This window comes from Gobio gobio, assembly GCF_949357685.1.
Source record: "Gobio gobio genome assembly, chromosome: 6".
Lineage (NCBI taxonomy): Eukaryota > Metazoa > Chordata > Actinopteri > Cypriniformes > Gobionidae > Gobio > Gobio gobio.
The window spans coordinates 29046727-29118815 of record NC_137102.1 but is presented as its reverse complement, the minus strand read 5'-3'; the positions used below and the strand labels follow the sequence as shown (position 1 = coordinate 29118815).

The following is a 72089-nucleotide window of genomic DNA, read 5'->3' as shown; positions in this document are numbered from 1 at the left end:
CGAGTTCTTACTAGAACCAGGAAGTATGACCATATTAGCCCAGTTCTGTCAACACTGCACTGGCTGCCTATTAAACATCGCATAAATTTTAAAATCTTACTTATTACTTACAAAGCACTAAATGGTTTAGCTCCCCAATACTTGAGTGAGCTCTTAACATATTATACTCCATCACGTCTACTGCGGTCTCAAAATTCTGGCCAGTTGATCATACCGAGAATATCCAAATCAACTGCAGGCGGTCGATCGTTTTCCTATTTAGCAACTAAACTCTGGAACAGTCTTCCTAACATTGTTCGGGAAGCAGACACACTCTGTCAGTTTAAATCTAGACTAAAAACACATCTCTTTACTGTGGCATACACATAAAATACTTTTTCAATGAAATGATTGTTAGGCTGCATTAACTAGGTCAGCCGGAACCGGGAACACTTCCCATAACACCTGATGTACTCGTTACATCATCAGAAGAATGGCATCTACGCTAATGATAGTCTCTCTGTTTTATCCCGAGGTTTACTGCAGTCAGCCGGATCCGGGCCGTATCCAGTTCAGATGGTGGACCTGCGCCCAGAGAAGACCAACACAGGACCCCGAAGTGTCTGGGAGACCGTGATTAGACTCCCCCTGCAACTGCCACATCGACACGGCATCTCAATAAACCCGTCTCCGGCGTGTTGACTCAGATTGTTCGAATATTACAATTAAATAATACTTAAATCGATATGTCATCCTCAATAAACCCGTCTCCAGCGTGTTGCCTCCGATCATTCGAATATTGCACTTTAATAATTATTTAATCAACATCATCCTCAATAAACTCGTCTCCAGCATGTTGCCCCCGGTCCCTCGAATATTCTGATCTATTATGACCTCCGAGCTGTAAAACTGCCAGAATAATAATACAGGGAGTGCAGAATTATTAGGCACGTTGATTTTCTGATCATATTTTTTTTCCAGGCACATTTGACCAATTCCAAACCACAGTAATCCTAATAACTACCATTGATTTAATATTTAATAATGTATAAGTGATATATAATTGTTCATGAAGGCTGGAAATGAAAATCACCTTATATTCAGGTGTGCAGAATTATTAGGCATGTTTTCTTTTAGAGATAAATTGAGCCAAAAAAGAGATTTAACTCAGACTGAAAAGTCAAAAAGTATTAAATGCCCATGAGAAGGATGCAATACTAATGCAATACTAGACATTGCAGTTAAGGCATGTAAAACCCCGCCTGTTGGTCCAATTCTCGGCGTCCAATGGCAGGGAGAAGGTGTTTCTGCGTATCGCTGTCTTTCCTTTTACACAATAAAACAGTTCAATTTAAACACATTCTTTTGTATGTATTTACCTTGTTGTTTCATCTGACTCCATTAAATGAAAAGGTGTTAAATGATTTTGTTAACCATTAACTTTAGATTTATACTTTGTCTTTCAATTTAAATCGTTTATCTTATGTTATACTCAGCATTCAAGATTCCAGTAACGGTCTAGAGTTTCACACCGGCCGGGTTTACGATCTCTATTACGGACTAGTCAGTCTTGGTCATCAAGGCAGAGGCGACACACTGATATTCTGGACGCCCGTGCAATACGTTGATCATTCCAGAATATTTTTATTCAGTTCCCTTAGATCTGAATTCACTTAATTAATACAAAACTGTTTCTAATCAGAGGCCATGACCATTATCACAGAATCAAGCGACCAACTTGCTAATTCTGATGATAACTTTCTATAATCATGCCGTGGTTTCCCACGTATACGTTAATTAGAACAATATTGCAATAATCAGGAATTGAGGTTGCCCTATTTAGATTGGTCTAACAATTTACTATTGTTCTAAACGGAAAGACTTGTTTAGCCTATCAACCTCTACAGTCCAAGTATACGTTACCTAGTGCCAATGTGTTAGTCGGAGCTCTAAAACATCGATCCGGTGTGCTCTTTAAGCTTCACCAAAACCGTGTCTTAGTCCGTGTTAAACTAACCTGAGCAGATATCCGTACTGTTATGGTTATAACATGAAATACTGAGTTAATAACACAAAATGCGTTGCAGTAAGTTTAAAGCATAACGATTTATTAACCAGGTAAGAAACATCAATCAAAAGTCAACTCAAAGAGTAAAAAAGCATCAATCAATCATATACAGAAACAATAATTCAAGAATCAAGGATTCTAGAAATCTTTACCTGGTCATGAAAAACTACACACAAGCAGTGTGGGAAATCTCAATACAGATTCCACGATTCTTGTATCACCTTCCCTTAAATACCCAGATAATTCAATAAGACCACAAATGGTGGTGTTTGAGGTTATAATTAGATTTTGGTCCCTCCTCCAGGGGGGTCACAAATGGGCAACCAGGATCTGTGTTTGAATGGGTTCTAGACATCTGCAAAGGAGGGCATTTATTTACATACAGGAGGCACTTGAGTAGATGATCTGTGGGGGGTCACCTTTTGGTGAGACATAGTATTTTTATCAACTTACATAACTTCTTGGAGGTTTGCATTATGATTTAGGAGAATGAGACCATTTTACCAGACGCACTGATACGTTTCAAATGATACTAAACATGCATAGTTACACATTGTATACATTTAACGTTGCATAGATTTTGAATGAGTTTTCAGTGTGGGTGAGAGTGAGTTATACAGAGGGTGCTGTGCAGGGTGTGAATGTGTGGTGTGTGTGTCTCAGTGTGATGTGTCTCGGGTGGGGCTGTTGTGTATTTGGGGAAGTGTTCGAATGGTAGTCTTTGGGAAAGTCCTTTGTTTCCGGGAAATCACGGTTTCTCTGTTCAGACTGAACGGCATCTCGGCCCAGACCGATCGGCACCACCTTACAGTTTGTCCCTCTTGGCACCGTGAGCCATTCACAAGGTTTCGACGGTGTCATTTCAGTCTTTGCAAGGTGGGTAGCCGCAGTGGGCTGAGGGCTAAGATCGTGTTGGTGGAAGTATCCAGTCCCACCAGGAATATGCACTCTGTGCCGATCTGGTGGATGTGCTAGACGGAATCTGTGCAGTCTTTCGCGCCAAGTTTGTTTCTACTTGCGCTTGGGAGAGGTGATACTCGGTTTGAAGAATAACTTTCTGTACCAAGTCCATCGTTTCGATCAATGCCTTTGTTCCATGTTCATAAAAGGTGTCATCCCACCAGGGGGCGACCTCTGCATCCTGTGGCATTCTTCCAAGGATGTTGATCTGACCTATAGAAAAGTCCTCTGTCACTTCCAAGCAGAAGGAATGATTGGCAGGGCAGGTTAGCCCCCCATATGTGAAGGAGTTCATCTCGCTGATGATGCACCACTGTGTATGAGACACTTGAACAGCATTCGAATGACCATGTAACGACTGAACACTTACAAGCTTGTTATCATTGGGAGAGAAAGGTTGTAATGTGTTACATGTACAGACAACATAATTGTGAGTTTCTTGACAACAAGTGCGGCTGGTAAATAAGGTCTCAGTACCCTTCAAAGTCATATAACCAGTGAGGTGATCCCATTTAATTACCTGATCTTTAACGACCATACCGATGGAGCGAATAGTAGTGGAATTTGGATAGACTTGGTCTGGGTGGATCAAAGGGAAGGTGACAAAGAACCCAATGCAACCGATACATTCTTTTCCAGTATACATCATAATTGTAGATAGCAGTTCCGAATACCTTACATTTTTCATTTTTTCAGAAGAGAGCCATCTATGCAGGTCTAAAATCTCAATTAAATCACTCAAAACATGCCTTTTATGTAGTTTTTATGTAGTTATGTAGGGTTTTATGGAGGCGAAGATCTAAAATTTCCTGTCTAGTTGCAGTGAATAAATCTTGAGCATATGCTTTGCAGGCTAAGTCACGTTCGATGTTACGGGTCTGATTGAACAATGTATGGCTGATCGTTAGAAGCGCCTGCGCTTCGGATCTAACCGCTTTGATTAGGTTATCATTGCTATTGGTGATGTGTTGAAAACCAGTGGCCATTTGGTCCATCAACCATGAGGAGAATTGAGATTGTTTGGTTATTTGGTAGGTGTTAACTGCTGAATTAACTGATCCGAATAAGCCAGCTATATTACCAAGTAGGTCTCGTTTTGAACGAGCAGGTGGAATTTGGACGGCAAGTCTGTCTTTGTAATCAGAAATTAAATCATCGATTCGTGACTGTAGCCATGTAAAGGAGTCATCGTTATCATCACAATGTTCTGTAAAGGCAGAGAAAATGTTGGAAATGTTGTAAGTTACATGTGTCATCACCAAGTTTACATCATGTAATAAAGTCTTGTTAAGGTTTCCTCGGATCAGACCACCAGGAGGAATAGGGTGTAATTTTGGACATTCTTTAGGTTTGGTGTATCCACAGGTGGTTAATTCAAAGCAATATTTAGATGTCCATGAACAGTTTTGTGGATTGGTGAAATTGTCTAAGTTATGTGAACATTCACCTATGCAATAAGTTCCTTCTTTTCTGTTGGTCCACACAAAAGTTTTTGGTATTTGATCATGTGGTGTATATGTTGTGAGATTATATATGGATTCCGTAAATCTCATGTGTGTGTCATTGTGGGTTTCTGTGTGTGAGCACCTATATGTTGCAGGTTCCAAACTTTTGACATAATAGCATAACTTAGGGTCTATGCCATTATTATTGTTCTCTTGTACAGTGTGCATACTGCCAGTTGTTTCGCCTGGATGTATTTTAAGTTGGTACCAGGCGGTTATGTTGTGCATGAATGTGGGTGCTCGAGTGTATCCTGAAAAGCTTTCAACAGGTGGGTGTGTACTACCTGACCTACAGCAAATTTGTGGTGCACAATTTGGTTCCGGTGCTAAACCGGGAGGCCATGTAAATGTCTCTTTGGGTGTGATAGCAATTTTTGGCATGGATGGCCCCTTAGAGTATTTCCACACCCACCTCCCGCAATTCAGGTTGTGTGTGAGTGAAACCCTTTGGCCCAGTCTGATGCACGTGGGCCCTGATATTTTTCTCTCTTCCGGTCTCCATGGGATTGCTGCAGTCAACCTGGAAGACATGAAGAGGAAAACATTGACAATTATTTATTTATTCTGTGTACCTTTGAATAGTTTGCACTGTGACATGTGATACCATCTCAATTTTCCTTTTACGGATGTGGCCACACAGCTGTTGCATACAGCTTTAATTTCATATGGTCCATGCCATCGGGGCGTGAAAGCTCCTTGTTTCACAAAGACGCGTATCATTATCATGTCCCCTTCTGAGAATTTCACCTCAGAGTTTGGGTTGAATTGTGCATCGTTCATCAGATCTGACTGCTGTTGTTTCAGAGCAGCGTGTGCATGTAGCACTTCCAGCCTCTCTTGTAATCGTTTTAACACAGACTGTTGTGTTGCAATCATGAGAGGTCCCAGGTCTGCTGGGGTGATTTCTGGGTCTATGGGTAGTTTCATGACCCTTCCAGTCATGAGTTCAAATGGACTGATACCTGTGGCCTTTGAAGGCGTTGCCCGTATCACTGTTAGGACTGTGGGTAGGGCATCAGTCCATTTGTTCTGGTGTTGTGTTATTTGTTTTGAGATGCTTTCTTTTATAGTGCGGTTCAAACGTTCAACCATACCCGAGCTCTGTGGCCTGTAGGGTACGTGTAGTCTTTGTTTGATGTTCAGCATCTGGCATATGTGTTTCATTACCTGTCCAGTGAAGTGTGTACCTTGGTCGGATTCAATTTGGATTGGTGCTCCCCAGAGTGGGAGGATTTGGTTCGCTATCACTCGTGCCACTGCATTTGCGCTGTTGTTGCGAGTGGGAATTGCTTCGACCCATTTCGAAAATTTGTCAACTATTACGAGACAATAGCGATAGCCGCCCTTGGCAGGGGGTAGTGGACCAATAAAATCCAGTTGTAACATTTCCCAAGGTCCTTTAGGAGGTTCTGGTCTGCACAGTTTTGTGCGTCCCGGTTTACCTTGGTTAATGGTGGCACATACAATGCATGTGTCACACCATCTTTGAATGTCTGATGCCATTTCTGGCCACCAAAAGTTCTTTTGTATCAGTTGTTGGGTTCTGGGCGCTGATACGTGTGCGTAATCGTGGTATAATTTTATCACTGGTTTCTGGAGGGCTTCTGGAACGACAAATTTATTATCTCTCAGGATCATACCTTCTGTGACTTTGACTAACTGGTCCCGCTGTAGGTGCGGTGTCAGCTCTCCATCAGATGCCCACAGTTCTTGTTGGTACTGTTTTAGGTCAATAGGAGTAGTCTGAACCGCACTCACAGCAGTAACCATCAGTCTGTCAGGCTGCCATTCATCTCCCTTTAGTGCTGCTAATTTAGCTAATTGATCTGCGATGTTGTTGTTTTTCTCATTCTCATCTGGGTTTTTGTTAATGTGTGCGCGCACTTTAACGACAGAGAGTGGGGAATCACGGGTTTTTATCTCATGCCAAATCGAAGTTATGATGTTGAAATGTTTGATTGGTGTACCAGCAGCAGTAAGAAACTTTCGCAATTGCCACTGAGCCATAAAATCATGAACTGCACCGAATGCATAACCGCTATCAGTGTATACACACAGTGGTTCATGGTGCGTTTTTATTGCTTCAAGCAATGCGATAAGTTCTGCTTCTTGTGCGGATGTGTTCGCAGGTAATTTGAGTAGCAATTGGTTAGCATCTGGATTGGGAGAGTGGGGGGTCCACACAGCACATCCGGTATGGAAGTTGCCATCATGCCAGTATCGAGAGCCGTCAATGTATGCTTGCGTCTGATTTGCAAGTTTTTGGTCATGAACTGGACTCTGTGCTTCCGGTTTTGTTTGGCATGTGTGTGGGTGACCCTCCACATCCCCCAACAGATGAGGGAGTATTCGATCGTTCACAGTTGTGATGTCACGAGCTTGTATATCTGCTAACCATCTTGCTAACCTTTGCGACGATACACCTTTTATTCGGCCCTGCAACAGCATTTGTACTGGCGTGTGCACTGTATGTATAACGATGGGCTGAAAACCCACAACTGGTTCAGTTGTTGTCAACATCCAGTGAACCGCCAGCACGTGCTGTGTGCAAGGGTCAAATCCCTGTTCGACAGGAGATTTCTTTCGACTATAGTAGGCAATCGGACGCAGTTTTCCCCCATGATCTTGAGCTAAGATACCACTTAGTGTATTGTCATTTGTGTCGACTTGCAAATGAAAATTCTTTGAAGGGTTGGGCAGACCTAGAGCGGGTGCTGAACTTAAGTTCTCTTTGAGACACGTAAAAGCCTTTTCGTGTTCATCTGTCCATTCAAGGATATCGGAGGGTTTTGATTTTCCCTTTAAGAGAGAGTATAATGGCGTGGCAACATTAGCGAAATCTGGTATGAAGTCTCGTAGGTAATTTGCTGTACCCAGTACTTTCTGTAATGCGTTCAGCGTATGCGGTCTCGGTAGTTCAGCAATGCATTTTCGCCTATCATCTGTTAACGCTCGGTAGCTTTGCGTAATTGTGTAGCCCAGATATTGCACCTCTTTTTGTGCAATTTGTGCTTTTTCTTTGTTCAATTTGAAGCCAGCTTTACCGAGTGTTAACAGTACTTCATCAACGAGTTGCAAATGATCATCAAATGACCCTTCGGTCGCAACGAGTATGTCGTCAACATAATGGATTACGTTTCCGGTCCCTGTCAGTGGATTAAGTGTGTCTTCTAACGCTCTGTGAAAAATTGCAGGACTGTTATGGAGGCCTTGTGGCATTCTCTCCCATGTGTACTGAATTTGATTCACAGTGAAGGCCAATTTCCACTGATCTGTGCGTTTAACTTTAATGGACCAGAAACCGTTTTTTATGTCGAGTACAGTAAACCAAGATGCTTTTGTTGAGATTTGCGATAATAACGTAGATGGGTTTGCCACTATAGGTGTAGCCTTGGGCAAAACTTTGTTCAGACGTTGGTAATCGATGCAAAGACGCCATTTACCGTTTTGTTTTGGCACCGGTAAACACGGTGAATTTGTGGTGGAACTACATCGCTGAACTATCCCTCTGGTTTCAAGTTGGTGAACAATGTCATGAACTGCGGTCTCTGCCTCAGGTTTGATGCGGTATTGTTTTTGTGGGGGAGGGGGCTCCCCTTCAAGACACACAACAAAGTCAACGAGGCCGCAGTCATGTTCATGTGTAGCCCAAATGGTTTCGTGTTTGTTTACCATCTGTTGAATAGGATCTGTAGTGGATATGGACATGATTGCTCTAATTTTTGGCATACATCTTTTCACTGTTTTGTCCGTTCTCAATTCGATTTGTTTTTCGAAGCAGTGAATTACAAAGCCATATTTTTGCATAATGTCCATTCCCAGTACAGTCCCTTCACTGTTATTTGGCAAATACCAGAGGGGTTCTGTTAATATCGCCATGCCTAAATCGAGTTGAACTGGCTGTGTTTTCGTCGCAATCATTAGTGTATCGCCGATACCTTTGACTTGAATTGTTTCGTTTGTTAACGGTAGGGGGATATTTGTGCAGGAACAAGATGCACCAGAATCAATAAGTACGTCCGCTAGCCGGCCTCCTAAATTAGCTCTTATTTTAATTCGGTCGCTGCTCTTAATTATGCTCCCAACGGCGATGGAGGCCACGTATCCCTATTGTTGATTGTATTTTTCAGTCGTTCCGCTCGCGTATTGAGTCATTCTAGTTTGGCTGTTCTGTTTTTTAAATTCAGTGATGAAATTCGTGAATTGTTTCAAGAGTTCGGAGTCGTTGCTATTACGTTTCGTTTGATCGTGGGACTTCCTTTCCCCAGTCAGTCTTTCTTTTCTACGACATTCTTTTGCGGTGTGGTTAGGTTTGTTGCAGTAACGGCAGAGCATTTTGTATGGGGATTTTTGGCTGAGTTTATTTTGGCTATTTCCTTCTGTCAACCATTGAGCGGATGCTACGTTACGGGGTTTAGATTTCCATCTATTTTCTATTCTTGAGCCCCAGTCTATTATTGATTGGAACGTGTTTTCAGCTGGATCGACACCATTTGACAAAGCCCGTTGGATTGGGATGCCCGCATTATTTTTTACAAGTTGCAATAATGCGTCATGGTCTCGATCTGCATTTTCTAATCCCGAGTGTTCTCTGTACGTTACCCATAACCGCTCGGCGTATGTCTCAAATGTTTCATTACTCGCCTGTTTGATTTCTAGTATTTTGCCCCAATCTGCGTGTGTCGGTCCCCTCATTTCTAATAATGCCTGTTTTAGTCGTTCATATATGTCTTTGTCTGTTTCGTTGCGGACTCGGTCTATTATGCTGCCAGACTTCATGCCTTCGGTTAGTTTCGGTCTGAGCTCTTCAGGGAGAGTGAGAAGTGCTATTTGCCACACGTCTCTAACTTCTAGCTTATACACCGTAGCCTGTAGCATCAATGTTTCCCAGTAGGGTTGAAACGGCCCTTTTCTTGGCATTACACCAACGACTTGTTTGTGTCTAGAGCATTCTTCGCAGGTTAACGGACGGCTGATTGTTGTGATTTCGTCGTTCGCATTAGTCATTGTTTTAAGCACAGCGACCTTAAATGATTTCTTCGGTGTGTCATTAGATTTTGTGCGAGTCTTTATCGGGCTTCGGTTTTTAGGTTCTTCAGGCGTTAACACAAGGGCTCGGTTACGAGTCTGTGGCCTGTATCCTAACGCAGCGTCATCGTCATCACTATCATTTGGCTTTGCTAGCTCAAAAGTTTCATCCAGTGCTGCTTGTTTTACTGCGGCCACTGGAAATCCTACATTATCACAACAGCCTTCGAGAGCAGATATGTAATTACTGCCGGTTTGAAGTTTTCTTTGTAACTGATCGATTTGTGTCGCCATTTCTTCGCGCTGTCTAGCCCACCCTTGTTGCTCGTATGCAACCGCTTCGACTTTTGATCTTAACTTTTGTAATTCGTCAGATCGCAATCTTTCAATTTCTTTGATATTTGCTATCGTTCGTTCGCCCTCGGCCATTGTCTCGAGATCGTTACGACGAAGCAAATAAACAATTGCAGCGGGGATTTTCTTGTATTTTGATTTAGATTTTAGTTTTGCGCCCTTAGCAGAAAACCATGATAAAATCTCGTTGTTACTCCATTTTAGGTTCAATCCTTTATCGCTTAATCGAACGAGGAGATCTTGTAATTGTACGCCTAAGATTGTCATAATTTCCTCATCTGCACTGCAGCTGTTCTTTCCCTGAAAAGTCATGTTTCACGTCTAATTCTTACACAATATCGGATTTCTACGGTTCCGATCTATAGTGGGTATACCGACCCGTTCTAGAAATGTGTCTATATGTGTGAGTTGCAAATAAAACTTTCCCTCAACAATTCTAAAAGGCAAAGAAAGTTAACTTACCACAGCATTTGAAGAGAGAGGAGAAGGAGTTCAAACCTCATGGTCCGTAGGCTACAGGTAAACTGAATTTCGCGCTGGAAAGACGTTCCTTGTCTCAATGTTGACAAGATCACGTCGAGGTCACCACCTGTAAAACCCCGCCCACTGGTCCAATTCTCGGCGTCCAATGGCAGGGAGAAGGTGTTTCTGCGTATCGCTGTCTTTCCTTTTACACAATAAAACAGTTCAATTTAAACACATTCTTTTGTATGTATTTACCTTGTTGTTTCATCTGACTCCATTAAATGAAAATGTGTTAAATGATTTTGTTAACCATTAACTTTAGATTTATACTTTGTCTTTCAATTTAATTCGTTTATCTTATGTTATACTCAGCATTCAAGATTCCAGTAACGGTCTAGAGTTTCGCACCGGCCGGGTTTACGATCTCTGTTACGGACCAGTCAGTCTTGGTCATCTAGGCAGAGGCGACACACTGATATTCTGGACGCCCGTGCAATACGTTGATCATTCCAGAATATTTTTATTCAGTTCCCTTAGATCTGAATTCACTTAATTAATGCAAAACTGTTTCTAATCAGAGGCCATGACCATTATCACAGAATCAAGCGACCAACTTGCTAATTCTGATGATAACTTTCTATAATCATGCCGTGGTTTCCCACGTATACGTTAATTAGAACAATATTGCAATAATCAGGAATTGAGGTTGCCCTATTTAGATTGGTCTAACAATTTACTATTGTTCTAAACGGAAAGACTTGTTTAGCCTATCAACCTCTACAGTCCAAGTATACGTTACCTAGTGCCAATGTGTTAGTCGGAGCTCTAAAGCATCGATCTGGTGTGCTCTTTAAGCTTCACCAAAACCGTGTCTTAGTCCGTGTTAAACTAACCTGAGCAGATATCCGTACTGTTATGGTTATAACATGAAATACTGAGTTAATAACACAAAATGCGTTGCAGTAAGTTTAAAGCATAACGATTTATTAACCAGGTAAGAAACATCAATCAAAAGTCAACTCAAAGAGTAAAAAAGCATCAATCAATCATATACAGAAACAATAATTCAAGAATCAAGGATTCTAGAAATCTTTACCTGGTCATGAAAAACTACACACAAGCAGTGTGGGAAATCTCAATACAGACTCCACGATTCTTGTATCACCTTCCCTTAAATACCCAGATAATTCAATAAGACCACAAATGGTGGTGTTTGAGGTTATAATTAGATTTTGGTCCCTCATCCAGGGGGGTCACAAATGGGCAACCAGGATCTGTGTTTGAATGGGTTCTAGACATCTGCAAAGGAGGGCATTTATTTACATACAGGAGGCACTTGAGTAGATGATCTGTGGGGGGTCACCTTTTGGTGAGACATAGTATTTTTATCAACTTACATAACTTCTTGGAGGTTTGCATTATGATTTAGGAGAATGAGACCATTTTACCAGACGCACTGATACGTTTCAAATGATACTAAACATGCATAGTTACACATTGTATACATTTAACGTTGCATAGATTTTGAATGAGTTTTCAGTGTGGGTGAGAGTGAGTTATACAGAGGGTGCTGTGCAGGGTGTGAATGTGTGGTGTGTGTGTCTCAGTGTGATGTGTCTCGGGTGGGGCTGTTGTGTATTTGGGGAAGTGTTCGAATGGTAGTCTTTGGGAAAGTCCTTTGTTTCCGGGAAATCACGGTTTCTCTGTTCAGACTGAACGGCATCTCTCGGCCCAGACCGATCGGCACCACCTTACAGGCATGACCATTGGACAGTGAAATGCTCGTTGGGTCAGCAGGATCTGACAAAAACAGGTGGTGAAGAAAAGACACCTGTTAACTGCAAAAGAATGAAGAATTAAGGTGAAGAATTAAGGGTGAAACCATCAGGAACCCTTTAATCTCCAGCGCCACCATTTTCCAGAGCTGCAACCTACCTGGAGTCTCCAGAAGTGCAAGGTGTCAGGATCTCAGAGACTTCAGTTAGGTAAAGAATCCTAAAAAATGACCCCCACTAGATAAGAATCACAAGCTGAAGTGTTGTAAAATACATGAAGAAGGTTTTTTTATAGGCTTTATGGACAGATAGGTTGAGAGTGACTCTTGAAGGACCAGCACCACATCCTCTAGTACCACTGTTTGAAGAATTCATCTTCCAGAATCTGGCAGTACGTTTTGGGAGTTCATTTTAGTCCATCCTGAAGTCCGTTTTGCAGAGATGGACTAAAAATGAACTCCCAAAACGTACTGCCAGATTCTGGAAGATCAATTCTTCAAACAGTGGTACTAGAGGATGTGGTGCTGGTCCTTCAAGAGTCACTCTCAACCTATCTGTCCATAAAGCCTATAAAAAAACCTTCTTCATGTATTTTACAACACTTCAGCTTGTGATTCTTATTTAGTGGGGGTCATTTTTTAGGATTCTTTACCTAACTGAAGTCTCTGAGATCCTGACACCTTGCACTTCTGGAGACTCCAGGTAGGTTGCAGCTCTGGAAAATGGTGGCGCTGGAGACTAAAGGGTTCCTGATGGTTTCACCCTTAATTCTTCACCTTAATTCTTAATTCATTTGCAGTTAACAGGTGTCTTTTCTTCACCACCTGTTTTTGTCAGATCCTGCTGACCCAACGAGCATTTCACTGTCCAGTGGTCATGCCTTAACTGCAATGTCTAGTATTGCATTAGTATTGCATCCTTCTCATGGGCATTTAATACTTTTTGACTTTTCAGTCTGAGTTAAATCTCTTTTTTGGCTCAATTTATCTCTAAAAGAAAACATGCCTAATAATTCTGCACACCTGAATATAAGGTGATTTTCATTTCCAGCCTTCATGAACAATTATATATCACTTATACATTATTAAATACTAAATCAATAGTAGTTATTAGGATTACTGTGGTTTGGAATTGGTCAAATGTGCCTGGAAAAAAAATATGATCAGAAAATCAACGTGCCTAATAATTCTGCACTCCCTGTAATAATACGCTGTTTGTTAATTGGCCAGAGGAGAACTGGCACCCCGACTGAGCCTGGTTTCTCCCAAGGTTTATTTTTCTCCATTAGGTCACCTAATGGGGTTTTGGTTTCCTTGCCACTGTTGCCTCTGGCTTGGCGTGCTCAGTTGGGGACACTACATTTTTCAACTAAACATTGAAATACATCTAAATAATAAACTAAATTAACCATTTAAACTAAATTACTGATCAAATTATTGATCTAAAGCCCACACTGTCACTGTATGATACTTGAAATTTTTCCAGAATGGCTATACAGCTGAATAAAATTATGCTGCATTATTTTCCTGTTTAACACTGTAAAGCTGCTTTGAAACAATCTACATTGTTAAAAGCGCTATATAAATAAAGTTGACTTGACTTGACTTGACCAGTGTACTGGAGGACGAGAACACAGACACTGAAAACTCTGTTCAGGATCGTGGCTAATTACTATCACCCCGTGGACCTCCCAGGCACCACTGGACTGAGCTGGAGAGAAGCTGTAAGCACACCTTGTCTCTGTCCAGAGCCCAGTGACGTCCCCTGTCTCCATCCAGAGCTCAGGGACGTCCCCAATGACGTCTCCTGTCGCTGTCTTGTGTCCTACGATGTCTCCTGTCCCCGTCCAGTGTTCCGTGACGTCTCTTGTCCTTGTCCTCTTGTCCAGTTAAGGCTTCAGCCTGTGACGAGTGTCCAGTGAGGGCTCCAGCCCATGACGAGTGTCCAGTGAGGGCTCCAGCCCATGACGAGTGTCCAGTGAGGGCTCCAGCCCGCGACGAATGTCCAGTAAAGGCTCCAGTCTGCGACGAGTGTCCAGTGAGGGCTTCAACCTGCGACGAGTGTCTAGTGAAGGCTCCAGCCCGCGACGAGTGTCTAGAGAGGACTTCTTTCTCCATCCCGAGTCCAGAGAGGACTTCTTCCTCCATCCAAAGTCCAGAGAAGACTTCTTCCTCCGTCCAAAGTCCAGAGAGGACTTCTTCCTCCATCCAGAGAGGACTTCTTCCCCCGTCCAGAGTCCAGTGAAGGCACCAGTACCGCCAGAGCGTCCTGGACTCCCACCCAGCCTCCCTCTCCCATCTACACCTTATCCTCGCCTCTGCCACTTCCTGTCGATCCATCCGCACACCCTCAGTCCATCATCGGAGAGGTGTGTTCGCCGTGGGTCCACCAGTCATCAGATCCATCATGGCGGGTGGATTCACAGTTTCCGCCTCCGTCCTCCACGACCAGGACTCCACCTCAGCCCATCGGGCCATTAGCGCTACCCTGGCTCTTACCTCCCTCAGCTCCACCGTGGCCCATCAGTCCACCAGCAACGCTGGTCTCCCTTGCCCCTCCGATGTCGCCTTGATCGTTCGTCGAACCGCCCTCGCCTCTGGACTACATTCCTCTGGCTTCGCCTCGTCCCTTCTTCCCGGTTGGGCTTCTCACTCCCTCCAGCTCCATCTTGGGCCTCGGTCGCTCAAGCTCCACCGTGGCCTTCTGGATCCCCGCTGGCGTCTCGGTCGCCAGAGCCGTGGGCATCACCAGGCCCTGCCGGATCTTCAGTGTCCCTGGCCTCCACTTGCACCTGCTCCGCCTCCATCAGTCGGCCCCCTGAAGTCGTTGGTTCTTTCTCCTCCATGGTTCCTCTCTCCGTCAGCTCCACTCTGGTCCCTCCTGTGTCTTCTGCCAACCCTTCACCTGTACATTGTCCTCATCCAAAGCTTCCTCAGGACCCCCTTCAGCAGCCCTCTTCATCCTGTTACGGCACAAGGTCGTGCCTTGTTGGAGGGGGCGTAATGTCACAGTTGTGTTCTGTTTTTTTCATGGATTTTCAGTGTGTTTTCATTTGTCACGTTTCTTTGTTTCCATTTTCAGCCACTCGTCTATCTCCATGGTTACCCTTGTTAGTTAAGTTCTGTTCAGCTGTGTCCTGTTATTTATCTCGTTTCTTTTTGCTATTTAGTTCTCCCCTTTCACTCAGTTCTTGTCCGATCTCTGTTATGTATTGTTGTGTGCACCTGTCTACCTGTTACCTTTGATTAAACTTCGATTTGCACTTGATTCCTCTACCGTCGTCTTCCTGCCTACACCAACCTGTGACAGCCAAGACCTAAAGAACAATCAATGTAGGATTCAACAGCTTAGATACGGCGCATCTTCCTCTGCTTGTAAACAAAGTTCCTCGCTTTCGGTCGATACATCATATTCTTGCGCATGCGTCGTGGTGCTTTGTGAGTTCATGTCAGAGGCCCAAATGGAAGACAAGAACTTGTTGAATAAAGTCGTTATTTTCATTCTCGATGCTTCATAAAATTATTGTAGAACCACTGTAGTGAGATGGACTTTTTAACAACGTTTTTAGTACCTTCTATGGGTCTTGAGAGAGGAAATGTCATTGCTGCCAAAGGAGACCTTTCTGAGCCATCGGATTTCAACAAAAATTTCGTAATTTATATTCCGAAGATGAAGAAAGGTCTTACGGGTGTCGAACGACATGAGGGTAAGTAATTAATGACACAATTTTTAATCAACACACTTGTAGAGATGGTAATGAATAGTAACTTGACCAACTTTGGAGCCACCTACGGGTCACTTTTGAATAGTTTGTCAGAAAATCCTTATCTTGGTGTCTATGTCCTTGGGTCATGGTGAATACATGGATACCAATTTTTTCCAGTGTCGTGCGAACCATCGCCATTTTGAAAATTAAATTGCGACATCTTTAAAAGATTTGACATAACGGGCACAAAATTTGGTAGGGTTAATTGACAGCATGTCCTGAAGGTTCCTGAGAAGTTTGAACACAGCGCCACCTAGTGTTCCAGAAATATAAGGATTTTTGCACAAGCGCTTATAACTTTTGAAAACCGATTCTGAGGATATCTCATTTACAATTTTTCATCAATTTGCCTGTTCACCCTATTGAGGTACAAATTTGGTAATCTCATCGAAATCTCATCATATAATCTTTGGACCGAGCCACATAAAAATGACTGAATGGATTTTTGTTATTTACAACTGTTATTGAGAAATACCTCTCCGAATTTGACTGTCTGTGTTTGTTGTCTTATGCTACTTAGCTATTATAATTTAGCTAGGGGGATTTCAGGGTGATTGGGACACTTTTTCCAAGTCATCTCAATGGCAAAAAGTGTCCCAATCACCCTGAATTCACCCTACATTTTGTCCATTCTTTCTAATGTGGCCATACACTACATTAGTGGCTAAGTTAGCATAGCATGCTAACCAGTTAACATGCTAAGTAATGCTTTTGTGTGCTCATTCTTGCATTGAAAGCTCAGCAGCCATATGTGTGAGTGGTGCACTGTGATGAGCAATGAACACTTGACTAGAAAGTTGGAAGTTTGAATCCCACATGGTGCAATGTCCAAATTGTTACTGATATTCCAAGTATATTCAAGGTTTTTTTTGGCTCTATATTAAAAGTATTTTCTGTTATTTAGTAACAAATCTAAAAAATGTCCTCTCTGTGATACATAATGTTTAGCAACAGAATTTCAAAACTAAAGTTTGTGTTTGTAAATCCTGTTTTGACAAAACCTGAACAATTTTACTTCTCTTCTGTTAAAAATATTTTTTTTTATATCCACACCCAAACTATAGAACACTTACAAACTTTAAAAGTAACTTTAAAAACTAAAGTGATTCTATTTCTTCCCATTTTTTTTCTTTTTTAGCTACTTTTAGAATTCATGGAACCCTTGGAGGGGCTTGGCCCCATTATTGCTGCTAGCAGCTATCAAAATAATTTTTTTATTTTCATTAAAAAGTATGCACTGGTCAAAAAGAAATGGAATATTGTGTATAAATTACAGTACGTGTGTGGGTGTGGTTATTTCTAGGTGATGTAATAGTGAATCAGTCTATATATACGTGTTTTTTATAAACATAGGCCACAGTAGGATTTGATGTCATCATATGACAGCGTAGGGACCGCACACGGAGATGCAGTAATCAGGGTTTACTTATAGTACCTGCACACTTGTTACAAGCTGTCCTTGCGTGATGTAACCAGGAACCTGTTCTTCACACACTGACAAAGCTTTTAAGCCCATCCACACTGCTGACACAGTCCAAACTAATCCCGAACATGCTTCTCACATGCAACCTGTTACAAGAATGTCCTTGTTTTCATGTCCAAACATAATAACAAATTATAGTCTTCCTGTGCAGATTTCTCTTCTGAACAGAATTCTTATGAATTAATACCAGCAATGCAACATTAAATCCTTTCAGTGTCACCGAGTCATTCTCAGGAAACAATTCACATTGTGAATGGAAATGTATATTCAAGGATTTTACATTTCACATCAATTTTGAAAAGTTAATCATTGAACTTTCAACAATTTATCACACCCAAGGCCCAAAAGTAGCCAACATAGACATTGGGGACACAAAACATGTTTCTGTTAACTCAAAACCCGTTACAATCTAAATGTTTTGTGTTTGAATGTAACATGGTTTAATGTTCATAAAATTTTAATGTTGTTTCACTTGATATATTAGGAAGCTCAGGTCTGTATCGCACTGCACATGGTAGCAGCACATTTACAAGAAATTCATTTAATAAATAAATACATCAGACATGAGCTCTGAATTTATTCACAATCCGTTGTTTTATTAATTTTTTTTGTAAAGAAGCATGCAAGGGAAACTATTGTAGCAAAAAATAAGCTCTGTAAATAAGGGTAAATGTTCCGTCTGCTGCTGACAAATGACACATAATGACACATTTGACAGAGTTGATGATCTCAAGGATGAGCAGTTTGGCATTGTGTCATTTAAAATAGACACACTCATTTATTTAACTCAATGAAGTGTCCCATAAGACAACTACACTGTCCTGGCTTTCCTAATAAAAAAAGGTAAACATTAGAACTTAAATTCAACAAATACATTTACTGTAACTTTTTAACAGGTGCAAAAATTTATACTTTTACTGTGTACAAAATATTCAAGCTGTCCTTAAAAATGTTACTCAACTTTTATAAACTAAAAACAGTTTCTGAAATATTTTTTTGGATTTCTAATAAACCATGCCTCAAAAAGGTCCTTACTTAGGTGCGCAAAAGAAAGAAAGAATTGCAGGCATCTTGTTTTAGACAGACATAAAGCAAAATTTGAAAGTGTGTCATTCAATAATAAATGCACCCCACTGTTACATTCACAATACACTTTTTTAAATGTTTTAATAACATTTGAATAAAAAGGTTATATGCATTCATCCCCACTTAAAAAAGTGTAATTGTATAACAAAACCCTAAAAAACAAATTCTGATGTTTTTGTGAGTATCTGTAAACATGTCTACAAAGGGTTCATCAAATACTTGTTCAAGTACTGGAGTCTCATCATGACCATGAGGAATGCTTTGGAAAGTGCAATATAGCCTACATACACAACAGCCCTGACAGTTGGTTCCACCCTTCACACAATGTAAAATGAAGGGACAGGCCAACGAGTGCCAAATCTTCTTCAGTCTTAGTGCACTTAATCTTCACTGTGAATGAACGATGGGAGCGCTGGACATGTGAACCGGATATGCCAGCCGTACATCCAGAGCCTGGTTGTGCTGTGCCAAGGAGGTGTGATGGTAGTGCATAACTAGATCCTTCAAAGACTTGTGGAGATCAAATGGTTCGACGAATCCATAGCCGCGTTCTGTATGGCGAATCACACAGTGCCTCACCTGGCTGCCGACCCTGTGGTTAAAGATACCAAGAGCAGGTTTATTTTTTGAGAATCAGGGTCCATCAGGAAACAATGTTTCATCTAGTAGCTAGATTTATAAAAGTTTCATTGTTTATGACATAAGTGTTAGCAATAAAATTGTAAACGATCATTATACGACATGAAGGGAAGTATTACATAGGTTCTAAATCATTAACTATGGTTAATTATTCAGTCAGAAACTAGGTCAACTTTTAAAAGCAACCAATGTATTATTTATCTTCTTTTGAAACCAAATAACTATGATGTATTATTGCATCGCTGCATCAATAGGAAGAGAATTATAATAATAAGAAATTTCCAAGTGTCCAACCAAAGTGAACACTTATCACCATAATGGCGCGTTTTTATATTTTGCTTGACAAAATGGCACTCCAACCAATCAATTAATCTTAACTTGGGTTTTCTGAGTAAACAAGGTATAGTATGTGAATAGTACAGGTACTAGAATTTTACAATTAAGTTAACACATTAAGTAAAGTTAACTAAAAAGTCTAAGTTAGAACAACTGTTTGATTTTACATTGCAAATTGTCTCCCTAAACGAGACTATTAACAAACAAACAGGACAATGCACTGATTGATAACTTACACTACAGAGCAGGCATAACAATCCTTCGTGCTGCTGTTGCGGATGAGGAAAGCTCCAGATGGTTTCCCATGGAGAAGCTCCTCTGCCTGACTTCGACCGAGATCTCCCACAAACCAACTCTCTTCCTCCAGGAGCTCCGCACTCTTCTCTTGCCCCTCTTTTACCTCATACTGAGACCTGAGAAAATAATCACTCGTTGATAAGCTAAAAGCTCTGAATACGTCTCATACTTGGCTGTAGCTCTAAGAGCACCTCTGTCCAATTCCTGTACCTTACTGACCTATTGCATCAAACAAAGCACCCAGACGTGTCCCCACTTGCTGCCTTTGAGTTTGTTATTAAAAACGGGAAATTAAACAGCTTCAAAAGGGCTTGAAGAAGTGGTACAAGATTTGTTTTCAAATCAGTGGTGACAGGTAAGATTATTTAGAAATACAATAAAAATTATAATTACTGTTGTTTGCCAAGTCAAGTATCACACATCAAGGGATAGTTCATCCAAAAATGAAACGAAACACAAATGAAGATATTATAATGAAACCTGAGAGAATTCTATGGGGGTAGATTTGTTGCATTATTCCAAACAAATAGATTGTTATCCACAAATAAATGTAAAGAGATTCACAAAAATTAAATAAATTCACAAATAAATAGAATGAGATCCACAAATATATGCAGGAGTTTCACAAAAATGAATTAGATTCACAAATAAATACAATGACATTTGTGAATAAAAAAAATATCCACACATTGTTATGTCACAAACACAACTCTGCCTTGCATTCATTTGTGAATCTCTTCCTGTGCATTTGTGAATCGCTTCCTCTGCATTGGTGGATCTCTTCTTGCACATTTGTAAATCGCAGCACAGCGCGTGGATTTTGAAACATTTCTAGCGTCTACACTCACACAAATCCACAAATAGGTAGACTCCACCCACCGTCTACTTGAGCCAATCAGATAACGGCCATATTGTGCTGACCAATCGTAGCACATTCTCGCTCCAACCAATCACGTTTTGGCCAGAGCCGTTAGTTACCACTCCCATAGACTTAAAGCGTGTCATGGAGTGACCAATAATAGTTCCAGCATTGAACCCTGAACCCCATTCATTTCAGTGTAGGTTATCTCAAGCACACTCCTGGCAAACTGACGAAATTACTGCATATTTTGAGATTTTATGGCATTAGTTGACCTCTCAGGAATATTGATAGAAGATGTATTTTATGAAGCACGTTAGAGTTAATGTTTAGTGTTATATAATATATCGTTAGACTCTAACTTCAGTTAGATAACGTGAGCAGCACTGCAACAGCTACTATATCCAGATGCTATCTGTCATTTCAACAGTTTTTAGATTCTCTGAGATCTTTCAGTCAAAAGCGTCTATGAGAGCTCCATGAACCACGTGACCGCGCGTGCCGCCGGGAGATGAGAGCAGGTAGTTTTTCAACGCCTCTGACTTTACACATTAGCGCCACACTGCTTTTTATTGTTTGAATTTCGTTTTAAAACTTAAAAAAAGCAGGTTTGGCAATTTGAGAGCGAGAGACGCGCGTGAGTGACAGAGAGACGGAGGGAGAGCAGGGAAAGGAAATGCAGCTGAACGTTTTAAATATCGTTAAAAAGTTAGTCTATGTGTGGGAAACACTGTGATTGGTTATTATTTTCAACAGAAATGCCCGTGATTGACTACAATACTCAACGCTGTAAAATCATGTTGTACTGTCATGACCCAAATAAAATGACCAGATCACCAAAAAGATTAACGTTGTCTTTTCTTTATCTCTCCCCAGAGTAAAATGCTACTGTAAAGCCTAATCGAAGTCAATGCACATATTGTGTTCATATTTGACAGAAATCGCTGCAAATACAGTGAAAATGCTGTCTATCCTGCTAAACCCTATTAAAACAGACTGACAGCGTGGAGTTGTTTGGAACTATTGAGAGCTCTATGGCTCTAGTCAGCACAATATGGCCGTTATCTGATTGGCTCAAGTAGACGGAGGGTGGAGTCTACCTATTTGTGGATTTGTGTGAGTGTAGACGCTAGAAATGTTTCAAAATCCACGCGCTGTGCTGCGATTTACAAATGTGCAAGAAGAGATCCACCAATGCAGAGGAAGCGATTCACAAATGCACAGGAAGAGATTCACAAATGAATGCAAGGCAGAGTTGTGTTTGTGACATAACAATGTGTGGATATTTTTTTTATTCACAAATGTCATTGTATTTATTTGTGAATCTAATTCATTTTTGTGAAACTCCTGCATATATTTGTGGATCTCATTCTATTTTTTGTGAATTTATTTAATTTTTGTGAATCTCTTTACATTTATTTGTGGATAACAATCTATTTGTTTGGAATAATGCAACAAATCTACCCCCATAGAATTCTATCCCTCCATTCACCCAAACCTCAAATCAAAGGAAGGCATAAACATTAACAGTAGGGTTGGGACGGTATGCGCACAGCCGCACACTCACACACCAGCGCAGGCAATTGAACATAATAAGGAACATGTTTATTTTACATTTATTTTTTCACGTTTAGAACAGGAACAATTAGAACAGAAATGGAATGATATCTGGAAAAAAAAGTGCAGGCAAAACGAAATATAGACTAGGCTATGGTTTACATCCCAGCCTTCATATTTTTTGCTGAGAGAGCAGATCAGATCACGACTTAGAGATCTGAAGATGGAACAGCATAAACAAAGACAAACAAACACATTTTTTATTTATCGGTATTGATCAGTAATATATATTTATTTGTTCATGTTTATTTATTTCCCATATTTTTACTTTCAGATTACAGTCGTCGTCATCAATAAACTAACGACTTTCGCATACACACCAGCGCATATAATATAATATATTATTTATATTTATAGTATTTATATTTTTATATTACATATTTTTACATATTCAGGCTATTAATTTACATTTCCAATTTACATCTTGTGTGCGCTTTTGTCTCAGTGGTTAATGAAGACTATTTAACGAAGGCTCAAGGCTATTTAATTTAACAAAGTGTCGTCACTCGCTGCTCACACTACCGTGATTGTATATTATGATACTTTTATATATAATATAATATAATATGAATATTATTTTTTTATATTTTATAACATTTACATATTTATATTAATTTACATATCTTTTCTGGTGCGCGCTTTTGTCTCAGTGGTTCAAGGCTATTTAACGTAGACTATTTAGGCTAATTTAACAAATAGTCGCTGCTCACACTACTGTGATTGTATATTACTTATATGTATATATAATTATTATTTATATTTATGTTATTTATATTACATATTTTTACATATTTATATTAATTTATATATAGGCCTATATGCCTATCTCTTTGCTCCATCTTTTGATGAAGTTTTGTTGTTTGACACACGTCATTAGACACAATCCATGTCATTAGAATTGTGGGATTACAAATTTATACATTGTTATATCTAGGTTCCAATGTAATAGAATATAACTGAAAACATTAGCTATATTTGTGTTTTACATTTTGAAGTAAACTTGAGGAAATTCTAAGGAGATTACGTCAGGCTGTGTAAGTGGTTGAGACATTAAGTCTTTTGTCTTTATGCACTTCCTGACTATTTACCATGTCAAGTTTAGAGAAATACTGCCTGAGTGATTGGATTAGCATCTATGCATTTGAATGACACTGTTATGCTGATTGAATTACGGCTGATGAGACAGGAATGTTTGGGGTGTGTCTCTATTTTCCTATGTCTCCTCCCCTGCTGTATAATCCCTCCCCTTGAAATGTATATAAAATACAATGTTCAACTGGCTCCAGACAAGACTTGGAACCTCAGCGGAAAGACAGCACGTTTTTCTCAATAAAGAATCCTGCTGAAAAACCTATCCAAGTTCTCCTGGTAGTTCACAACAGATGGTGCCTTGTGACTCGGATAGAGTTCTAGCTTCCTCACCTGAAATCCAGATTGAAACTTCAAGCTCAAAGATCTGCCTACGTTCCAGACTGGAATCCAGAGCGAAACTTCCAGCTGAACAAAGATTTCCAGACCGAATGTTTCTCTTAACCAAGGGTTGTAGTGAGTGCTGCTCTGTCCAAAAGAACCTTAAAGACCAGTACAAATTTGTTTTCCTCTGCGCTGCCAGGGAAGAGTTAACGGACAGCTGTAGGGTTTGGTTAACTAAGTTATCCTTGTTTAGAGATGAAAGTTATCCTCTGTTTCAGGCAGAAGAGATTAGCCTCACAAGCTAATAATTGTTCTGTTTCAGGCAGGGAAGATTAGCATCAAGCTAATAATTGTTTTGCCTCTGTTTTAGGCAGGGAATATTAACATTTAGTTAATATTTGTGTTGTCCTCTGTTTTGCCAAAGAAAGTTAACAATAGTTGAGCTGTGTTAACAAGTTTGTTGATCAGAGAAGTCAGTGTTTGTGAGTGTGTGGTAACAAAGAGATGATCAAAGAAATCAGTGTTTGTGAGTGTGTGGTAACAAAGAAATTCAAAAATGTTTAGAAAGAATGCTAGACTGACCCCCACAACTGAAAAAGGTGGTCTCGCAGCTCCTTTGTGGACAGACAGTGATTTCAAATCACAGTTAGGAGTGCAAATGAATTTAATTGTTACAGAGAAAGTTAGACAAAAACTAACTCAGAAATATGAGATCCATCAAGACAAGAATTGGTTGATTGATGAATGTAAAAACGTTTTAGGAGCATGTATTCGCAAGAACAATATGAAAGGCATTATTTGTGGTCACAGAGAATTTGGTTTAGCGCTAGCTAGACAACAGTCTCAGTGTATCTCAGAGCTAGAGAAACAGAACAAAGAGCTCTCTGCTAAAGTAGATTCTTTGACTAAGAAATTGAAACTCAACAAAGCTGTAGAGAAAACTGATGTGAATGAAGTTAGTCAGACTGATAACGTTTATCCTGACTTGCAAGCTTTCTTTGAAACAGCTGTAGCCATTCAATCAGTATCTGATGTGCCTGTTGATTCAGTGAAATTTAGCGTCACAGCCCCAAACATTGTTTTACAGCGTGCACCAGTCACGAACCCATCCTGATGTACGTCTGCAATGACTGAAGTTTTGTTAGAGGATGAAATGACTCATGATTGTGTTACGCTTACATACGCAACTACGAATGAAATAGCAGAAACTCCCATTGAGAATGCAGAATTGGAGTTGTTTGTTGATGGTTCAGCTCAAGTGATTGAAGGGATAGGATAGGACACGGAACAGTGAGGAGCCCAGGAAAGAACCGAATGCAACAGGCATTCGGGAGCCAACCCTGCGGTGAAGACTTCCTTATAGGCCTTTCCCCATCCACTAGTCCATCCTTACCTCACTGTTTCTTTAGGTGTCACAGGAATTAAGAAATAGGGAAAGAAACAACAATAGCAGACTCCGATTGAACAGATGAGACAACCCTGATGTTTGCTGTCTTTTAGAACAAATACTGCTCTGTTGTCTTTTGTTTTCGTTCTTAATCTGTGCAGACACCACTTGAAGGCTGTTCCCAGACCCATACGCACGCACTTTCTTATCTGCGTATGAAGCCACAACCACTTGAAGGCTGTTCCCAGACCCATACGCACCGATCCTCACCTGCGTATGAAGCCACAACCTCTGAAGGACAACCAGACCCACTACTGAGTCAACCTTTCAAGAAGAAGAAGAAAAAAAAATACACAACGCAGAGAATAATCTACGGGAACTTCAGTCTTCCATCAACATGATCAAGATTGCCTTGCTACTACTCATCATGGACATCGCACAAAGTGTAGACTTCAGAAACAACATATTCTTAGAGCTGATGCATGTGCCAAGAAACACCTTCTTTGCTGGAAAGAACATTTGCATGCCACACCTGCCTTCAGTAGGAGCAGGAATCCCATGGGTGGCACATGATGGGATGAACGTCTGTATATAACATCCTGCTCAGCCAATTCAATGGCAGGTGCACCCTGGTTGCTCTCCTACCACTAACAAAGAAGATGGCTGCATTCAAGGACTCACTTATGCACAAACATGGTGGTCAAGGACTCTTGAACAAAATCCAACAAGACATTCTTGATCTTTCAGCAAATTACATCAGATGACTGAAGATAATTCTTCATGGTTCAGAAACCTGTAAGGTCAACAAAGGACTCACAAGGACTGTTCCAACCACAAAAGAATATTACCCGTAATTAACTACACGGACCCTAGTGGCATGTGTGTTTCTGTGTCAACATGTCATTCGTCACTACAGACAATCAACGCAGAGAAAGTGATATGTGCCTGTAACTTTTTCCAAGTTACATGACTAGACGATGGGGCTTATGTTAACAAACATAAGCTATAGAATGGACTGATGAAGGTTTAAATTTGTATTATGTGCGTTATTAGAACTCCCAAAGGGGGGATTGTGGGATTACAAATTTATACATTGTTATATCTAGGTTCCAATGTAATAGAATATAACTGAAAACATTATCTATATTTGTGTTTTACATTTTGAAGTAAACTTGAGGAAATTCTAAGGAGATTACGTCAGGCTGTGTAAGTGGTTGAGACATTAAGTCTTTTGTCTTTATGCACTTCCTGACTATTTACCATGACAAGTTTAGAGCAATACTGCCTGAGTGATTGGATTAGCATCTATGCATTTGAATGACACTGTTATGCTGATTGAATTACGGCTGATGAGACAGGAATGTTTGGGGTGTGTCTCTATTTTCCTATGTCTCCTCCCCTGCTGTATAATCCCTCCCCTTGAAATCTATATAAAATACAATGTTCAACTGGCTTTAGTCAGACTTGGAACCTCAGCGGAAAGACAGCACGTTTTTCTCAATAAAGAATCCTGCTGAAAAACCTATCCAAGTTCTCCTGGTCTCTACTTCAAGAAACAACAGAAGTTCACAACAGAATCAACGAATCCATGGAATTAGACACAACGTGCACACATGTGCAGGGCAATGTTTTTTGTTTTTTTTGCGGTGATGGCGGTGACGATTTCAGACCCGCGGTAGATGTCACGTGACCGCGGTATTGCGGTAACCGTCCCAGCCCTAATTAACAGTTGAATTAATCTTTTAAAATGTAATCAAATGAAAATGTAACAATTCCTTTTAGCTTTGGCAAACAAAGTTCTACTCAACATTTATATTAAAATTAAAACAAGAAAAATTGTGTTACATTCTTTAAAAATAAAGTTTAAATCATTTTATTACTACTTCTATTTTTATTATTAAAATACATTCTTTATATTAGTAAAATATATTTCTGTCACAATTTCTCCAAATCAAACCAACCTTTAACTTTGACAGGTTGTCGTGCGTTTCTGTGTATATGACGATAGTTTTTCTCAAATGAAATGATGAAATGCAGATGAAGTGACTCTCAGAGCAGCTCTGGAGAACGAAAGAAGATATTTTGAAGAATGTCGGTAACCAAAAATTTGATGGGCCCCATTGACTTCCATAGTGGACATTGGAAGTCAATGAGGCCAATCAACTGTTTGGTTACAACATTCTTCCAAATATCTTCTTTCGTGTTCAACATAAGAAAGAAACTCTTACAGGTTTGGAACAACTTGAGTAAATGAGTAAATGGTGTAAATGACGACTGCGTTTTCATTTATTAGTGAACTATCCCTTTAATTCCTAGGGTGCTCTTTCAGTACGGCTCGGGTTATGTCTATAACCCTTGTTCCCTGAGAAAGGGAACGAGCACTGCGTCGGAACGACGAATTTGGGGATGCTCCAAACGTAGCATGTTGCATCATGACATAGATGTGACGGCATTCCCGGAAGATACATAAGGGGGGCCGGCGCATAGTAACGGCAATTATCGCGATGAAGCATGCGCTCCAGGCGTGACGAGGTGTTCTCAGGGAACAAGGGTTATAGACATAACCCGAGCCGTTCCCTTTTGAGGGAACTCGCACTGCGTCGGAACGACGAATTTGGGGAACGAGTACCCACTAGGCCACACCGAGGGTCATGCCTGCCCTATTGTGAAGCTAGAGACCAGGCACAACTAGGACTGGAGCACCCTAGCGCCGGGCGTCGTAGGGAGGTGTAACCTGTAAAATCGTATAAAAGTGTGTGGGGTAGCCCACCCAGCCGCCTCGCAGATATCCTGCATCGGGACTCCAGAAAGGAGGGCCACCGAGGAGGCCATGCCCCGGGTGGAATGAGCCCTCACAGCCATAGGTGAAGGCAAATTGCACACCTGATAGGCAGTGGCTATTGCCTGGACAAGCCAGTTGCTGATTGTCGGAGTAGAAGCAGGCAGCCCTTTCTTGGGTGTACCAAAGCACACTAATAGCTGTTCTGATTTCCTCCACTGCGCAGACTTCTCCAAATATATTTTAAGAGCTCTGACCGGGCAGAGCAGGTGAAGTCTACCTTCTTCTGCCGTCCCGTGAGGCGGAGGATGGAAGGCCTGAAGAACCAATGATCTGGCCACACTAGATGGCACCTTGGGCACATAACCCGGCTTAGGATGTTAGATGGCCTTAACTCCGCCTGGGGCGAACTCCAGGCAAGTCTGTGTCACCGCCAAGGCCTGGAGGTCCCCCATTCTCCTCAGAGAAGTGATAGAAAGGAGAAAAGCCACCTTAAGGGTCAGGTTCTTTGCCTCAGCCGACTCCAGTGGCTCAAAGGGGGCCTCAGCCAAACCTTCAAGTACCACTGCCAGATCCCAAGTTGGAACTCTGGAACGAGCTGCAGGCCTCATCCTCCGAGCCCCACGGAGGAACCATACAACCAGATGGTGCCTACCGAAAGGTCCATCACTCACAGGAGCGTGGAAAGCCCCAATGGCAGCCACGTACAGCTTGAGTTTGGACAGGGTAAGACCCGCAGAGAAGCGATTTTGGAGGAACTCCGGCACTGAAGCCACTGGGCAGTAAACTGGGTCCACCTCACGCTCCCTGCACCAAGTGGCAAACACATTCCACTTGAGGCTGTACAGTCTCCTTGTAGACGGAGCCCTGGAACTGAGCAAGGTCTCAATCACATCTGTCATCACATCACATCTGACCATCGCCAGCGGGGCTGGATGCGTGAGAGAAAACCACAGTGGGCAGGGTGACGTCTCTCGAGACGCAAACAGATCCACTTCCACTGGGCCGAACCTCTCGCACATGGCCTCCACCACCTCTGGGTGGAGCCGCCACTCCCCGGTCCTCAGCCCCTGCCTCGACAGGATGTCTGCTCCCTGATTTTGGACCCCCGGGACATACATTGCCCTGAGTGACAACAGTTTCCCTTGGGACCACAGGAGGATGTGATGCGCCAGTCTGCACAGAGGGCGCGACCTCAGACCCCCCTGACGATTGAGGTACGAAACGACTGCTGTGTTGTCTGTTCGTACCAGGACATGGTGACCACGGAGGTCCGGGAAAAAACTCCGGCAACAGGACGCTCCCAACACTGGCACCTGGGACAGAAACCAAGGTTTCTTCCATATGACTAGGGAACGAAGGCATCTGCGCGTTACCCTGATCATACGGAATGGATTCCCTCTGTGGAAAAACCCCTTGGTTTTCAGTCACCACTGTAGGGGTCTCATGTGTAGCAGGCCAAAAGGTATCACGTTGGACGCTGCCGCCATGTGCCCCAGCAACTTTTGAAAGTGCTTTACAGTGATGCTGTGGCCTAGCCTTATTCCTGATGCTGCACTTACACCAAACGCGAATTGAGCGTCAAAATCGCGTCTACCGCGTCTAGTTTCACGCGCGAACATTTTGAATGCATTCGTGCGTCCGCAGAGAAATGGACGCGCGTAGAAATCGAGCGTTTGAAGCGAAATTGACGCGCGTTCAAGGCACTCCAGGAGAAATATGTCATAAAACAGCACTCTGCCTCTTTACATTTTCATTAAACATATATATTAAGCATTAATAGCCACACAAATGTGGTCCAGGCAACTGTGTATTATCTTCACTACATGTATATTTAAATATCCTTAAAATATAAAGTTATGAAACTTCTCTTTGCCCTCAGTCAAAACGATTTGGCAGACAACAAATTATAGATTCATGAGAGCAAAGCTCGGCCGTTAGATTTACACAAAACGAACCACTACAGGACATCAGAGCCAGCGGCAGACGCCAGAAGGACTGGCCGAGGAAAGGCTGCCTTCGCCGGGGTTATGAGCAGTGATTGCCCGGTGATCGCCTGGATCTCATAACTCCAAAAACACAAGATTATTTTTTTTAAATAGGCGCTCTCTTTATAAATAAACCACAGATTTGAGCTTTAAACAACTACATTCCCACCTGAAAAATTCTTAAAACTACACTTTGTGACACAATAGTACTATTTTTAATTTATGCAGGGTTTCTCATACACGTCACTTTACCACGTGACAGCAGCAAGCAGGCTCCTGATTGGTTAACGCGGCGCGAATTGACACCAAAGTTCAAATTTTTCAACTCGGGCGTCAGACGCGAATTTGCTTCAAACGCGTGAATGCACAAAAGCACCATTCGCGTGTAACGCGCGTGTCGCGCAAGACGCTCAATTCACGTCCAATTCGCGCGAACTGGACGCGCGAATGAGGCGGATTCGCGTCCTTCGCCGCGAGACCTCCAGACGCGCGTCAACGCGCCTTTCCATTGACTTAACATTGAAATCACTCGCGCCAGATGCTCTATTCGCGTTTGGTGTGAACGCAGCATGAGACCATCGCCAGCATGGTCTTGACTCGCGCGGGGGACATTTGTGCCCGCATCGTATTCGAGTCCCATACAATCCCCAGGAACGTGGTTCTCTGGGAGGGTGTCAACACACTCTTTTTCGTGTTGAGTCTCAGCCCCAAGCACTGTATGTGGGCCAGAACGACATCTCGATGCCGAACTGCCTGGGCCAATATGAGCCAGTCGTCGATATCATTCAGCACACGGATGCCCTGGAGTCTCAATGGAGCCAGAGCTGCATCCATGCACTTCGTGAATGTGCGTGGGGAAAGCTAGGCCGAAGGGAAGCACTCGATATTGGTACGCCTCGCCCCGAAAGGGAACCTCAAGAACTTCCTGTGACATGGAAGGATGGATATATGGATATACGCGTCTTTCAGATCTATCGTGACAAACCAGTCCTTGGACTGGATCTGACCAACAATGATGGGAATGGTGAGCATTTTTAATCTGAACCTCCTCAGAGACCGATTCAAATATCTCAGATCTAGAATAGGACACAGCCCTCCATCCTTTTTGGGAACTATAAAGTACCGGCTGTAGAACCCAGACTTCCTCTCAGACCTCGGAGGGGGACCGCTCTTAGAAGCCCAGCCGAAGCTAGGACTTCTTCCCAACAGCCTTCCTAGCCTGAAGGACGTTCCTCAGATCACCCTTGGGCGCGGAAGACTGCTGGTGAGAGCACCGCCTCTGTTGCCAAGCTCCCGGAGGAGGGGCTCTAGAGGCAACGCTCTCTTTCTGCACCTGCCGGTGCGAGGAGCTGCCGGTGTGCTGGGGGCAGCCTTCCCAGGCTTTGAGCGGCGAGGGAGATACTGGCGGAAAGCTGCTGACTGTTTTTTCACCTCCTGAAATCTGTCGATGACGGTGTTAACGGCGTCGCCGAACAGACCAGAAGGCGAAATCGGGGAGTCTAGGAGGAAGGTTTAATCCTTCTCCTTCATCCCCGATAAATTCAGCCACAGGTGTCTCTCCACAGTCACCATAGATGCCATGGAGCGGCCGATAGCACAGGCCGTCTCCTTGGTGATGCGGAGAGACAAATCAGCAGCCTTCCGGAGTTCCAGTACATCCTCCGGAGAGGGACCCTCGCCCTCATCAAGCTCTTTCAGGAGGTCAGCCTGCAATATGGATAGTGTGTGCAGGGTACTACCAGCCCGCCCAGCCACCATATAAGCTCTGCCCGGGCTTTTAGGGATGATGCAGAATCGGGCGAAAGATAGCTTGCGAGAGCTTCCTCCACCCGAGGCATTGTCCCATAGCCAGCCTTGCGTGCCCCCAGCACGTTGGCATAATCCAACAGTGGGGGATTGGAAACACGCGCTGAATAAGGCTTCTTCCAATTCATTGTGCAAGTTAGGGAAAAACGGCAAGCCCCGGCGAGGTGATTGAACCTGGCGAGTAAGAAAGCGATTGTCCAGCCTACTGGGCCTCTGGATTTCCTGCGTTTCTTGTGGCCACTCGATCTTTAATTTAGCTACCGCACGGGTTAACACCTCTACCAGCTCCTCTTGAGCGGGTGGATGAAGTGACGACACACTCAGTGCTTCACCACCCGCCTCCATGTCAAACTCATCCGGTTCCTCGGAACCAGAGAGCGTGAACATCGGATTCTCCACCCCGGGGGAAGAAGCCGCAGCGCGGGCTTCCACACAGGGAGGGAGAATATCTGAACTGTCAGACGAGGAGTGGGAAAGTGCCTCAGCAGTCCCAAACCTCGCTGACACGTCCATTTGTGAGCCCCATGATCTGCGACGCCGAGCTGCCACAGCGACCGCGGGTCCAGAACCACAGGGCTGGCCGGCTTCATCGAACACGGCCAGCCGAGAGTGAAGCAGCCTGAGTGTCAGCTTCACACAATGCTCACAGGCGGCTCCCTCAAGAGCCGCCCTAGCATGCTGAACACCCAGGCACTCAACACAAAGCGAGTATGTGTCCGAGCCTGACATGAAACAGGGACACGGATGAACACACACTGCTTGAAATCTTTTTGAGTCGCCATTCTCACACACTTTATATTTCTTTTTGCTTTTTTGACAGACAACAATAAATAGACAGACAGTATGACAGAGAGCGCTATGCTGAAGAGCGATAACTGCCGTTACTATGCGCCGGCCCCCCTTATGTATCTTCCGGGTATGTCGTCACATCTACGTCATGACGCAACACCAATCAGGATTGGTATAGTTTCATTCAGACTTCAAATACGCTGTTGCTTAGGGAGCATCCCCAAATTCGTTGTTCTGACGCAGTGCGAGTTCCCTCGAAAGGGAACTGCTGTTATCGCAAGTAAAACATATAGATCACAGTGTTTCCCACAGATTAGAAACCAATTTGTGGTGGTGGGTGAATGGGATGGGATGGGGGACAGGAGTGTTGGTGATTGGCACAAAAATCGATTTCGATCTTGATTCAGTATCAGTTCGTATGTATATAGCCTACTGTGCATAAGGAAAAATAAGTTTGTCTTTTTAGCACTATTTCCTAGGTTAATTTATATTAGCTTGCATTCATTAATATTCACTTGTGTTCGCTTATATATAAGTATCATTAAAAATATTAGGATGCAAGTTATTAAATTTTTTAAATTTCACATTTAACACTAGAACTGCCATGACGGTCAAAATGACCGTTTTGAAATGTATATGTACAATAACTTTGTTGAATAAAAAAATACAATCTTGCTGATTTGTGACTATTCCTAAAAGTGTTTCTATTTTTACTTACAATAGATTTTATATAAATTACATAAAAGGCAAACAAATTATGAGCATTTCTACTAGGGGTGTAACGATTCATCTACTACATCGATGTATCGATTTATATTCCTATGATCTAACTACATCGATCTGTGCTCGGCAAGTTGGCCTTCCGGACGACATATATCGATCTAACATCGTTTTAAAAGGTAATCAATCGATTGTATCGATAATAGGAAATAAAGCATTTGATTTAATCACGTCAGACTTTATATGGATGTTTTTTCTTAGCACTTTTAATGATAAAGGCGTTAAACGTTACTCGATTCAGTCTGCCTATCTGTGACATCATCGCCACGCACCAGCAGCAGCGCAAAGAAAACAAAACATAGCATGGCGTATGGCAGAGGAGAAGCCAATGAGCGAGAAATTATCAAGCCACCAGGAGAAAGAGCTACCTGTACTTTCAACCCTTGCTAAATGTTACCTGTGCATTCCTGGCACCAGTGTGCCAGTAGAGTGAGTTTTTAATACTGCTGGCGACATAGTGAACGCACAGAGAAGTGTTCTGCGGTCAGATCATGTTGATCAGTTGATATTTTTGAAAAAAAAAAAATCTGTAGAGTCAATGAAGAGTAGTTGTTTACATTTTATCTTTTGTTAAATATTGTTTGTTTATTAAACTGAGAGTAGTAGCAGGTTCAGCCAGTTTATTCAACCTGAAGAAATGTTGGTTGCACTTTATTTTTGATAATAATATTGTATTTGTATTATTTTAATGTTGAAAAACAACAGGAAAAGTAGCAGGTAAACCTACTATTAATTAAACCTGAAGAGAAGTTAGTTGCACTTTATTTTTGATATTAATATTGTAATATTTTTATGTTGGAAAACAAAAGCAGAAGTAGCAGGTTAACCTACTGTTGAAATGTTGGTTGCACTTACTGTGATTTTATTGAAAATGTATTGAATATTGAAAATGAGAGCAGAAAAGGTTAACTTCCTGTTAATTCAACCTAAACTGTTGGTTGCACTTTATTCAAATAAAATGTGAATGCATTTTCCATTAATTGTTGTTTACTTGTTTGTTTATATCCATAATTAATTGATACCTGATTCCCTTACAAGAAACAACAGGAATCTAGGAAACTTCACCTGCACTGACCAGTATCCAGATATTTATTTCAGTCACACAATTTTTGGCTAAAAAGTTACTGAATCGATTTCAAGTCACTGAATCGTTTCGGATCGTAATGTTCTAAATGAACCAATATCGTCCTTGAATCGTATCGACAACCTCAAATCGTGATACGAATCGAATCGTTGTTAAAACGAGTCGTTACACCCCTAATTTCTACCTATTAAAGCCATAACGGTCATATTGACCGCTCTAAATCTCGCACGATTCTATTGTTCTTTCCCGCGGTTTATTGTCTCTGTCAGCGTCTCCAGTAGGCTACTATTAGCATATGCTCATTTGATTATAAATACAAATTCTTGGACTACAAATTATTATTGCCTTTTAAAAAATAGATTTATAAAGAGTTTTAGGGAGCGTTTATAAAATGTCTAATACAAATAATAGAATGAAGAGAAATATGACTTTTGCCATGGCCTTGGAAATGCTTCACAATCTGGACAGTGATGACTCTGATGCAGGGGCGCTGTCTGAGGTGGAAAGTGACAGCGACCTTTCCTGGGTGCAAGACAACAGTTCATCCTCATCAGAGAGTGAGTCAAAGTCCGGAAAAAGGAAAAAGAGGTGGCTACCTTCCTCGGAGATTAGGGAACCAGATGTTCCATTCACAGCTGACGTTCCAGGTAAACTTGGATGCCCATATTTACTAGTTCTGCTGTTCATATTATTATTATTTTATTATATTATAATATTATAAAATTATTATTATTATTAGAATATTACTATCATCCTAACGTAATTGTTATTGTTATTAGAATATTATTATTATTGTGATATTATTATTATTATATTTTTGTTATTATTATTATTAGTAGTATTATATTGTTGTCCTACGCCTTCCCGAACCAGTACCTGCACTTGAGCCAGCTGGAGTGCTCAGCCTGCCCTTAGAGTCATCTCGGCCGGAGGTGGCTGTGGAAAAGGGAAAGAATGGGATAGTGTGGACCATCCTTCAGTCATCTAAACGTCCAGGGAGAAGGCAGAGCCAAAATGTTCTGATTGAAGCTGCTGGTCCCACCCATAGACCGTAAAAAAATTATGGATGACGCGACTTCATTGACTTCCGCTGACCAAAGTTGAAGCTTTCATAGGCCCGCTCACGGCGCTGACATCTTGGGACCGAGTTTGCGCAGTAGCGATCTCGGGACCGGAGTTGCGCAGTAGAGAACAGGAAGTAGAGGCGCGATTATCAAAAGCCCGCCCACACTCTCGCAGATGCAGAACAATTCATTATGTTGGTGTGAAATAAACAGTTATGGAAATGTAGAAATTGAAGCTAAAGCTCCAATCTCCTCCCAAAAATCCAGAAAAAAGTCCGTTAGTGCCTCAGTGACAACTTCACTCAGAGAAGCCGTCAATCTCAGCTGTCAATCATGACGTCACACCCCCCGTTTTTATAGCATCAAATAACTCACTAAAACTAAACTTATTTAAAAAACGAACACTTGAAATGAAATTATTGTAATAAAAACTGCCTAAAATGACAGAAACCATCTTTAGGAAACAATTATTTGAAGTGTAATTCAATTGTTTAGTGTGTCTCGCGCCCATTCAAATACATTGAGGGGTGGGGTTTAGGAGCTATACTGGGACCGGCCACCGGGGGGCGATCGAGGCGCGGAAGCTTCAATTTCTGACAGGAGCACTACAGGCTTGGTCCCACCGCACACGCGAAGTGCAACATTGAAGATGCGCTCACTGCCTTTCTGTGTTTGTTTGACAATGGCATCAGGGACTGCACTGTGGCTGAGGCACATCAGCACCGTGGTGACAGCTCATGGGACCTGACAGTGGCTGAACTGAAAGCCTTCATAGCTCTGTTAAATATCCGTGGAGCACAGGGTTCGAAGAACATGGATTTGGGGAGCCTTTGGTCGGAGAAATGGGGCTTCCCGTTTTTCAAAGAAACCATAGCCAGAAATCGCTTCAGGGAGATAATGAGATTCCTGTGGTTCGATAAAAAAGAAACCTGACGTGTGCGTCTGCAGGATGACAGGTTTGCCCTGGCATTGGCCACTTGGAACAAGTTTATTCAGAACAGCATAGCCTGTTACAAGCCCGGTGCCGACATAACCATAGATGAGCAGCTGTTCACCACCAAGGCCCGGTGCAGATTTCTTCAGTACATGGGGAATAAGCCTGATAAATTTGGCATAAAATTTTGCTGCTGATGTCCGTTCGAAATACATGCTGAACAGGGCTCCGTTTCTGGGTAAAGAAGAGGCACGGAGCAGAGGTCAGCTCGTGGGAGAGAGTGTGGAGCTGAAACTGGCGGAGCCATTCTTGGGCAAGGGAAGAAATATTACAACGGATAATTTCTTCACTTCACTGAAACTGGCCACCGCCTTACAGGCCATGAAGACCAGCCTGGTTGGCACTATGGGAAAAAGTAAGCGCGAGTTGCCCCCCTCCGCAAAAGAGCAAGCGGAGTTGTATAACACAAAAGTGCTAAAATGTGCGGTTGCAACGCTCACGATATACCAGGGAAAGCCGAGGAAGAATGTGTGCATTTTGAGCTCCGTGCACACAAGCGTGGGCATCACCGATGGGCCGAAAGCAAAGCTGGAGACTGTGACCTATTATAACAACACCAAGTATGGGGTGGATGTCCTAGATCAGATGGCACGGGCATACTCTGTAAAAGGCGGTACGCGTAGATGGCCAGTGGCTGTATTTTGCAACATCCTCGACCTTGCTGGAATCAATGCCCACATCCTCTTCAAGGAGTGCACCAGCAGCAATATTGCCCGGAGGAAGTTCCTGCTGCGACTGGCAGAGGAGCTGAGAGCGGAGTTCATGGAGGGAAAAAGGGCAGCATCGCAGTTGACACAAGGTCCCAACCAAAAGAAAAATCAACCCCCGCAACTGACACCAAAACGGAGACAGTGCCAGGTGCGGAGAATCTGCAAAAAAAAAAAAAAACACACGACACCTGCAGCAAATGCCACAAACCCGTGTGTGGAAATTGTGCGAGATGAACAGAAGTAACTTGTGTTGACTGTGAATCTTAAATAGCCGAGCACGATATAGATATATTTATTTAATATAAAATTTGTGGCGTAATTGTTTTATGGTTCCAAACTTCGTTCGTGACTCTTTTTAACTTTAGAGCTGCTTGTTTCCAGCTTATGTTCTGTGTTATAATGTATCATAAATGTTGTTAAAAAAAAAATTCATAATCAAATAGATCATTTTAAATGTTATTTTGTTGTTCTGAGTTATGTAAAATAAATACAGAGAAATACTGAATATGCAATCATTACATTTTACCATGAAATGATGCGAATATTTCTAAATTTATAATTATCATTTTTAACTAAATAAAACATTTACATTTTGGTGTTATTAGTTTTTTTAAAAGATGCGCACGCCGCCGGGAGATGAGAGCATGTCGCAACTCTGACTTTAACTGTTATGCCACATTAGCGCCAAAAATCTATTTATTGTTTGAATTTCGTATTCAATTTTAAAAGCTTAGAATTTCATACCAAAAGCAGGTTTGGCAGTTTGGCGTGAGATTTAAAAAAGTTAATGAATAACGACGCACAATATATGGCGGCCGGTGTTGATTCTGTGGCGCACTGCCACAAATTAGTCTGTGTGGGAAACACTGGATCATATGAGCACTCACTCTGTCAGATGACTGTGGATTGTGCTGTGGAAATCCTTGTTCTCTTGAGAATAACACTGCTCTTTTGAGATCTCTGTCATACTGACGGGCTCTAAAGATTTTCTCCTTTGGATTTCCTGTAAAGCAACAGGGAAATTCTTAGAAAAGCAATGTATTCGATATACATTCCTTGATATTTTTCCAAACACTATTATGTCAGCACAGATTTTATAATTTTCTAAAGCTTACCTGTAATAATGTAGAGCAAGCATCATATAGCTGGTCATACTCTGCTGTCTTCTGAAACAGTCTTAAACATTCTTGGAGTTTCTCTCTGGTTGCGCTCAAAAACTCTTCCTTCACAGGTTGATCCTGAACATGCAATAAGCTTAATGACTAAGGACATTCCCTTGTTGACAAAAACACATTAACTAAAGCTTCCTTTCAACTAAGATCATCTTCACAATGAAATTCACTGAAAGGGTACTGACCGTGTTACAGTGGGACACAGGATAAGCCAATGTGACATCCAGGGAAGAGTTGTACTGGACTAAGCTCCTATGCCTGTAGTAAGATATCAGATCCGGCACTGAGCTGAAGGTCAGAGGCTCAGAGAATCCAAATTTTCCATCTCGATGGTAGATCCTGATGAGTTTGTTGGTGCCATTGTTCCTGTGGGGATTTCAATAAGCGCTTTCACACATACAGCCTTTTCTGTAAATTAGATTTTATTTCTCCATGTAGAGGTCATGTGCGAAAAGAGCCCATTGTTGAAATGCCGACAAATAAACTCTGGCAATTTGCTGTCTTACTTGCCGGCTTAAGAAGTTGTTATATTTCTGAAGAAATTAGCTATACGTGACAAAGCCATAAGATTAACTTTAAAGCTGCAGTCTGCTAGTTTTGCCTCTTTGTCGTCATCTCTGTTTGAAACCTGCAATTGCAGTTATATGCAGAATTATCATCTTTACGTGGGTTGTGCACCGGCACGGGTTCTCAGCGTGGATGACTCTAATGTTTTGAGGAGTATGTGTGGCTGTCATTCATCACCAGTGTTGGGAATAACGGCGTTATAGATAAACTGCGTTACTAACGGAATTACTTTTTTCAGTAACGAGTAATCAAACTAATTACTGTTTCTTCCGTTACAACGCCGTTAGCGTTACTGAGAAAAAAATGCGGCGTTACTATAATTGAGCTCCCTGAAGCGGTTTTCATCCGAAAAGGCTCTCTGTCAGTCAGACCTGCAACGTGTGTGTGTGTGTGTGTGTGCGCGCGCCAGCCATGCGTGTTGGGGAGTGGGTGGGGTGGTACACATAACTGATGATGATTGGTGGGTGGGAGACAAGGTTGAGGTTGATAGGTTGAGTTCACACCTATGGTTCACACTCACACTATGACTCACACGCATATGCACAGTCAGCGATGGCAAGTCCAATGACTTCAAAGGTAGCTTTCGCAAACTGGAAGTATAAGCGCTACTTTTCCCTCGTTGAGGTGAAAGGTAAGAATGTTTATGTAACGTGCAGCTTATGCCCAGGAAGAAAGAGTCTCTCCACGGCGGTGGCAAGTAATTATAATCTAATGAAGCGCCTCACATCATCACATGCCGCCACAAAACTAGTGGCTAAAAACCCAGGTGATAACGTGAGCTGCACTACCAAAGGAGTAGTAAAGAAGTACTGATATTATTTACATAATATTTACACTATAGTTGGTCTACTGATAATAATTACACAATATTTACTCTATAGTAGGTCTACTGATAATATTTACATAATATTTACACTATAGTAGGTCTACTAATGATATTTACACAATATTTACACTATAGTAGGTCTACTGATGATATTTACACAATATTTACACTATAGTAGGTCTACTGATGATATTTACACAATATTCACTCTATAGTAGGTCTACTGATAATATTTACACAATATTTACACTATAGTAGGTCTACTGATGATATTTACACAATATTTACACTATAGTAGGTCAACTGATGATATTTACACAATATTTACACTATAGTAGGTCTACTGATGATATTTACACAATATTTACACTATAGTAGGTCTACTGATGATATTTACACAATATTTACACTATAATAGGTCTACTGATGATATTTACACAATATTTACACTATAGTAGGTCTACTGATGATATTTACACAATATTTACACTATAGTAGGTCTACTGATGATATTTACAATAATATATTGAATTTGATAGGTGTCTCTCACATTGTCCCACAGCAACATTACAATAGTGTACATTAATGTACGATGTTTTATAATAATAATTTATTCTATTTAGTGTCCAATTCATTCATTTAACATATTTAATATTGGGTTATTTTACATATTTGAACATTAAAAAAATAAAAAATAAATAACACATTAGTTACTTTCCCTGGTAATTAGTTACTTTTATAATGATGTAACTCAGTTACTAACTCAGTTACTATTTGTAAGAAGTAACGATACTCGGTTACTTAACATAATCTCGGTTCTCTGTAGAAGAGGGAACGAGTATTGCGTAAGTTTCCTTACGCATCGGGAAAGTATTCTTTCTTCGAGATTTCTGAAAAACCCCAAATTATCCTTAATTTTGTAACATTGTCAACGCAGTGCGGCAGCCTGGCAGACCATAGCAGGCTATTCCAGCGTGCTATTGGCTGCTCTGCTGGCAACTGCAGCAGCCTATCGGTGAGCCCGCGTGACGTGGCGACCAATGAGGGCGCTTTGCGCCCACCTGGCTTAATTTGCCTACAGGTGGGGCCTGGCCACGTGTATATAAGCAGGGCTCACTGCATATTCGGTTTTCGTAGTTCTGAAGCGTAAAAGCCCGCGGGGCGCACGGCAAGGAACGCAATACTCGTTCCCTCTTCTAGAGAGAACCGAGGTTACGTTAAGTAACCGAGTATCGTTCTCTTACGAGAGGTTCTCTCGTATTGCGTAAGTTTCCTTACGCATCGGGAACACATTGTCAACGCCGTGCGCGCCTCGCGTACAGCATATGTATCCCAGGGAACCGGGGACCATAACACTGCTCGGGCAGGGTGGCCGGTAAGGAAAACGGGCCACCACATATACAGACACTTCGTTCGAACTGACGGGTGGTTACAACGGGTGGTTACAACACCCTGTCTTATGAATGAGGGAACGGCACCTGCCGGTCGCCTTCAAATTCACCACACCTTGTCTCATGAATGAGGGAACGGCAACGCCGGTCGCCTTCAAATTCACAATATCTTGTCATATGAGTGAGGTAACGGCACCGCCGGTCACCTTCAAACTCACAACAGCTCTTTTCGTAAATGAGGGAACGGCACCGCCGGTCTCCTTCAAATTTACATAAGCCTCGTACCGAACTTACTACCAGTATGTGAGCTATGTCTGCGCAGAATCACTGGGCAGAACCAACAGCCTTATTGAACTGATAACACTTTCGCCTGTAAGGCAGGAACTTCCAGATTGTAAAATCTCACGAACGTAGACGGGGAGGCCCAGCCTGCCGCCATACAGATATCGTGGATGGAAATCCCTCTGGCCCAAGCCCACGAAGAGGCCATGCCTCTAGTGGAGTGTGCTCTGACACCTAGCGGGCACTGCAGGTGTTTGGAGGCGTAAGCTACTGCAATCGCGTCCACTATCCACCTGGACAGGGTCTGTTTCGAGGAGGCGAGACCTTTAGTGCGCCCTCCAAACGAAACAAATAGCTGCTCAGAACGCCTGAAGGCGGCGGAGCGTGTGACGTAAACCCTCAATGCCCTGACAGGGCAGAGGACATTGCCACCGTCCCCCTCGTCGGGTGCTGGCAGAGCCGAGAGGGAGACAATCTGCGCCCTGAAGGGAATGCCTATCGCTTTGGGGACATAACCATGCCTCTGCCTAAGAATGACCTTGGAGTCATTTGGGCCGAACTCCATACACGTCGGGCTCACTGAGAGTCCGTGTAGATCCCCCACGTGTTTTACTGAAGCCAGAGCTATCAGGAACGCGGTTTTTAGCGAAAGGAACCTTGGTTCCACAGTCTCGAGCGGTTCGAAAGGATGAGCCTTCATGGCCTCTAGGACCAAGGCCAGATCCCAAATAGGAACCGATGGGGGCCGCGGGGGATTCATCCGTCTGGCTCCTCTGAGGAAACGGATGATGAGCTCGTTCCTTCCTAGCGTGCTGCCTAGCGTCGTCTGAGCGAACGCTGTTATAGCCGCTACATACACTTTGAGCGTGGAAGGGGACCTGCCCAGTTCCAACAGCTCCTGGAGGAAGGAGAGCACCCGCTGGACCCCACATTGCTGTGGATCCAATCCCTTGGAAGCACACCACTCAGTGAACACCGACCATTTAGAACTATATAACCGCCTCGTCGAGGGGGCTCTAGAGTGTGAAATCGTGTTCATAACCCCTTCGGGCAGGTCAACGTGTATCCGTTGGTCACCCATACATGCAGAGACCATCACTCTGGATGGGGATGCCAAACTGACCCTCCTGCTTGAGAGAGGAGGTCTGCTCTCAGCGGAACTGGCCAGGGGGGTGAGTGCAACAGCTTCACCAGCTCTGGGTACCAAATCTGGTTCTCCCAGCGCGGCGCTATAAGGAGCACCAGGCGGCGCGTCTCCCTGATTTTCGCTATGACCTGGGTCAATAGGGAAATCGGCGGGAAAGCATACAGCGGGAGGCTGGGCCAAGGTTGGGACAGCGCATCCTCACTTTTGGACAGAAACGTCGGGCAGCGGGCGTTCTCTTTTGTTGCAAAGAGGTCGAGCTCCGCTCTGCTGAATAGGCGCCATACCAGCTGGACTGTCTGGGGGTGCAGGGACCATTCTCCTGGGAGAATGAGGCCCCTGGACAGCTTGTCCGGGCCCACATTGAGGTGGCCCGGTACGTGCGCAGCTCTCAGCGAGCGCAGCGAGCTGTGTGCCCACACGAGCAGGCGTTCCGTCAGATTGCCCAGACACCTGGACCTGACACCGCCCTGCCGGTTCACGTAGGACACCACCGTGGTATTGTCCGACCGGACCAACACGTGGTGTCCTCGTATAAACGGGAGAAACTGCTTGAGCGCGTTCTCTACCGCTATCATCTCCAAACAGTTTATGTGTAGGAGTTTTTCTCCGCTCGACCAGAGGCCCGAGGCCGGTCTGCCCTCGAAAACGGCGCCCCAACCCGAGGTGGAGGCGTCCGTCGAGATGACTTTGCGGTGTGAGATGGCTCCCATTGTCACTCCCCGCTGGTACCAGTCGGCTACTAACCAGGGCTCTAGGGCTGAAACGCAGCCCTGAGTCACTCTGATCCTGAAGCCTCCGGACGCCCAGGCTCTGTGAGGCACTCGGGCGTTTAACCAGCGTTGCAGCGGGCACATGCGCATTAAGCCCAGCTGGAGCACAGCTGCAGCTGAGGCCATACGTCCCAGCATCCTCTGAAAAAGCTTGAGAGGTGCGATTTTGCCCGGCCGGAAGTACGCAGCCATGCGCCGAACTTGGCGCGCGCGTTGGGGTGACAGGCGGGCTGACATTGCCGCAGTGTCCAGATTCAAACCCAGAAATGAGGTTGATTGCGTGGGCACTAATGAGCTCTTGGTCCAATTGACCGTGAGCCCCAGGCTGTCCAGATGGCTGAGCAGCATTGCCCTGTGGGCGAGGAGCTCGGCCTCTGATTGCGCCAGGATGAGCCAATCGTCCAGGTAGTTCAATATTCGCATCCCTCGATTTCTCAGGGGAGCGAGGGCCGCGTCCATGCACTTCGTAAATGTACGGGGTGCTAGTGACAGGCCGAACGGAAGGACGGTGTATTGATAAGCCTGGCCGTCGAAGGCGAATCGTAAGAATGGCCTGTGACGCGGCGTTATCTTGATTTGAAAATATGCATCTTTCAAATCTAGGGAAATTAGCCAGTCTCTCGGGCGAATATGCGCGAGGATCTGCTTGGTCGTGAGCATCTTGAACGATCTCCTCATAAGAGCTTTGTTCAGACGCCTCAGATCCAGAATCGGTCTGAGCGACCCATCCCTTTTTGGCACGAGAAAATACCGGCTGTAAAAGCCTGACTCGCTCATAGAATGGGGTCCTTTGCACAGCAGCGTGGCTATCTCCGCTCGAAGTAGATGTGCTACTTCCTCGCTCACTCTCGTCTCTGTACGTGCACAGAAGCGCGGAGGGCGGCGAGCGAACTGCAGAGTGTAGCTGTGCTTCACTGTTCTCAGCACCCATTCTGATACACCTGGAATGGCTTCCCACGCTTTCGCGTGTGCCACACGGGATAGAACGGCCTCCGGGCTCGAAACGCCGCGCTTCGCGGGTTTGACGGCCTGTATAGGAGGGGCGGGCGCGGTGCGCGCGCTCTCTGTGCTGTGGGCCAGCCGATCGCTCTCGATGGCTGGCCGCCTTACACACTGTATCTCTGCCGCTTTGAGCGGGGAATGGCTTGTGTGTGGCCCTACACTCATCGCTCCGGCCACCCTGGGCGGAGAACAAATGGTGTGTGGCACAGCGCGTAGTGCCTGAGGCATAATGTTCGCGAAAATGTGTGAGCGCGTTTGAGCGGGCACAACTCTTACGCGTGGAACATGACCGGTTAAGAGTGGCTGTGTGACAGCGCGTGTGGTGGCTAGGCGTGGACGCAAACAAGCGGACACGTGACCTAACTCTAGCACTCGAGCGGCCGGTGGCCGCTTTATGTGAGTGGGGGACACAGGGTTTATAGTGCTTGTGTGCAGGGGTGAACACAGAAAAGTGGGCACATTTACTGCATTTGAAACACATACGGCGTGAGCCGAGCAACCAGAAATAATGCAACTTTTGTGATTTCTCTGGTTCGCCGTAAAAACGGCGGTTATTGACAGGCGAGAGGGCATTTTTGCCGGCTCGTTGGCTGCGTGAAATCCATCTGCAACAGCCACAGTGGTGGGGGCTGACAGGAAAGAGAGTTTTGACGGTAGTCCGGCCGCGGCGGGACTTAACCGTCGTTTCTTGCCTCTGGCTAGGAGGACTTTGGAGGCTCGGACTTCAGCGCGATCCTAGGCCGGGGGCTCCGAGGGGGAGGCGGCTTACCACGGCTGGAAGAGCGCGATCTGGGGCGGACGCTCGGTCTTCGTTGAGACGAAGGGGGCCGCGCTGGGCGCTGCACGGAGCTCGGTGCTGGCTGGTCGCGAGCACGGCGAGCAACGGAGCTATTGCTGGCGCCGGGGCGTCGAGGCAGGAAGAGGTTCATGGCCTGCGTCGTTTTCTGCACTTCAGAGAAACGATCGACGATCCCCTTGACCGCTGGTCCAAAGAGCCCAGACGGGGAGAGCGGGGCGTTTAGGAAGGCCGCGCGCTCTGTTTCTCGCATGTCCCCGAGCGTGAGCCAGAGGTGGCGCTCAGCTACCGTGAGGGAGGCCATAGAGCGTCCGAGGGCCTGTGCTGCGGTCTTGGTAGCGCGGAGGGAGAGATCCGTCGCGCTTCGCAAATCCGTGATCAACTCAGCGTCACAGCTCTTCTCGTCCAGGTCGCGGAGGAGATTGGCTTGGAGGATTTGCAGCACGGCCATAGAGTGCAGAGCAGATGCAGCTTGACCGGAGGCAGCGAAAGCGCGGCCGATCAGCGATGACGTCACTCTGCAGGCCTTAGCCTGAGGGCAGCCTTTGAGCGCCAACCAGAAGGCGGGCAAAGGTGCGCTGCGACCACCTCTTCCACCGGAGGGATAGCAATGTAGCCTTTCTCAGCCGCGCCGTCAACTTGTGAGAGCGTCGAAGAAGCCTGAGACGAGACCCTCGCGGAGAATGGCGCGTTCCAGGACTTCGCGAGCTCCTCGTGAAGCTCTGGCAGAAAAGGTGCAGTCCTGGACTTGGGCGCACGGCGGCGACTGTTTAGGAAGCATCCGTCAAGTCGGTTCGGCGCTGCCACCTTGGGCGGGGCCCATTCGCGGCCTAGCTGCTCGACAGCCCGGGTGAGAAGGCGCAACAGTTCGGCGTCCTCACCCGCTCGAGAGCGTCCGGAGCCCCGGACTGAAGAGGTCGCGGAAGACCAGTCCTCGCTGTCGGAAGCCATGATGGAGCAGCTGTCGGCGCGTTCCGCGGCCGCATCCGCCTCATCCCCGGAGGCGGCAACAGAAATGGTGGCCTGGGGTGGGGGCGGGGAAGGCGAGAGTGAAGCGGGCGGGAAGGGTTCCGGCGAGCTTCTCTCAGCGAACTCCGGAGTCCGCTGCGAGCGGCACTTCTTTCTGCGCGGCATAGCAGGGACTGGAGGGATGTCGTCATCGAACTGAGCAAGTCGAGCCCGCAGGGTCGACATCGTCAGTTCCTCGCACTCTGGGCATCCGCCGGCTTGAAGTGCGGCGGCAGCGTGATCAAGGCCCAGGCAGAGAGCGCAGATCACATGGCGGTCCCCGGAACTGAGCTGCGCGTGACACGAGCCGCAGGTGGAACGAGACATTTTGGAACAAACGCTCGGCTCTTTTTGAGAAAGTGTGACGCAGCGGCGACAACACTTGAGCGTGAAAAGGATATGGGCTGCCGGATAGCAGAGCAGGCACTGATGGCTGAAGGTGGCGTGATGCTGCCGGCTTCTTCAGGCGCTGTCCTCTGCTTGCTCGTCTGCACGATCACGGCGGCGGGTTCCAGATCCAGCGATGCGAAGGGCTTCGCTGAAGAAAAGAAAATCGACTATGCAGCCCGTGAGCCCTGCTTATATACACGTGGCCACGCCCCACCTGTAGGCAAATGAAGCCAGGTGGGCGCGAAGCGCCCTCATTGGTCGCCACGTCACGCAGGCTCACCGATAGGCTGCTGCAGTTGCCAGCAGAGCAGCCAATAGCACGCTGGAATAGCCTGCTATGGTCTGCCAGGCTGCCGCACTGCGTTGACAATGTTACAAAATTAAGGATAATTTTGGGTTTTTCAGAAATCTCGAAGAAAGAATACTTTCCCGATGCGTAAGGAAACTTACGCAATACGAGAGAACCTCTCGTAAGAGAACTAGTAACTATAACTAATTACTTTTTTAAAGTAACGTGCCCAACACTGTTCATCACCGGGCCGGTGTGGATACTGTACTTCGGAATTACAGATACTATGTCTTGGATGTACAACCAAAATAATACGTTTGGAAAATGTCATCTGAACAAGTAACATATCTACCACTTTCGTTCTGACCACTTTTGTACCTGGGCTCAGGGTATCAGCCGATACAGAGTACTAATCCGATACCTGGGTGTGTATCTGTATATACAGCTGTATATACTACTAGCTCTGTATGAATTGTTAGAATTATTTTATGGTGTACTTCAGACTTATCCCTTAATAAAATATGAACAAATACATACAGTGAACTACTGTATTTATTACAGTACTTTTATTATCTGACATGCATTTGACAGTAATATTATTTATTTTTCTCAAGCGAAAAAGACAATATAACTGTATAAAAACAGTGCAATAAATAAATCTAGGAATATAAAAAAAAATTATATATTAATCACAAAATAATCTCTTTACAACAAAGCAAGTGAAAAATAAGCAACCATCTAGGCATAATTATTATTCTTAGTAGAGATGTATTGTTATTATATAGAGAAGTAGCTAAATCAACTATAGGCTACAACGGTAGCCTAATATATTCTGTCAATTTCTTCACATTAAACCAAACTTTTATTTTGACGGGTTGCGGTGAAGACCTTTGAGTGTCTGTGTTCATGATATGACAGTTTTCTAAAATTAAACGGTAACTTCTCATGAAGTGATGGTTTATGCTTTCGTGTCCTCATATAGTGACACACGGCAGAGACTACAAAGACAGCGAACGACCGCGTGCCCGCGCATCTGCGCCCGTCATCCACACAGACGCAGAATTTACAGGAGTATTTAAATAGTATTTTGCAGTTTAATATTCACAGATGCTACTATATATTCGGCTACAGTCTGCCCTGCTCGTAGATTAACACGGAAGCGACTGAACGCAGCTGCGGGTACCGAATATACTCGGGAGTCGGTACTACCGGTACGACAGAAATGCTGGTATCATCACATTTTTTAAATTTCAGTACTGACTTGGTACCGGTACTTGTGACATCCCTATAGTCGTGGTTTTACTGGCTGGTTGGTCCAGTCTGAAATACTGCTAACGCGTTTTCATTTCTTCTTCACTGCTCTAAACAGTGGTTGCTTCTGGTAACACAGCACAACTTCCTGTGTTTGCAATGCATTCTGAGCAGCGAAGAAGAACCGTGCAGCAGTTAGGCACAGCTAGCGGTCATAATAACTAGGTCTTGTTTAAGATAAAGGTATCGGATCGGTACATGGGTTCAAGTACTCGCCAATTCCGATTCCAGAATTTGTTGTGGTATCGGTGTTCTCAAATTGTTAATGTTAACAACAATAGCATTGTGTGTATTTACATGTATTTTGTGTAATACTACATGTATTTTGTGTGTATTAGCGTTATCTGTAGATTTTGATCTCTTCAAATCTTTTGCTTTTGACTACAGGTGACTCTCCAGTTGTCACTGATGATCGTCGTTTGGACCTTTCTGGATTACAATCCGCCATTAAAATGATACATTTCATTATTCCAGTTGCGGTGAGAAAAGGCTATAAATGATCCGCCACCTGCAGCATCCTCACATGCGACAGCCTACTAGCCGGACTCCTTTATGTATACAGACGTGACGTAATGACACAAAGACGAACAGCGGTTTTGAACACTGGCTGGTTATGTACTTGGTCAAAATTTGATTTTGGATCCTTTTTAACCAAAAGAAGTTACAGACTGCAGCTTTAATTTTAGCACATTCAAGGTTAGGATGCTCTGATGTAAAAACAGTTTGAGCCAAACTTTTTATTGACACAATTACTGCATGCTGTGTAGGGATGGCTCGATACCACAATTTGGTCTTCGGTACAGTACCACAATCTAATACCGAAGTACCGATATTAAATCGATACCATACAGGGTCTGAATTTTGATGCGGGTATTGTGCATAATTTTACTCACTCTCGCAAGTTTTGGGTTTATGAAGCGGGAAATTACCGCAAATGTTCATTATTAAATTAATCAACAAAGATTATCACATCAATCAGTCATTTGAAAACTTTTTCGTAAGTAATTTCAGCATTACACCTCATCGCACCTGCACTATAAAAGCATCTGCGTGCTCAGATTCAACACTTTCGCTTCCGTTGCGGAACAGCTGACGGAAATCACTGCCCACGTCTTTTTAAACCTCGCCAATTTGAACATGCAAGCGATTTTATAGCATTTCGTAATACATATGGGATGAGAGCTCTTTGAGAGAGAGTTTTCTTTGCGCTCATGCCAACAACAACCCAGATAACAATTTTTGGTTCCCAGAACGTTCTGGGAACGTTAGTTTCTGGTTCCCAGAACATTCTCAGAACGTTCCCAGAACAGGCATCCTAACGTTCTCTATTGGTTAGCCAGGAAAGTTTTCTTTACGTAAATAGAACGTTCCCTGTTGGTTTGGAGAACGTTCCCCTAACCTTCCCAGAACGTTCCGGAACGTTCCCCTAACCTCTTTACTCCGATATAATTTACCCTGCTGTACGTCAGTAATCGTCCAGCAATGTCCGCGTCCCATATGGTATATGCGGCATGGAAAACGGATGAATGGACGTCAATAATCAGTAGCCTTCTACAAACCATGTCTTGTTTTGAACTTATTTAATCAATAGAAATAATTCAAGCACATAAACCTTCATATGGAGGATTAAATAAGATTGAATTATGCATTAATATGTACATTTCGTAACTTGTATCACTGAAGACACCTACTACAACCAGGTTTTACGTTAAGTGCCAAATAACAATGACCTCAACTCAATATGTGGTTTTAAAATATGAATTTTATTCACAGACATTAATAATGAATAAAGATTACTTTAACTGGGATAACTGCATTATTTTCTTACCACTGAATTAACGGAACGTAGCCTATTTCTCTCTTTTGGTCAGTAAACCAAAACTCCTCGGTTAACATCATGTTGTCTTCAATTACGTGTCAAATCTCTGTGAAATCACACTATTTACACTGGTATATTTATTAATTATAACCCATTATTCAATAAAGATCGATAAACTAATGTTAGTCAGTCGGTAAAAACGAAATGACCGTTAATTTTTAAATTACGCGAGGACTCGTCTTTCTGTGGATGACGAAAGAAAGCGCGTGCTGGAGAAGCGCGCGCAGATCACAATGATCAGATCTGCACGATGGAGGCGTGCAGTAACGAAATATACAAATAAACCTGCGTATATATTATAAAAAAAATAAATCTAATAATAACCTGCAGGAACATTCTGGGAAGGTTCTCTTTAGGTTATAAAATAAATCACAAAAATAACCTGCAGGGAACGTTCTGGGAAGGTTCTCTTTAGGTTATAAAATAAATCACAAAAATAACCTGCAGGGAATGTTCTGGGAAGGTTCTCTTTAGGTTATAAAATAACACCTCAAAAATAACCTGGAGGGAACGTTCTGGGAACGTTCTCTTTTGGTTACAAAAACACAACCAATAGAGAACGTTCCCAGAACGTTCTTATTTGGTTCCCTACAAAATAACCAAACGGTAACGTTAGGGGAACGTTCTGTGTTTACTGGGAAACACACACAGACACACACACACACGCCTAAAGAGCTTGCGCATTCCAAATTAAGTTGTTTTTCCTCAGTCAAATACACACAAAATTATGTCAAAAATGTCAATCTTTAGTGAGTAGTTACATAAACACAGTTGGGTATGTCTTTCGCGGATGTAAATAGTGCAATAGTATGCGTGCAAATATTATGAGGTCTAAACATCACTGGTTGAAACGAACGCTGGAGATTTCTTTATATTTAAACGATACGATCTTATGTATGTGCGTTAATCAGTGTTGAAAGAAAAAAGTCTAAATTAGATCATTAGAATTATGCACTCACCTGTCGATCTCTTAATGTCTTACAAGTTAGGAATTAAGTGACAGATGCTTGGCAATGTTTGATGGTTCTTCAGCAGTTTTATAAGCAAAGTAATTCCAAATTTCACGTCTACTCTCTTTATTAATGAGTTTTGTGCGTGTTGAGTGAGATTCAACTGCTGTATTCATCTTGTTCTGTTGCCACATTTGCCGGTTTCACGTCAGTTTGGGTAGCGCGCTGCCACCTAGCGGTGAACTTAGGAACAGCAGCATATACCGAAATGAGCAAAATCATGATATCGTACCATTTTAAATAAAATATATACCGGTATTTTTCCAGTACCGGTATACCGCGCATCCCTAATGCTGTGTCATCTACGTTGTGGAACGATGATGTCAAATTATTGTTGTCAATAATTTTCACATATTGTTTCATATGTGAAAGTGGCTAATGATTAGTTGGTCACCGTCGGTACCCTATTTTCATTAAAAAAGAAATCCTAAAACATGCAGTCCTTACCTAACAGTTAATGTATATTCTCCCTGCACCCTGCAGGAGGCATTTCGGACCAGGAAAGCACCGTCAGGCATGTCGTGGAGTATTTTGTTCACCTCCTCCCTAATGTAAGTGGTATAAATTCGATAATAAGAAAACAAATTTATAAAGACAAAAATACTAAGACTTAATAGTTTACTGAATAAAATAAAAATACTCACCTTGATATGTCAGCCCAGTACCACCCAGCCTCCTGTAATGAGTCACTAGGCTCCATTTCTCTTAGTAGATGATCGTCGCTACTGATGACTGCTTGAATAAACATAATGAAAAATAATGTGAGACAACCTAATACTAAATAGTTCAGCAACTGTCACATTTCTACTGGAAAACCTCCAGCCCCTTCACAATAAATATGTCAGGTTTTGGTTACTGGAAATAAAAATTTAAAATCAATTGTGCCAATCCACTATTTTACTTATTTTATTTTTAAATGTTATTCAAAAGAATGGTTACACTTTATTTAAAGGTGTCTTTGTTACACGGTGGTGTAATTATATAGTACTGAATAATATTAAGTAACTACATGTACTTACTATAGGGTTAGGGTTTGGTTTAGGGTTAGTTGCATGTAATTATGCATTAATTTAAAGTTATTACTATAGTTACTACATGTAACGTGTAACAATGACACTGTAAAATAACGTGTTACCAAAAGAATAAACAGATCTTTAAATAGATTTTTAACATATTACAATATAAATGTATATACTTAACTATACTTTATAAAATATAGTTAAATTATATTTAATAATTGAATATTTAATCTATTTTAACAGAAAACAACATATTTGTTTCATTTTTGTCAATGTCGGTTCACATGTACATCATTTTAATTCAAACATGACATGAGTGACAAATTGGACAGAAACTATAGAGTACAATACAAGCAATATAAAAGAGCAAATATTTAAAAGTGAATAAGGAGGTTTTGGGGAGCAACGGCAGTCACGATTCCCTTAATGAAAAGCAGATGGCCAGCAGACACAGAGAAGCTTTAATTCTCGCCTATTCTCTTATTAACCTATAAGTAAAACAGTAAAAAGACTATGTGTTTCGGTACAGAACTGTCTAGAACTATGTGCGGCAGAAGTGACAGCTGTGGACAGAACAGGGATTTCCCTGGTATTCCCGTTTGTGAATTCACGAATCCTACTATGGAAAAGGTGGTCTTTGAATATTTACTACATAACGTGACGTTAATCAACGGGTCTCTACGATTGGCTCAGAGCTCTCTATGGCTCTGGATTGGCTTAAAGAAAGACTCATGCAGAGCCGTTGAAAACGGCACTGACCTCATGAATACTAATCAAGTTAAATGATTGGACGGTCAACGACTGTTACCAAGCAACGTCACCATTGCCTATTTAATATTCATGAACTAACCCTTCGCCATAGTAGGATTGGTACTTTCGTGGCCCGGTATTCCTGCACTGCTGACCTCGATGAACTCAGCGATGACATGTTGAGACATGCAAAACTCAACGAATAACTCACTTTTACATAATATGAACTAACTTTCACAGATGTTACCTTCATGAATACTACTATATTGTTGTTCCCACGATTAACGTTTTGACACTTGGATTGTGTTTGAACAAGAACAAAGACAGAGTGACTTAAACAGAATAAACACCAAATATAAAGAGATGAAATGTCGAAATAAAGTTACGTACCAGTGCCCGCTGCGCTGACACGATTCATTTCGATGTAGGAAAACGGTTCTGCAGACGACGACATCGTTTCTTCAACAATGGATCGTGTTGCAGAAGTGAATTAAGCCCTTTAAATACTGTAAATCGTACTATAGCTGTAATATAGCTGTAAACGATTGTCTGGTTGTTATATCTAAGATAACGAAGAAAATAACGGCGGAACAATGTTAAAAATCAGAAAAAGCTCGTTTTTCTCTTCTTAATCCAAGTGTCCAGTTGTAATAATTTGGCAGCCAGTCATAAAAAAAACCTTAGTAATAAAGCTTATTATCAATGACCAGAATAACATACATGATGATGACATTCATAACGCTATGTATTGATCTAAATATCCAACTGAACAGAGTGTCTTGAGTGAATTAAACTCTTAAGGTTTGGGACGATGTAAGTGTCTGAGGACGATACCATCGATCTGCATAGGGAAAACTTTAGACAGGATGTCGTTGTGTTGTTATTTCTTATTATTTTGTTGCTATCGTACATTGTCATAGCTTTTATTAAAATATTGGAAATACATTTTAGAAACTGCGTATTAATTGCATGCACTTATTTAAAGCCACTGTTGTCTTAATGTTAGGAGTTTTCACCCCCTTTCCCTGCAACTATGTTACGGTCCGTTTTTGTCCTGCTTATATATCGCATTGTGGCAATTGATACTTTTCTTTAAGAACTTGTTTTAAGTCAAAATTCTGAGTTTTCTGCACACAGACATTGTCATTTGTAATTTGTAAGAAAAATGAAACCATCTAAAAGAATAGAGAAAAATAGCATGAGGTTTTTGTAACTTAAATGTTATGAAGACCTGCACATAGGGGGAGTTCCTTCTGTGAAGGGAACATTATGTACTGTTGGCATTGCATTGTCTGCCTACTGACACAGTGAAAGTTTCAAATGCTAGTTCGGTTGAGCTTGTAAAGCAGCACTTTTCAGATACATGAAGACATGTGAATTGCTTTTTGCATGATATAACAGTTCGAGGAAAACCAGAAAGCCATTTTTAAAAGATTAGTTCACTTTAAAATGAGAATTACCCCATGATTTACTCACCCTCAAGCCATCCTAAGTGTATATGACTTCTGCTTTCTGATGAACACAACTGGAGTTATAATAATAAATATCCTTACGCTTCCAAGCTTTATAGTGGCAGGGACAGGGTGGTTAATAAAGGCCTTCTGAAGCTAATCGGTAAGGTTTTGTAAGAAAAATATCCATATTTAAAACTTTATAAATTAAAATATCTAGCTTCCGGCAGACCACTTTCCGTATTCAACTTACGAAAAAAGCGCAACTGGCATGTTATCGGACATGGTGTAAGCATAAGTGCGAGAGGTGTTACACTTTCTGCGTGTTGTATACGGAAGGCGGTTCACCAGAAGCTAGATATGGATATTTTTCTTACAAAAACCCATCAATTCACTTCAGAAGGTCTACAACCGGAGCCGCGTGGAGTACGTTCATGATGGATGGATGTGCTTTTTTGAGCTTCAAACTCAATGGTCCCATTATACAGCTCGGAAGCGTAAGGATATTTATCAATATAACGGCAATTGTGTTCATCAGAAAAATGAAAGTCATATTCACTTAGGATGGCTTGAGGGTGAGTAAATCTGGGTAATCTTAATTTTAAAGTGAACTAATCCTAAAATAAAAGTGCAATCAATTACATTAACTATGCAAGAAACATCTCATGGATGCTCTGGAACTCATCCTCAGTGATGTGTCCTGGGATCATTGGGTGTTTCGGGTCTCACAACATCATACAACCTCGCCCAGGCGATCTAGCCGGGGTTGATCAAGCCCCGACTTGCGTCCCAGTAGCAGTCCACGGATCAGCCCTCTTAATCCAAAGCCACCACATTTAATCTATTAAATGAGACAATATATTGCGATTATTATATTAAAATGTGTAGTGTTGGATAAGTTACTCAAAAAAAGTAATGAATTACTAGCTACTATTACAACCCCAAATCAGAAAAAGTTGGGACAGTATGGAAAACGCAAATAAAAAAAAAAGAAGTGATTTCTAAATTTACTTTGACTTGTATTTCATTGCAAACAATATGAACACAAAATATTTCATGTTTTGTCTGGTCAACTTCATGTCATTTGTAAATATGCATCCTTTCCTGTCATTCCGACCTGCAACACATTTAAAAAAAAGTTGGGACAGTAAAGCATTTATCACTTTGTAATGTTGCCATTCCTTTTCACAACACTTAAAAGACGTTTAGGGACTGAAGACAACAAAGTGATGAAGTGTTTCAGGTGTAATTTTGTCCCATTCTTCCTGCAAACAAGTCTTAAGGTGGGCAACAGTACGGGTCTTCGTTGTCGCATTTTGCGCTTCAAAATGCGCCACACATTCTCTATTGGAGACAGGTTGGGACTGCAGGCAGGCCAGTCAAGTACCCGTACCCTCTTCCTCCGCAGCCAGGACTTTATAATGTGTGCAGAATGTGGTTTTGCAGTGTCTTGTTGAAATATGCATGGACATCCCTGGAAAAGATGTCTTCCTGAAGGCAGCATATTATGCTCCAAAATCTCTATGTACTTTTCAGCATTAATGGTGCCTTCACAGAAGTGCAAGTTACCTTTGCCAAGGGCACTGACACAACCCCATACCATGACAGACCCTGGCTTTTGGACTTGTTGCTGGTAACAGTCTGGATGATCCTTTTCTTCTTTGGTCCGGAGCACACGGCGTCCATTCCTCCCAAAAAATACCTGAAATACTGATTTATCTGACCACAGTACACGTTTCCACTGTGTGATGGTCCATCCCAGATGCCTCCGAGCCCAGAGAAGTCGACGGCGCTTCTGGACAATGTTAACATAAGGCTTCCTTTTGGCACAGTACAGTTTTAACTGGCATTTGTGGATGTAACTACATATTGTGGTACTTGACAAAGGTTTGCCAAAGTAGTCCTGAGCCCATGTGGTGATATCGCTTATAGATGAATGATGATTCTTGATGCAGTGCCACCTGAGGGATCGGAGATCACGGTTGTTCAGCTTAGGCTTGCACCCTTGTCCTTTACGCACTGAAATTCCTCCAGATTCCTTGAATCTTTTAATTATGTTATGCACTGTTGAATGTGAAATATCCAAATCTCTTCCTATCTTTCTTTGAGGAACATTGTTTTTAAACATTTCAATAATTTTCTCACGTATTTGTTGGCAAACTGGCGATCCTCGGCCCATCTTTGCTCCTAAAGGATTAGACCTTTCTTGGATGCTGCTTTTGCACCAAATCATAATTACAATCACCTGTTGACATCACCTGTTTCAAATCACATCATTATTTAACCATTTTACCTCATTATAGCCCTAAATTGCTCCTGTCCCAACTTTTTTTGAAATGTGTTGCAGGTCTGAATGACAGGAAAGGATGCATATTTACAAATGATATGAAGTTGACCAGACAAAACATTAAATATTTTGTGTTCATATTGTCTGCAATGAAATACAAGTCAAAGTAAATTTAGAAATCACTTCTTCTTTTTTTATTTGCGTTTTCCATACTGTCCCAACTTTTTCTGATATGGGGTTGTACATATTCAACAATGTAATCAGATTACTAATTACTCTCGAGGATTGGATTACTTATTACTTTCTAAATCCCATATCAACCTTGACCAGTCGAAAAATACAAGGAGAGACATGAAACTGCACTTTTGCATAAATTATTCTTGAACTGACCAAAGTGTGTAAATTACAAACATACATTTTGACAAACATATATACTTTGGATAAAAGCCATGCAGACCATCAGTCAGCCGCTCCCTAAAACCTATAGCTTGATCATGGCAGGAAGGGAAAAGGGATGCTGCGTTAAAGGTAGGGCAATTTTTGAAGAAGCTAGCAATAGCGATATAGCTTTTGAAAGCATAAGATCCCGCCCTCTCTTCAGAGCATCTCCAAATCCACGCTTCCTCCAAAACACATGAACAAGTACAGTAGGGAACAAAAAAAGCAGGGCGTTATACTACCTCATTTCTCAAAGCACATAACATTAGTCAAGTCAAGTCGCCTTCATTTATATAGTGCTTTTCACAACACAGATTGCTTCAAAGCAGCTTTACAGTGATAACAGGAAATTCATTTTGTTTTAGAAGAAAGGCTAAAGTAAGTTTTTGATTGATTAATTTCCGTTGTAAAAACTGATTAGTTATTTAATTTGCCGCCACTTAAACAACATTAAAATAACAATGAATATAAACAACTTAAAGAGCACTGAACTGCACCTGACTGCTGCAGATTCATTTCGGAGTTGATAGTGTTGCAATTGAAATGCATAAATTAGAGAAACCGCACTCCGAGTTTAACATCACGGGGTTCCATCTCTTCCAAATTACAGTAGTTATGGCGTGAAAGCAGCTCGTTGTTTTGATTCAGGAGGAACTTTAAAAGGTGTTTGCAGTGCTGATGATTGACGTCTGTCTATCTCCGCATAGCATGAAACGCTCTGTGATGTGTGATGTCTGTGCAAGCAGGTGTTGCGGAGGTATGAAAATACATACAGTACACTGACAGGCAAGTAAGACATAGAACTTGCACAGAAAACTGGCAAGTTGAAAGACATTTCCAGTCAAATCTGATCTATGATATCTATATCTGAAGCAGTGCCTCATATGTAGGGCTATGGAAGTTCTTGCAATTCTTAAAACTTTATGCAAATTGATATTAAAACGCATAACACTACACAGTGATTCAGATGAAATGTGAATACTAGACTATATAGACTGTTTTTTATTGCATTCATTGCATCTCTTGATGTATAATACAAACAATCCACTTAAAATAGAACAAAATATAATTTGCTTATGGCAAGATCACATTGCACTTTTCCATAAGCGATAGTGATACAGTGATACAGTGATACAGTGTCTATTTCTGGTGGTTTATGTTAGGAAAACTATGCCAAGATCAGGATGTGCGTATACGGAGCCATGAGCATTGTGTTTCCGGCATCACAACTTAATTCTGTCTCTGTTAGCAAACAAAGATTCGAGAATATAAATCATTATTTGTGCTATGACTTCCACTGCAGTGCATTTGGCTGGTTTTAGAAGCAATTAAACTGTGCTGCAAGTAGTTTTCTCTTATGTTGGTTTTTAATGATTTATGTTTTCTGTGCTGTAATAGTTGATTAATAATATCAATATTTTGAATTAGTTTTACATGTTTCAACTGTTTCATTAAAGTGCCCCTATTATTATTTTGTAAAGGCTCCTAACTTTGCAATAGGTTTACATGAATCCATAATTCTGCATCATCACCTCTTTTCTCACAGTGTCTGAAATGGTTCAATAAAGGATTCAGTTCTCTAAACCCCTCCTTTCCGCAAGTCTGTAGATTGGTTAGATAGCCCAGTCTGTTGTGATTGGTCGACCGTTCAGAACGCGTGTCGGTAACAAAACGACTATTACCATATCTGAATTTCAACTCTTCCTCAGCGCTTGATACACAGTGATACGAACAGTAATGATGGCATGATTTTTTCCATATCAATTCGAGTGCATCCTTTGGAAGTGCATCAAAGTGGATTTTCAGTGCTGAAAACAGCGTCTTCTCACAACTCAAACCAAACTCTTCCAATCTCAGTTTCAAGGGTCAAAGTAGACGTTGTCCACGGACAGCCAATGAAGACCACAGGCTGGCATTATGCAAATTTGTTACATAGGTTTGTAACAGGAAGTGAGACTGCCGAACCGTTTCGGCGGTTCAGAATCAGTTTTTTCTTTTAGGAGACAATAACTTTATTTGTCATGCACTTTGATCTTTAAAACTTTGCGGACATTTTACATTCACAAGCAACTATATTACACACTGCAGGAAAGGTAATATTCGAAAAAGTAATAATAGGAGCACTTTCATTAATTATTTTTGTTACAAGTAGACAGGAGGCAGACACAGATGTTAACAGGAATGGTAGTTTATTGACCACAGTAGAGCATGGGAAGTGGAGCAGGTGAGTAAACCAGTTGATGGTAGATAGGAAGGTGATATGAGTGAGAGAGTTACTGTCTTTTGTATCGAAGGTGGAATGACGCTGGAGCCTGGAGGTTTCTGGAGACTGGAGATCGCTGGAGACTGGAGATCGCTGGAGGACAGAGGGACGGACAGGAACACACCCACACAGCAGACAGGAAACACGGAAGGAGGGATACACGCTGGAGACAGGTAGTATCGCTGGTAGAGTCCTTGAGGTAAGCATAGGTAGCAGTATATGCGAACGAGACCGGACGTGGAGTGCTGTGTGCGTGTGCTTCTTGTAGTGCTGGTGATGAGTGCCATGATGAGGTGCAGGTGATAGTGATCAGTACTCTGGGGATGGAGTGCGCTGTGATTGGTGGAGGGTGGAACCTGACGTGTCTGTGACAGTACCCCCCCCTCCACGGCCCGCTCCAGAGGGCCGAGAACCCCGACGCCGTGGTGGTCGTCCTCTACCCCGCGGAGCTGGCTTCTCAGGATGACTGTCGTGGAATGTCTGGAGTAACATGGGATCTAAAATGTCGTTCCTTGGGACCCAGGAGCGTTCCTCGGGACCATATCCTTCCCAATCCACAAGATATTCCAGCTGACCACCACGACATAGGGAGTTCAAGATCTCATTGACCTTGTAGGCCGTACCGTCCTCCAGGATGAGTGGAAGGGGGGGTTCGGCGGGAACTACGTCAGGTCCTCTGGGGGAAACAGAGGGATGGTGAGCTTTGAGTAGTGAAACATGGAAAGTAGGATGTATACGATACCCTTGTGGTAGACGGAGTTGATATGTGACCGGGTTGACCTGCTTGGTGATGGGGAACGGGCCAATGAAAATGGGACTCAGCTTTTTGCAAGGCAGACGCATTCTGATGTCTCGGGTAGAAAGCCACACCAGTTGACCAGGCTGGAAGACGGGGGTGTCAGAACGCCGAAGATCCGCGACCATCCTGCGTCTGCGCAGGGCCCGTTGCAGCTGATGGTGAGCTGAGTCCCAGACCCTCTTGCTCTCTCTGAACCAGTAGTCCACAGCAGGAACGTCGGAGGGTTCCCCATCCCAGGGGAACAGTGGAGGTTGGAAACCGAGTACGCATTGGAATGGGGTGAGTCCTGTGGTTGATTGCTTCAGGGAGTTTTGGGCGTACTCGGCCCAACCTAGGAACTGGTTCCAAGAGTCCTGGTGGTCATGACAGAAGGTACGTAGGAAGCGACCAATTTCCTGAACCTTCCTTTCCGTCTGCCCGTTTGACTGTGGATGATACCCCGACGTCAGGCTAACGGCCACACCTAGGAGTGAGAAGAACGATCTCCATACTCGGGAAATGAACTGGGGACCTCGATCGGATACTATGTCTTCAGGTACTCCGAAGTATCTAAAAACTTGATTGAAGAGTGTTTCGGCTGTTTCCATGGCAGTAGGCAGACCTGGGAGTGGGATCAGACGACATGATTTGGAGAAGCGATCTACTACCACTAGGATGGTGGTATTACCGTCTGAGACCGGCAGGTCAGTGATGAAATCTACTCCTAGGTGTGACCATGGGCGTTCTGGAACGGGCAGAGGAAGGAGCTTACCAGCTGCAAGATGACGTGGAGATTTGGAAATGGCACACTCCCTACAGCCCTGCACGTACCTTCTGACATCCTTTGCCATCCCTGGCCACCAGAAGTGTTCTTTTAGCAACGAGAGGGTTTCATTGACCCCCGGGTGACCAGTACCGAGTGACGTGTGAGCCGAGTGAATGGTGGGAGTGCGTCGTCAAGTCAAGTCAAGTCAACTTTATTTATATAGCGCTTTTAACAATGTAGATTGTTTCAAAGCAGCTTTACAGTGTTAAACAGGAAAATAATGCAGCATAATTTTAATCAGCTGTATAGCCATTCTGGAAACATTTCAAGTATCATACAGTGACAGTGTGGGCGTTAGATCAATAATTCGATCAGTAATTTAGTTTAAATGGTTAATTTAGTTTAAATTTTTCAACTAAACATCGAAATTAATCTAAATAATAATGTCCCCAACTGAGCACGCCAAGCCAGAGGCAACAGTGGCAAGGAAACCAAAACCCCATTAGGTGACCTAATGGAGAAAAATAAACCTTGGGAGAAACCAGGCTCAGTCGGGGTGCCAGTTCTCCTCTGGCCAATTAACAAACAGCGTATTATTATTATTATTCTGGCAGCTTTACAGCTCGGAGGTCATAATAGATCAGAATATTCGAGGGACCGGGGGCAACACTGGAGACGGGTTTATTGAGGATGACATATCGATTTAAGTATTATTTAATTGTAATATTCGAACAATCTGAGTCAACACGCCGGAGACGGGTTTATTGAGGATGCCGTGTCGATGAGGCAGTTGCAGGGGGAGTCTAATCACGGTCTCTGCAGACACTTCGGGGTCCTGTGTTGGTCTTCTCTGGGTGCAGGTCCACCATCTGAACTGGATACGGCCTGGATCCGGCTGACTGCAGTAAACCTCGGGATAAAACAGAGAGACTATCATTAGCGTAGATGCCATTCTTCTGATGATGTCACGAGTACATCAGGTGTTATGGGAAGTGTTCCCGGTTCCGGCTGACCTAGTTAATGCAGCCTAACAATCATTTCATTGAAAAAGTGATTTTATGTGTATGCCACAGTAAAGAGATGTGTTTTTAGTCTAGATTTAAACTGACAGAGTGTGTCTGCTTCCCGAACAATGTTAGGAAGACTGTTCCAGAGTTTAGGTGCTAAATAGGAAAAGGATCGACCGCCTGCAGTTGATTTGGATATTCTCGGTATGATCAACTGGCCAGAGTTTTGAGACCGCAGTAGACGTGATGGAGTATAATATGTTAAGAGCTCTCTCAAGTATTGGGGAGCTAAACCATTTAGTGCTTTGTAAGTAATAAGTAAGATTTTAAAATGTATGCGATGTTTAATAGGCAGCCAGTGCAGTGTTGACAGAACTGGGCTAATATGGTCATACTTCCTGGTTCTAGTAAGAACTCGAGCTGCTGCGTTTTGGACCAGCTGGAGTTTATTTATTAAGCGAGCAGGGCAACCACCCAGTAGAGCATTACAATAATCTAACCTTGAGGTCATGAACGCATGATCGTGTCCGAGTGAGGTATAGCAAGCCAGGTGGACAACCCGGCGGAGGGTTCGTGGAGGCATTGGAGGAGGGAATGGTTTCTTCGGACCAGGTAATAGGACTTACTATGAGGGAGCTGGGAATAATGGGTTCTGGTCCTTCGATCTGTTCGTCAGGGGCATGAAGACGGGATAGAGCATCAGCCTTAAAGATTCTTGGTACCAGGACGGTAGGAGATGGTGTAGTTGAAACGGGAGAAGAACATGGCCCACCGGGCTTGTCTGGGGTTTAATCTCTTGGCTGATCGAAGATATTCAAGGTTTTTATGATCTGTTAGCACCAGGAACGCATGTTTGGCTCCCTCCAACCAATGCCTCCACTCTTCTAAGGCAAGCTTGACTGCGAGAAGTTCCCTGTCACCGATGGAGTAGTTGACCTCCGCCGGGCTGAGCTTGCGGGAGAAGAAGGCGCATGGATGGAGTCTACTTGGCGTCCCCTGCTGCTGCGACAACACCGCTCCCACTCCGGTTGTGGAGGCGTCCACCTCCACGACGAAGGGCTTTTCCGGGTCTGGATGGACTAGGAGGGGAGCGGTGGTGAAGGCTTTCTTGAGGTGGCAGAAGGCGTTGGTGGCTGCCGGGGTCCAGGACAGAGACTTGGGTTTGTTGCGTAACATACTGGTGAGTGGATGAGTGATGGAGCTGTAACCTTTGATGAATCGTTGATAGAAATTGGAGAAACCTAGGAAGCGCTGGAGTTCTTTTATAGTGGTGGGTTCTGGCCAGGTGGTGATGGATTCCACCTTCCTCTCGTCCATCCGGATGCCACTGTGATCGATGTGGTATCCCAGAAAGGAAACTGAAGTTTGGTAGAAAGAACACTTTTCGGCCTTGAGGAATAGATGGAACTGACGTAGATGGTTGAGGACCTCCGCAACGTGTTGGCGATGTTCGGCCTGGCTCCGGGAGTAGATGAGGATGTCGTCGATGTAGACTAGGACGAATCGATGGAGAAACTCCCGGAGCACCTCATGGATGAAATCCTGGAATTTGGAGGGGGCGTTTACCAATCCATACGGCATGACGAGGTATTCATAGTGTCCAGTAGGGGTAATAAAGGCAGTCTTCCACTCGTCCCCCTCACGTATCCGAGGTTGTACGCGCTGCGGAGGTCCAACTTGGTGAACACAGTGGCACCACGGAGATGTTCGAGGGCTGCTGGGACGAGAGGAAGGGGATACCGGAACTTAACTGTTATCTTATTGAGGGAACGATAATTGATGCATGGCCGCAAGCCTCCGTCCTTCTTTGCCACGAAGAAGAAGCTGGACGCAGCAGGGGAAGTAGACGGCCTGATGTAACCTTGAACGAGGGCTTCCTGGATGTATTCCTCCATGGCCTTCTCCTCCGGGATGGATAGTGGGTATATCTTACCCCTTGGTACTGGTTCACCCGGAAGCAGGTCGATGGCACAGTCCCATGGCCGGTGTGGAGGCAGCTTGGAAGCCCGTTGCGGGCAGAAGACATCGCTGAAGGGGGCGTAACACTTGGGAACATTGACGGAGCGTTGTTCAACTGGACTTTCGATGGATGCGGCACAGAGAGTCAGATCAGGCAGAGATGAGGATGGAAGAGGAAGTTCAGTCAAACATTGTGAGAAGCAAGTGTCGCCCCCACTTCAGGATTTCGCCCGTTTTCCAAGAGATGGTAGGATTGTGCTGCTCCAACCAGGGGCGCCCCAGAACCACGTCAGCGGTCGAATCCTCCAGAACCAGCATGTGAGCCTCTTCCTGATGAAGAAGCCCGACCTGAAGAGTGACTGGTCCAGCCAAGGTACGGACGTGCTTGCGACTGAGGGGTCTTCCGGTTATTGAGCTGATCCTGTAGGTGGTCGGAGACGGAGTGGTCTTGAGGCGTAACTGGCGGCAGATGGCACCGGAGAGGAAGTTGCCGGCTGACCCCTAGTCGAGGAGCGCGACCAATGAAAGGGAGACATTAGCGGCAGTAAGGGTGACGACAGTGGTGAGTGGTTTCATTTTATGATCAGCAGGAATAATGGCACTCACCATGGGTCGCGGAGGTCGTGTGGGGCATGCAGCTATGACATGCCCAGGCTCACCACAATACAAACAGAGACGTAGGGTCAGCCGACGGCGGCGTTCTTCAGGGGTTAGTCGGGAGTTCTCTAACTCCATGGGTTCGTGGGCTGGTTCTGGGGTGCTGACGGGCTCGGATCGGCGGAAGGGCACGTTGATGGGATACTGGTCCTGGTGCTCTTGGATGCACGCCTGCATGCGAGTGGCACAGCGAATGGAATGCTGGATGAACTTCAAGGCCGATGGAGTCCTCGCATGCAGCGAGATGCAGCCGTACCCGAGGTTCCAATCCTTGCCGAAATGTAGTTATCAGCGCCTGTTCATTCCATCCGCTGACTGCTGCAAGCGTTCTGAATTGCAAAGCATAATCGTAAATAGACATGGATCCCTGTTTTAAATTGTAAAGTTTCTCACCAACTGACGAATCTGTGATTGGCTTCCCAAACACCTCCCGGAAGTGGGAAATGAACGCTGAGTATGACTGCGTTACCGCACCTTGTTGTGACCAGATGGAATCGGCCCACATTAATGCTTTGCCGCAGAGCTGAGATATAATGAAGGCGATTTTTGAAGTGTCGCTTGGGTACAAGTGCGGCTGCATCTCCAGGACCAGTGTGCATTGCAGCAGGAAGCCGCTGCAATTCTCCGCCGATCCTGAGTAGGGCGCCGGTTTGGCCATGGGACTAGCATACTGAGGTAGTGAAGGAGGGTTGTTGACAGATGGGTTGGTGTTCGCTGGTGCAGGTGAATGAACAGTAACTGGAGTGGGTTGTGGAGGAAATGTGCGCCGAAGCGCATCTACCAATACCTGGAAGGGATCCGGTTGGCTCATACTGGGTCTTGGTTATGGTCCGGTCTTCTGTTACAAGTAGACAGGAGGCAGACACAGATGTTAACAGGAATGGTAGTTTATTGACCACAGTAGAGCATGGGAAGTGGAGCAGGTGAGTAAACCAGTTGATGGTAGATAGGAAGGTGATATGAGTGAGAGAGTTACTGTCTTTTGTATCGAAGGTGGAATGACACTGGAGCCTGGAGGTTTCTGGAGACTGGAGGTTTCTGGAGACTGGAGATCGCTGGAGGACAGAGGGACGGACAGGAACAGAGTGACAGAGTGAACATGGTTTATATAGGCTGGGGTAATGGGGTAATGTGACACAGGTGCAAACAATGAGTGAAGATAAGTCTGGGCAAAGGATTATGGGTAATGTAGTTTATGATGAAGTGACAAGTCCGGGGTGGAGTGCCCTCAGGTGGTAATCAGGGGCACTCTCACTGGTGATTGTGACAAGGAGAGAGCAGGGCACAACCTAATGCGGGGTTAGTTGTAACACACATGGTTTAAAACTTTCCATACATGCCAGGATGACGAACCTTAGTGTATAGTTGCCATTCTAGTTACTAGTTGCCATATCAACATTATTTAGAGAAAAAATTGAGCCAAAATTAAAAAAAATCTTTGGAAGATAACACTGAACATTTATTTAACCAAAGAATAAATAAATTTCTTACTTAAGTTTATTTTTCATCTCTGTTTTTTGTGTTTATTTAAAATAAGACAAATATGATATTATTTTAATCTTATATCTGTTATTTAAAGGGTTAGTTCACCCAAAAAAGAAAATTCTGTCATTAATCGGGTTGGGTATCGTTTGGGTTTTTTTCGATTCCGGTGCCAAACCGATACATTTAAAACGGTTCCGGTGCCTAAACGGTGCCTGAACCGATACTTTTTTTTTTTAAAAAGGCCACAAAACGAGGTGGATGACATTAAATGGCTTTTTATTTATTTATTTTTTATTTAAATTGAACCATTTATTAAAAGTTTAATGTATACTTAAATGTATGAATATAAATAAATACAAAACACTATTTACTTATTTACAAATTATAATTGACTTATTTACAAATTCACAGTAAAACCTAAGCCACCTAACCCAACTACAACAAGCCTAATATAACTCTTAATTACAATAATAACAGCAGTCGTCTGTATTCTTGGTATGCTACTAACCAGCTTCGAGCTTCAGCTCTTTTTTGAAATATGATCATATTCTCTGGCTAAATATTTTAGAACGCATCGTCTTAATGTTTCCATGGCGACGCGTCATGTTTCTCACATGATGACACAGCAGCCGCAATAGCGCTGACAGCTCAGCTGTATCGGGTTTATTTCGTTTTTTCTTTTTATTCAAAATATTCACAAACTTCTTAACTGTGTCACGAACTATCTGATGTTCAAATGTGTGAGTCAATGTGTGTTAGTTGATCTATAAAGCGCAATGGGCGGCGCCATGTTAGTTTGCGCCTCAGAATCGGATCTGTCGGATTTAACTTACAACACTTGAGAGCATTCTCGTCTCACGAAATACATGAAAGTAAGTGACCAGTGAACTGGAAGAAGAACAGAGTAAACGCTATAGTTACTATATAATGTGCATGTATCTGATGTGAATAAAACATGTAACGTTAGTCAAATTATAATCGTCTGAAAGGATTGTCATAGCCGCTTTCATAGACATCAGGGTGTGTTTTTTGCTAGTAGCCTACTTATGAGCATTTAAATGTCTGAAACCTGAAATAAACATGATGTCGTTGAAAACACTGAATAGTTGTCATGAGTTGTGATGTGACCAGCGCTGAGCGTCTGTCTCTGGCTCAGCCAAAACGCGAAAGCATGTTTGAATTTTGGCACCGAAATGAGGAACCGAAATCTGCGTTCTTATTCGGTCCGGTACATACCGGTTATATAAGTACCGGTGCCATATTGGAACCGGATTTCGGTACCCAACCCTAGTCATTAATTACTTACCCTCATGTCATTCGACACCCGTAAGACCTCCGTTCGTCTTCGGAACACAAATTAAGATATTTTAGTTGAAATCTGATGGCTCTGAAAGGCCTCCATTGGCACAATGCACGGTTCACTCTCAAGACCCTTAAAAGGTACTAAAGACGTCGTTACAAAGTCCATCTCACTACAGTGGTTCTACAATAACTTTATGAATCGGCGAGAATAGTTTTTGTGCACAAAAAAACCCTAAATAACGACTTATATAGTGATGACGATTTCAAAACACGGCCTCATGAAGCTTCAAAGCGTTATGAATCAGTGAGTTGAATCATGATTCGGATCGCGTGTCAAACCGCCAAACTGCTGAAATTCGGCGATCCAAACTGCTCATTCGACTCACTGATTCATAACGCTTCGAAGCTTCATGAGGCCGTGTTTTGAAATCGTCATCACTATATAAGTCGTTATTTAGGGTTTTTTTGCGCACAAAAACTATTCTCGCCGATTCATAAAGTTATTTTAGAACCACTGTAGTGAGATGGACTTTGTAATGACGTCTTTAGTACCTTTTAAGGGTCTTGAGAGTGAACCGTGCATTGTGCCAAATGGAATGCCTTTCAGAAACATCAGATTTCAACTAAAATATCTTCATTTGTGTTCCGAAGACGAACGGAGGTCTTACGGGTGTCAAACGACATGAGGGTAATTCATTAATTACAAAATTTTCATTTTTGGGTGAACTAACCCTTTAAAGCAGCACTAGGTAACTTTTCAAACTTTATAATATATTTTCAAGACTCTTGTGATGATACATCGACTTACAATAGGTTGAATGACACGTCTGCCATAGCCTGACGGGGTCTGTATAATTTTTAATCGTACTTTTAAACTTCGGGTTTCAGGTAGTAACACGAGAACAAAAAGAACTACAAAATTTGACTGCTTTACGGCATATACGTCACTTCCACCACCACCCCCACTTCCTTAAATTCGGACGTGCGAGCCCGAGCCCAACTATCGTTTGTTTGCCGGATGTTATAGTCATGGCCGAAGCAGCACAGAAAAATAAGAAAGCAAAGGTTTTGTCGGAGGAAAGCAAAAAGAGGAAACGAGAAAGTGATCGGATTAAAGGCAGGACGAGGATCAACATTGGGCCAGCTTTTGCTCGTTGGCGTGAGCTGAAGGAGGAGGGGCTACATTCTTGCAAGTAAATACATAAGACGTACAAAATCATATTTTAGGATACCTAACATGTCTGTGATATTTGTTTATTTGTCTTGCCTCAAGCTATAATGCTGTCACAATCACAAGTGAGAGTGCCCCTGATTACCACCTGAGGGCACTCCACCCCGGACTGTCACTCCATCACAAACTACATTACCCATAATCCTGTGCCCGGACTCATCATCACTCATTGTTTGCACCTGTGTTTCATCACCTCATTTCCCCATTACCCCAGCCTATATAAACCATGTTCAGTCTATCATCAACTGCGAAGTCTTGTTTTGTAGTAAACTGCATTTCTGAGCGTTTCCCTGGTGTCATGTCTCTGGTTTTGGATTTCTTGCCTGTTCCGTGGATTACCCGTTTGCCTGTCTCTCCTGCCTTGTTTGCCTGTTTGGACTGCTTGCCTGTGTATGACCTGTTGCCTGTTTTTGACTACGATTGTGGATTACCCCTTACAAATAAAGCTGCATTTGGATTCTCAACCTCTGTCTCAGAGCAGTACGTTACAGAAGACTTCGCCAAAAAGGATCCAGCAGCAGTATGTCTCGTCCGTCTATGCCATTGAACTCACTCACTCGAGGACCACATCAGTGACTTTCTGAACATTGCAAACACCACCAACCACCCGGACTTTGTGTTGATTGACTTTTTTTTTTGCCATGGACTCAATAAACCGTTACAAACCAAACTTGTCCGTGATGGTCCTCGAGGGTCCCTGAGTGGGTTCCTTGATTATGCCCTTCAGGTGAGCGGTTCTGCATTCACTGTGGGAGTTTCAGATGAGGAACACTGCACTCCCGTAGTACCCACCAGTCCAGAGTCTCATCCAGCAACGTCTCCAATCACTGTCCAGTGACGTTCCCTGTCTCCATCCAGCGTCCAGAGACGGCTCCAGCCACTGACCAGCGTCTAGAGACGGCTCCAGCCACTGACCAGCGTCTAGAGATGGCTCCAGCCACTGACCAGCGTCTAGAGACGGCTCCAGCCACTGACCAGCGTCTAGAGATGGCTCCAGCCACTGACCAGCGTCTAGAGATGGCTCCAGCCACAGATCAGAGTCTAGAGATGGCTCCAGCCACTGACCAGTGTCCAGAGATGGCTCCAGCCACTGACCAGCGTCCAGAGATGGCTCCAGCCACTGACCAGCGTCCAGAGGTGGCTCCAGCCACTGACCAGCGTCCAGAGATGGCTCCAGCCACTGACCAGCGTCCAGAGATGGCTCCAGCCACTGACCTGCGTCCAGAGATGGCCCCAGCCACTGACCTGTGTCCAAAGAAGGCTCCAGCCACAGACCTACGTCCAGAGATGGCTCCGGCCACTAACCAGAGTCCAGAGATGGCTCCGGCCACTAACCAGAGTCCAGTGAGGGCTCCGGCCCGTGTCCCGAGTCCAGTGAGGGCTCCGGCCCGTGTCCCGAGTCCAGTGAGGGCTCCGGCCCCTCTCCCGAGTCCAGTGAGGGCTCCGGCCCCTCTCCCGAGTCCAGTGAGGGCTCCGGCCCCTCTCCCGAGTCCAGTGAGGGCTCCGGCCCCTCTCCCGAGTCCAGTGAGGGCTCCGGCCCCTCTCCCGAGTCCAGTGAGGGCTCCGGCCCCTCTCCCGAGTCCAGTGAGGGCTCTGGCCCCTCTCCCGAGTCCAGTGAGGGCTCCGGCCCGTGTCCCGAGTCCAGAGAGGGCTCCGCCTCCAGTCACTCCGCCTCCAGTCACGAGTCCAGAGAGGGCTCCGCCTCCAGTCACGAGTCCAGAGAGGGCTCCGCCTCCAGTCACGAGTCCAGAGAGGGCTCCGCCTCCAGTCACGAGTCCAGAGAGGGCTCCCCCTCCAGTCACGAGTCCAGAGAGGACTCCGCCTCCAGTCACGAGTCCAGAGAGGACTCCGCCTCCTGTCACGAGTCCAGAGAGGGCTCCACCTCCAGTCACGAGTCCAGAGAGGACTCCGACCGTGCCACCTACTCAGTCTGCTCCGCCGTGGGGGTCTTCAACCTCGTCTGCGCTGCTGTGGTGGTCGTCTGCTCCGCCGTGGGGGTCTTCAACCTCGTCCGGCTGCTGTGGTGGTCGTCTGCTCCCCCCTGGCTGCCTGCGCCACCCTTGTCATCAGTCCAGCCTGCTCCTTCCTGGCGTTCTACGGTGCCTGAGTCTCCAGGCCCTCTTCTGCTACACGGGCCTGGCCCTCCATCCCGCCATCCGCCTCCGCTCCACCTCCCTCCTTGACAATTTTAGGAGCGTCTGGAAGCCGCTCCTTCGAGGGGGGGCTATGTCACAATCACAAGTGAGAGTGCCCCTGATTACCACCTGAGGGCACTCCACCCCGGACTGTCACTCCATCACAAACTACATTACCCATAATTAGAGCTGTACGATTAATCGAAAAATAACCGAAACCGACATTCAGAACCTCTAACCGACGTATTTTTCCCACACAGACGGCGCGCGCAAGCCCCGAAGCCGCTTTCACTTTTGTGCTCATAAAGTTTGTCAAGTAAATGCTTTTAAAGGCTTGTCAGTTTCAACATTTAAAGCAATTGCGAACTATTCAAAAACAACAACACGGAAAACTTCTCCGTTCAGTGCTCAGCTTCTTTCTGTGACACAGAGCCGAGCCGTGTCGCGTCTCTGAAAACGCGTGCGCCCTGAAGGCAGACCTCTTTCACCTGCATCCTCACAAAGCTTGTCATTTGTATGTGGTTTAAGCCCTGCCAGTTTGAACATTAAAGCGAGTTTAGACCATCAGATGTGTATTATGTTGAACTAATGCCTGATATATTTTGACAAATGAACACTCAGACAGAAGCTGTGACTAAAGTAAAGTCACTAAAGTAGCGTAGAAACTCAACCATTACAGGGAGTGCAGAATTATTAGGCACGTTGATTTTCTGATCATATTTTTTTTCCAGGCACATTTGACCAATTCCAAACCACAGTAATCCTAATAACTACTATTGATTTAGTATTTAATAATGTATAAGTGATATATAATTGTTCATGAAGGCTGGAAATGAAAATCACCTTATATTCAGGTGTGCAGAATTATTAGGCATGTTTTCTTTTACAGATAAATTGAGCCAAAAAAGAGATTTAACTCAGACTGAAAAGTCAAAAAGTATTAAATGCCCATGAGAAGGATGCAATACTAATGCAATACTAGACATTGCAGTTAAGGCATGACCATTGGACAGTGAAATGCTCGTTGGGTCAGCAGGATCTGACAAAAACAGGTGGTGAAGAAAAGACACCTGTTAACTGCAAAAGAATTAAGAATTAAGGTGAAGAATTAAGGGTGAAACCATCAGGAACCCTTTAGTCTCCAGCGCCACCATTTTCCAAAGCTGCAACCTACCTGGAGTCTCCAGAAGTGCAAGGTGTCAGGATCTCAGAGACTTCAGTTAGGTAAAGAATCCTAAAAAATGACCCCCACTAGATAAGAATCACAAGCTGAAGTGTTGTAAAATACATGAAGAAGGTTTTTTTATAGGCTTTATGGACAGATAGGTTGAGAGTGACTCTTGAAGGACCAGCACCACATCCTCTAGTACCACTGTTTGAAGAATTCATCTTCCAGAATCTGGCAGTACGTTTTGGGAGTTCATTTTTAGTCCATCTCTGCAAAACGGACTTCAGGATGGACTAAAATGAACTAAATGGCATTTAATACTTTTTGACTTTTCAGTCTGAGTTAAATCTCTTTTTTGGCTCAATTTATCTGTAAAAGAAAACGTGCCTAATAATTCTGCACACCTGAATATAAGGTGTTTTTTCATTTCCAGCCTTCATGAACAATTATATATCACTTATACATTATTAAATACTAAATCCAAAGTAGTTATTAGGATTACTGTGGTTTGGAATTGGTCAAATGTGCCTGGAAAAAAAAAT

General features: G+C 43.6%; 1 protein-coding gene and 1 pseudogene across 3 annotated transcripts; both read right to left on the bottom strand.

Annotated features, from left to right (window-relative positions):
* Positions 1-2904: 2904 nt before the first annotated feature.
* Positions 2905-4263, bottom strand: LOC307127659 (annotated as a pseudogene). Its single transcript has one exon. The product of its transcript is annotated as an uncharacterized misc_RNA (transcript).
* A 13369-nt stretch (positions 4264-17632) lies between these two features.
* On the bottom strand, positions 17633-53465 carry pik3r3a (phosphoinositide-3-kinase, regulatory subunit 3a (gamma)). 2 transcript variants are annotated; one of them, XM_079820312.1, is made up of 8 exons: positions 53011-53465; positions 51496-51586; positions 51299-51397; positions 38369-38549; positions 38127-38249; positions 37899-38014; positions 19681-19857; positions 17633-19061 (listed from the first exon to the last, which is right to left on the bottom strand). In XM_079820312.1, exons 1-8 carry the CDS (start codon positions 53072-53074, stop codon positions 18857-18859), a joined length of 1056 nt encoding a protein of 351 aa, XP_079676438.1. In that variant the 5' UTR covers positions 53075-53465; the 3' UTR covers positions 17633-18856. The 2 variants fall into 2 exon arrangements, with proteins under 2 accessions (XP_079676438.1, XP_079676437.1); XM_079820311.1 differs by lacking the exon at positions 53011-53465 and adding an exon at positions 52721-52825 and having other exon boundaries at positions 17954-19061.
* Positions 53466-72089: the final 18624 nt, after the last annotated feature.

Bases quoted from the DNA above. Each gene is read 5' to 3' on its own strand.
- pik3r3a (XM_079820311.1), bottom strand. From the start codon at position 52,808: ATGTCTCAACATGTCATCGCTGAGTTCATCGAGGTCAGCAGTGCAGGA. The intron at 51,587-52,720 runs GTTAGTTCATGA...TGTTTATTCAAG, and splicing joins CAATCCTACTATGGCGAAGG to CAGTCATCAGTAGCGACGAT. The intron at 19,858-37,898 runs GTGAGTGCTCAT...TTATTTTCTCAG, and splicing joins ATCCACAGTCATCTGACAGA to GTCTCAGTATGAGGTAAAAG.